The sequence below is a fragment of the Furipterus horrens genome, unplaced genomic scaffold (genome assembly GCF_987537825.1).
Source record: "Furipterus horrens unplaced genomic scaffold, mFurHor1.1.pri manual_scaffold_1, whole genome shotgun sequence".
NCBI lineage: Eukaryota > Metazoa > Chordata > Mammalia > Chiroptera > Furipteridae > Furipterus > Furipterus horrens.
In genome coordinates this window covers 96,284,306-96,356,394 of record NW_028327171.1, presented here as the reverse complement: position 1 = coordinate 96,356,394, position 72,089 = coordinate 96,284,306, and the positions used below count along the sequence as shown (strand labels likewise).

Below are 72,089 nucleotides of genomic sequence, written 5' to 3'. Positions count from 1 at the left end.
TCAATAGGTTGTCTTTTCATTTTGTTGATGGTTTCCTTTGCTGTGCAAAAACTTTTCAGTTTGTTGTAGTCCTAGTTGGGTTTTCTTCTTGTTGTTGTTTATTTGTTCCCCTTGCCTGAGCGATATATTAGAAAAAAAATTGCTACAAGAAATGTTTGAAATTTTACTGCTTATTTTTCTTCTAGGATTTTTATGGTTTTGAGTCTAACATTTAAGTCTTTAATCTATTTTGAATTTATTCTTGTGTGTGGTGTAAGAAGGTTTTCTATCTGTTCAATTTTTCCAATACCATTTATTGAATAGGCTGTCTTTACCCCATTGTACGTTTTTGCCTTCTTTGTCAAATAGTACAGTGTTTTGTACATGTAGAACCTCAGGTAATTTTTGTTATTGGAATTAGTGAAAACAGTGACAATGCAGAATTTGGAAAGAAGAGTATGGCATAAAAAACGGAGAAACTCTATTTCGTATCTGTTGGTTCTTATTATAATTCTGAAGAATCCAAATGATCTATGCAAGAAGGCAGGGTGTTCATCCTTTTGGACCTAAGAGCTGGCATGATCACAGTTTTCTTGGTTGATAACTTGCAGGTCTTATTTGAAAAAACTGGGGTCTAGCTCCAGGCTCTCAACTCAAAAATGTAAAAATACATTACATTGACCTCTGTGTTTGTCCCAGTGACTTATGCCATGTCCACAGTGTCTCCTGAGTTTTAGAATAAAATGACATCATAAACTTATTAAATCTTTCTGCACAAGATTCTAACCTCATATAATTCTCTAATCCATTTTAAGAGTTATCTAAGACATAGGCGTGGTCATGTTACCTTCACTTCTTCAATGGCTTGTTGCCACACTCAGAGAAAGTCCAACATGCATGTGTACAGATTGACATGGGCTCTGTCACTGAGCCTGATTGTCAGATGGTCACATGTCTTAGATATAGCTGATAGAGCCCAGGGGAGGAGTAGAACCTCACCCTATAGGGGAATTGAACAGAAACACCTTCACCAATTTGATAGCTTTCAGAAAACTGTAATGTATTATGGTTTATCTTTGCCTGCTAAGTGTATTCACAGTACTATAGAGTGTTTGGTTTAACCTAGACAAACCCCACAAAATAGGTAGGTGATATTTAAAAAATATTTCTTCAAAACAAAGCAAAACAAAACAAAAAAAAACACTTCCCATTTTGAAGATAATGTTAACAGTATAAACGCAAGGAAACAAGAAAACACACCAAACTGACACTTTTCTTATTTTTAGATGTTGAAAGATAAACTGAAGTATATTAAAAATTTAGTTTACTTGAGCAAAATCAATTTGAATCTGGCAGCATTCAATCTAGGAGAGAGAAAGGAGCTCAGAGAAGCTCTACAGAAGGAAAGAGTTTTATAGGCAAAAGGGAGTGGAAATAAGGAAGTTATATTAGGCACAAAATTGGGTTGATTATCTTAAAATTATTTTCCTTTAGGGGATAGCAGGATTGATAGGTAAGCTATCAATCAGATTACCTAACTAGTACTGATAAGATGATTTCTGATTGACTCTAAGATTCCACTTCTGGGAGAGCTGAAACGATGACTAAATTAAGTCTCAGTTTGGTGATGTGGAACATAGCATAGGTGACTCTGTTTTTGGGTCTGTTGTCTCCTTTTTAGCATATAAAGTCTTTGTCAACCCTGAAATGATGTATAAACACTGATGATTTAAGTGGATCTGACAGTATGCTAGTAGGTACTTTTGTAAAAGTAAATTCAATATCCTAGTCAAGGTAAAGAAAGTACTTTAACAATGAGTAAGAAAATAATTGCTTTTCAAAAGAAACCCATACTCTGAAAAAAGCTTTATAAAAATGATATTCTATTAATAAGTTATTTTGTTGTTGAAAATTATTTAATTTATCAAGTATTTTTATTTCTCTATAGACTTACAAAATCTGAAAAAAGAACTTTCTGAACTATTTTTAAAACCTTCCAAAAAGATTCAGAGTAGTTTTGACCCATTTGCTTAAATTTATAGAAGTGCAACACTTTGCAATTCACTTGAAAGAAAACTGACAATAGGACAAATGCTAATTTACTAATTTTATTAAAGGCTTTTGTCCAATTTGTGATGATTTGATTATTTAGATAAATTCTAGCAGCAAAGAAGAATCAACAGAAGTGTCTCTTCATCCCACTCTCCTTTCATTATTAGGACCTCTTAACAAAACAAAAAAAAAGAGGTCTATCTCTCAATTGGAAGATAATTTTACTTTTACACACAATAATTCTTTTTCTTTTTTTCAAAACCATATGTTTTCTTTACTGTTCTTCATCACCAGACAGATATAAGCCACAGAGGAGGTATGACCACAACTGATTATCTTGTTTGTTCCCAAACAGGAAGTTTGGGCTACACTGCGTGAGTACTTTTCTTTCTGAGACTTCATGTTGCTGGGGAATTTGCCAGCAGAAATAAAGAACTGGCCAGTATTTGGTTAAAACTGAACACAGACCCAAGGACTCAGAGTTTAGAATTTCCTGTGGGTTAGTCACATAAATGAAAAATATTAAAACTAAAATTTAATTTAATTTTCATGAGAAAATCAGAATTGTAACATACTAAAAATTACATACACACACTTTTGGAATTAAGGGAAGAAAGGAAAAATTACATTGATATTTTTATTTTGCTATGTCTTTTATTTAATAGGGTAACAGGTGCCAGCCCAGCAAGTAATCCAGAAACTGCTTCATTTTCTAGATAAATTGCTTCTTGTTCACCTCTACTCTATAGAATCATGCCTACAGGTTGTAGCTGTAACAAGTGCCAAACATTCTGACTTATGGGCTGTCCTTATTACTGCCTCACTTTCACTTCAACCCAACACTGAATTCCAACAGAGTACTGGTGTAGGGGAAATGGAGTCAGGCTCCTTCACCCACAATTCTGGATAGGAGTGTCTTAGAGATAATAGTTAGAGACCCTCATGCACAGAGCACTCCCTCTTATGTAACCAATGATGTCATACTTTGGTATGCAGCCAGCTTTGTCTATACACAGTATATATGGAAGATGGGCCCCCGCCCCCCGCTGGAGCAAGACAGCAAGCGCAAACGTAGAATAGTACCCAGAATAAAGGCATGTCAGATATCCCGATGGCTCCGTGTATTTTCTTCCGTCTTCCCAAGTCCTGATTGAACCTGCCTGGCCTTGAACGTTTGCAGAACAACTGGGAAGGAGAGAGCAAAATAGTATCAGTTAGGATTAGGTTCACCTGAGAATAATATGGACTGCTGCTGCCTCTGTCCCTCTACCCCCTCCCCCCTACACGAGTGCCTTAAGAAATAGAAGTTTCATTCACTCATATAAAGTAAGTCCAGGAATGCTATCAAGATTACGATAATCAGGAAACCAATCTTTCTGAAAGGTTCTGTTCCAACATACTTAGGGGGTTGGTCCTTATTTCTTATGGTTCAAGATGGCTGCTGGAGTTCAACCATCGCGGAGCAGGATGAAGTGGGGCGGGGAACGGGGGCTTTTTAATCTTTAAGAAGAACTCCTAAAATGTCACACAATACTCCTACTTATGCCATAGGGGTTAAAATTAATAACATGATTATCCCTGATTGAAATAGATATTGAACATTTTTTTTTTTTTGCTATACTCTAAGGTAAAATGTGGGTTTCTAATTACTAAAGGAGGGGACAATGAATATTTAAAGATATCTACCAGTTTCTCCACATCTTTCATTTATCCCATTAATCGTATGTTATAAAAACAGCAAAGACCATCTTAATTATGTAAAGGTGACCCTTTTGTACTATGGAATTGAATTCCTTTCATTCCATTCCCCGCAAAATTTTAAGTTTTTGGCCCAGAAACCAAACTCTAGAAGGCTAGACTTCCATGACAGTGGACTTTCAATCTAACTCATATCTTTGTTCCAATCCAAAGGCCAATGATTCCTCCAACCATTTTGTCTACTGATTCCATACGCCCTCTTACTAATAGTAGCCATAGAAATGAGATAATATCAGATATGGCCATATTCACAGCATGAATTCAGAAGTCTGAAATTCTAAGTGGTGCTATTGAAAATGTGAATTACTATTCTTTAAAAAAGAAATGAAATTATAGGGCCTATACCACCAAATATCTCAATATTTCCAAATTTCTAGATATTAAGGTGTTGTGAGATCCCAGGTACTTAATAATTCACCAGTTACCTTTTTATATGGATATTTTGGCTCATTTAAAAAATATTTTCATCGGGCCAAATTCCAAATTTTGGAAAAATCCTAATCTTGATATTTCAGATTCTTCTATAAAAATTTTGTGAGTTATTTAGAATGCTTGCCATCTCTCATTTTATACTGATTAAATTTACTTAGTTTTTGCTCACTTTCTAATTTATCTTCTTAGTTTTTAAAACATTGTCTTAAAATCATTTGCCTTTAAAAAACTCTCAAAAATTCTAGAATTCCTGATAATATGCATGAATAATCATATATCTCCTGATAATGTGCATGAATAAACACATATCTCCTGTTTTAATCACCATACAAAGATCTTTGTGCCAGGATGACATAGAGAGAGCATGGTGATTTCTAGGAAATCTCAATCCTAGGCTGTAATCAAGTTGTGTCTCTCACTTAGTGTTTGCACACAACATTTCTGATGTGGCCAGCTGATCAAAGAAAGGTACAGTACTCTGTGCATGGTCTCTGTAACATAACATATTTCCTAAAACCCATATTTTAGTTATTGAAATAGCATAGGTGAAATGAATTTATAATATTTGTATACAATGTGTCTATACGTTTAAACTGGTCTTCATGGACTTGTGATCTGTTCCACATCAATTAAAGGTGTCAGTATTCTTTTGGTGTTGTTCTTGTGGTTTTGTTTTATCTCTTTTACCTATTCTGATTCATGTCAGAAGAAGAAGAGTATAGCAAGAAAGGGAGCTGAAGGTACATAGAGAATGAGACAAAACGATAGAGGTTATAGGGAGTATAGGTTTTCATATGACATTAGTTAGGCAGCTAATTCCTTCAAATTATTTCTGCATTATATTATGCATTATATCTTGCCACATTATGAAGAGTGAACTTCCTCTGGGTCCACCAGTTGGAGTTATAGTACATAAAGTAGGAAAAAACATTAAATAGCTATTATTGTGGGAAATTTCAGTTGAAGAATGGGACTAGAGAGTTTAAAGATGGGCAATAATGACTGGAAGTAGTCTAGAGCTCTACCATGACCACAACAAGACAACTGAAGTAGAGTGACATCAAACCTGATGACCAAGAAATGACAGTTAACACCAAGGTGTGTGACAGTAAATCCCAAGTGGTCAGGACTAAGGACTATAGTAGAGAAAGAAAACTGTGCTTATCACATGCAGTCATGTGGGGCGGGTGAAATGGACAGAGCTATAGAGGCATTTACAAGGACACGTTCTCTTGCCTTGTTGTTCTTCAAAACTGATCCAGGGCCCTGGAGTATATGTGGATATAGGGACCTATCAAGAAAAGACTACTTCCCTATCTTCAGAAAAGAAACTTCTGTACCTATTTACCTGATGCAATTATTTAGAAAACTCTGTTTTGAAAGTCTGTTTTTATTTTTTTACAGTTGGCATTTTAATGTCCCAAACTCTCATTGCAGATGTCTCTTTCAAGGGGGCCCTTGCTATAAAAGTGCCAGGAAACAAATTTAAAGACAGTAGTAGTAGACATGAGATGATGTCCTTTAAATAGTCATCTAGTTTTTTTTTTTTTTTTTTTAATTTGGGTTCACATATTTCACTCTGCAAGAGTAGCCACAGAAACAAATTTCTACAAAAGATTCTGTGTGATGTCAGTTTTGGATCACATTTTGAGAGTAATAATTCCATCCAAAAATGATTAGATGTTATTAATCTGACATGTTTTTAACAGCTTTCTTTAAATACACATCACAAAGATAGGAACATGATGGAGCTACCAAGCATGGCTCATAGGAATGGTATTAGAACACAAAGCTTTGGCCTTAAGGTCTTTCATTCTGATTTAATACACTGCATACATGATTAACTGCTTACCAGTAGTTAGTAACTGAGTTCTTCACAAAAACAAAGACATATTGTGACTAAAGGCATAGTAAATATTAAAGATGCAAATTAGGTAATGGGTAGTAAAGGTAGATCACAGAGATTTGTAAAATATAAATAAATTGGGCTTTCTTTTAGAAATCATGTTGAAATACATTACCTTTCAAAAGAAGTTATTTCAGACTTTGCTTCTCAAATGTTGTATGTTGAGAAGAAATAATGAAATATAGTAAACTTGTGACAAAAGGAAAACAAACACATTAAATAATAATATTAGTATTCAGACACAATTTAACTCTCATTTTTGGATGCTTGTGTTAATCAAATAAAATTTCAAGCCTAATGACTTGATCACAGTACAAAAACACTATGAAAGAAGACTCAGAAAAATACAAATTTAAAGTTTCTCCTTTTGACTTTGGATATAAAAAAATGTTAAATCAGAAGAAAATCTTTCCACAAATTTCAAATAAAAAATGCAAAATATTTCTACAATTTAAAGGTAAATTAAAATTTAATTTGAATTTTAATAGAGAGCAAAATAAATCATACTTATAAATAAAATCAGCCCTGGGTGGTGTAGATCAGTGGATTGAGCATTGGCCTGTGAACTGAAAGGTCACTGGTTTGATTACCAGTCAGGACATATGCCTGGGTTGTAGGCCAGGTCCCTGGTTGGGGGCATGAGAGAGGCAGCGAAACGATGTTCTCTCTCACATTGATGTTTCTCTCCCTCCCTTTCTCTCTCCTTTTCCCTCTCTCTGAAAATAAATAAATAAAATCTTTAAAAAATAAATAAAATCAGGATATTTTTTCTTGTAGAATAGAGGTGATAATAATACCTACCTTATCAGGTAATTCACCTAAATAAAATCCTGCCATGAGGAGATTGCACAATATCTTTGTTTCTTCACTTCAAAGACAATGACTAAAATATAAGTGAATATTCCCTCCTGATTGCTTAGGACAAAATAAATTGTGATGGAAATTTAAGTATTTTTCACTCTTAGATCAAAAGCAAAGAACTGCAGTAGTGGTAGAGAAATCATTAAAAAATGACTTCCTGCCTCCCAAGAATGAACTCCCATCTACTCTTACACAATGATATTATTGGACTTGGCAATGGTGACTAATATCCTCTCCACTGTTTTGTTACTTTGATATCTGTAATTAACAGACTTAAATATTTAAGAGTGAAGGGAACTCTTGAAAATTTCATTTTCTTTTTTTTACAGAATTATAAAAAAATTAAGGGTTAAGAAAGAACAACAAAAGAAAGATAACTTAAAGGCATTTTATGGGAAGCTAATCATTTGGTGTAAGCACAAGATCTCTATATTATGAAATCTGGATTTCAACTCCAGCTACACACCTACACACTGTATGTCTAGGAGCCTACATTTCCTTGCCTGTGAAATGGATATGATACTTGCTGTAAGATTAAAATTATGCATCTAGAACATTCAACTCACTGTTTGTCTCAGAATATTCACTCATTTATTCATTCCTTTAGCAAATATTTAATGAGATTGCACACCATGACTGACAATGTGTTAGGCACTGGAGACAACAGTGAAAAAGTAGACATGGTTCCTGATCTCCAGCTTGACAATATGACAGAAGAGGAAGACATTAAGAATTACACAAAAAATGGTTTGACAAATAGCTGAAAATTAATTCTAACTAAAAATTAGTTCCATTTCCCTTCTCATTTATGATAAAGAGAATACCTGTTCTTTCTAAATACTTTTACTTATGGAAATTTAATGAATTCATGAATGCAAATCCACTTTGAACACTCTAAAACTCTCTACAAATGTCCATTGCTGTATCTGTAACACAAATTTATCAAGCAAGTGCTAATTGCAAAGTCCTAGGGAAAGTACAGTGATTGGACACAGGTTCTGCCTGCCCATGCTGGGGGAAAGTAAGGCAACTGGGCACTGTGAGCTATAATTCCAGGCAGAAAGTACTGAGAGGTACTTTGAGAGATGGCAGGGAAGGTAACTGGATATTTAGAGGAGGTAGAGATCTGCTCGGGTGGGAGAGCTGAGGGAAAACTTTATGGAATAGGTGTATTAGAACTGGCCTTGACAGATAGGAGATCAGAAAACAATAAGCAAAAGCATAAAAGTGAGGGGGAAAGGGGCAACAAAGAACCACTATGTGATGTATTTCAGTTAAATTGAAAGAGGTATTAATGGCAGTGTTTGGCAATGGAGTTTGGACAAGTAGTTTAAGATCAGATCATAAAGGACTTTGTCAAGTTAAAGAGTGCAAGCTGTATTATTTTATTTTATTTTATTGTTGTTCTATTACAGTTGTCCCAATTTTCCCCCATTGCTCTCCACTGCCCCGCCCACTCCTCACTCTCAGTCAATGCCCACCCTGTTGTCCGTGTCCATGAGTCATTTATACATGTTCTTGACTAAATCCTTCCCTTTCTTCCACTCTCCCCCTCCCCACTCCCCTCAGATGACTGTCAGTCTGTTCCTTGTTTCTATGTCTCTGGTTCTATTTTTCCCATTAGTTTGTTTTGTTCATTAGGTTCCCCTTATAGGTGAGATCATATGGTATTTGTCTTTCACTGCCTGGGTTATTTCATTTAGCATAATTGTCTCCAGTTCCATCCATGTTGTCCCAAAAGGTAGGAGTTCCTTCTTTCTTTCACTGTGTAATATTCCATTGTGTAAGTGTAGCAGAGTTTTTTGATCCACTCATCCACTGATGGGCACTTAGGCTATTTCCAGCACCTGGTTATTGTAAATAGCACTGCTCTGAACACAGTGCTACTTAAGTTCTTTTGAATTAGAATTTCAGGATTCTTTGGGTATAATCCTAGCAGTGGAATTGTTGGATCAAAAGGCAGTTCCATTTTTATATTTTTGAGGAAATTCTATACTGTTTGCCACAGTGACTACACCAGTCTGCATTCCCACCAACAGTGCACTAGGATTCCCTTTTCTCCACATTCTTGCCAGCACTTTTTTGTTGATTTGTTAATGATGGCCATTTTGACTGGCATGAGGTGGTATCTCATTGTGGTTTTAATTTGCATCTCTATCATGGCTAATGATGTAGAGCATTCTTTCATATATCTATGGGCTTTCTGTATGTCCTCCGTAGAGAAGTGTCTGTTCAGGTCCTTTGCCTATTTTTTAATTGGATTGTCTGTTTTCCTGGTGTTGAGTCATGTAAGTTCTTTATGTATTTTGGAAATCAAAGCCTTGTCCAATGTATCATTGACAAATATGTTTTCCCATACTGTTGGTTCCCTTTTCATCTTAATAATGTTTTCTTTAGCCATGAAGAAGCACTTTAGTTTGATGTAGTCTCATTTGTTTATTCTTTTCTTTATTTCCCTTGCTCTAAAGAATGTATTGGCAAAAATATTGCTGCATGGGATATGTGAAATTTTCCTGCCTATGTTTTCTTCCAGGACTTTTATGGTGTCATGGCTTATATTTAAATCTTTTATCCATCTTGAGTTCATTCTTGTGTGTGGTGTAAGTTGGTGGCCTAGTTTCATGATTTCACATGTGCCTGTTCAGATCTCCCAACACCATTTATTGAAAGGCTATTTTTACTGCATTTTATGCTCCTCCACCCTTTGTCAAATATTAATTGACCATAGAGACATGGTTTATTTCTGGGCTCTCCATTCTGTTTCACTGATCTGTGTGTCTGTTCATATGCTAGTACCAGACCATTCTGATTACAGTCACCTTGTAATATAGTTTGATATCAGGTATCATGATCCCTCCTACTTTGTTCTTCTTTCTCAAGATTACTGAGACTATTCACTGACATTTTGGATTCCATATAAATTTTTGAAGTATTTGTTCTACATCAGTGAAATATGTCATTGGTATTTTAATAGGGATTGAATTGAATATGTAAGTTGCTTTCGGTAGTATGGACATTTTAATGATGTTAATTTTTCTAATTCATGAATGTGGTGTATGCTTCCATACATTTGTATCTCCTTGATTTCTTTCTTCAGTGTTCTGTAGTTTTCCTAGTGCAGGTCTTATACCTCCTTGGTTAAGTTTATTTCTAGGAACTTTATTTTTTTCTTGTTGCTATAGTAAATGGGATTTTTTTTCCTAGTTTCTGTTTCTGATATTTTATTGTTGGTGTACAAAAATACCTTAAATTTCTGAATATTGACTTTGTATCTTGCTATTTTGCCAAATTCACTTATTTGATTGAGTAGCTTTTTGGTGGAGACTATAGGGTTTTTTATGTACACTATCATGTCACCTGCAAATAATGACAGTTTTATGTCCTTTCCAATTTGGATGTCTTTTATTCTTTTTCTTGTCTGATTGTTGTGGCTAGAACTTCCAATATTTTGTTGAGGATTTTAGCATCTATGTTCATCAGCAATATTGGCCTGTAGTATTCTTTCTTTGTTGTGTCTTGACCTGGTTTTGGAATTAGGGTAATAGTGACTTCATAGAAAGAGTTTGGGAGTCTTCCCTCTTCTTGGATTTTTTGGAATAGTTTGAGAAAAATAGGAGTTAGGTCTTCCCAAATGTTTGGTAAGATTTGCCTTTGAAGCTGTCCAGTCCCAGGGCTTTTGTGTGCCGGAAGATTTTGATTACTGCTTCAATTTCACTAGTTGTTATTGCTCTATTCAGGCTTTCTGCTTCTTCTTGATTCAGTTTTAGGAGATCATATGTTTCCAGAAATTTGTCCATTTCACCCAGGTTGTCAAATTTCTTGGCATATAGTTGTTTGCAGTAATTTCTTATAATCCTTTGTATTTTTGTGGTATCTGTTGTGATTTCTCTTTTTTGGTTTCTGATTTTATTTATTTGGGCCTTCTTTCTTTTTTTCTAGATGTGTCTGGTTAATGTCCTGTCAATTTTGTTTATCTTTTCAGAAAACCAGCTTCTGGATTTATTGATCCTTTAAATTGTTCCTTTAGTCTCTATGTCCTTTCATTCTGCTCTGATCTTGATTATTTTTTTCCTTCTACTCACTCTGGGCTTTGTTTGTTGTTGTTCCTTGAGTTCTTGTAGATGAAAGATTAAGTTGTTTATTTATATTTTTCAGTCTTTTTTAGGTAGGTGTGTATTTCTATGAACTTCCCTCTCATGACCACCTTTTCTGTGTCTTATAGATTTTGGGATGTTGTATGTTCATTTTCATTTGTTTCCAGAGATTTTTTAATTTCTTCTCTGATCTCATTGTTACCCCATTCATTACTTAATAGCATGTCAATCAGTCTCCATGTATTTGAATGTTTTTGAGCTTTTCATTCAGATTGGTTTCTAGTTTCAAGCCATTGTGATCAGAGAAGATGTTTGATATAATTTCAATTTTCTTGAATTTGTTGAGGCTTGTTTTGTGCCCTGTCATGTGGTCTATCTCTGAAAATGTTCCACATGCATTTGAAAAAAATGTATATTTTGCTTTTTGGGGGTGAAAGGTTCTGTATATATCAATTAAGTCCATTTTAACTAGAGTGTTGTAGAGTGCCACAATATTCTTGGTGTTTCTTTGCTTGGAAGAGCTATCCATTGTTGATAATGGGGTGTTAAAATCTCCTACTATGAACATGCTGCTCTCAATCTCTTTTTTGAAGTTCTCCATGATTTTCCTTATATACTTCGGTGCTCCTATGTTGGGTGCATATATGTTTACAAAGATTAAATCTTCTTGATGAATTATTCCCTTTAGTATTATTAAATTTCCTTCTTCAATTCTTTCTATGGTTTTTGTTTTCCAATATGTGTTGTCTGATATAAGTATTACAACCCCAGCTTTTTGTGCATGTCCATTTGCTTAGTATGTATTTTTTTCCATCCCTTCACTTTCAGTCTGTGTAGGTCTTTTGTTCTGAGGTAGGTAGACAGCATATATGTGCATCATGTTTTCTTATCCATTCAGGCACCCTATGTCTTTTGATTGTATCATTTAATCCACTTACATATTGAGATGTACCTATTCATTGCCATTTTTCCCTTTGTACCTGTGCCCCCCTCCCTTCTTTTCATCTTATTAAAGCAGTCTCTTTAGCATCTCTTGCAATACTGGTTTGGTGCAGATGTATTTTCTTAGCCTTTTTTGGGGGGAGGAGGGGTCTGGGAAACTCCTTATTTTGCCTTCCATTTTAAATAAGGGCCTTGTGGGGTAGAGTAGTCTTGGTTGGAGGCCTTTGTTTTTCATTACTTCAAATATTTCTTGTTGTTTCTTTCTGTCTTGTAGTGTTTCCATTGAGAAGTCAGTGGATAGCCTATCAGAGCTGCCTGGTATGTTATTAGCTGTTTCTGTCTTGCTACCTTTAAGATTCTCTCTTTGTCTTTGACGTTTGTCTCTTTAATTATGATGTGTCTTGAGGTGGGCCTTTTTGGGTTCATCTTGATGGGGACCCTCTGTACTTCCTGGACTACATAATTTTTTTCTCTCATCACATTACAGAAGTTTTCTGTCATAATATTTTCAAACAGGTTTTCTATTTCTTGCTCCTCTTCTTCTTCTCCTGATATCCCTATGATAAGGATATTATGACATTTCATGTTTTCCTGCAGCTTCCTTAAACCCTCTTTTTTCTTTTTGAGTCTCTTTTTGTTTTGTTGCTCTGTCTGGGAATTTATTTCTACCTTGTCCTCCAGCTTACTGGTTTGATCCTCTGCTTCATCTATCTTGATTTTAATTCCTTCAACTGTGTTCTTCATATTCAGATACTGTATTCTTTACTTCCTCCCGTCTTTTATTGCTAGTTTCCCTGTTTCTTTTCATGCTAGTATAGTTGGGAGTAAGTTTCTTGTAGTTTCCCTGGAGTTCTCTATAGTTCTCACTGAGCTTCTTGAGCATCATTTTAACTATTATTTTGAACTCAATGTCTGATAGTTTGTTTGCCTCAGTTTCATTTAGTACTCCTTCTGCAGATTTCTCCTTTCCTTCTGGTTGGGGGATGTTTCTTTTTCTCCCCATTTTAGGTGACTCTTCTTTTTTAGTTATGCACATTAGATTGACCTGCTTTGACTTCCCATCTTTTTGATGTGATTTCCTGTGGTAGAAGACCTGTGGGACTTAGTGGTGCAGTCTCCTTGACCTCCTGAGCTTGATGCCTTGGGAAACCCTTCATGCTATTTATCTGGGCTCTCTGGTTATAACTGGATTCTAGTTTTGTTGGGTCATTCTTTGGTGGTTCTTTTCCTCCAGCTGGCTGACTGAGAGTCACATCGCCCACCACATATTGTATACTATTGTACTGGTGCTGTCAGAACAAAACCAAACAGCTCAAGAAACAAACTCACACCCACAAAAATAATCCCCATCTACAAGCACCCTATCAACAACAAATGAACTGATATTAATAAAGGTGTAAAGATATTGACTATTATAATAAAGGAAAAATAAATATAAGATGACTAAACAAAATAAAAATGATTTTGAGAAGGTAGAGGGAGGAGAAATAATAAGAGTATGACACTGAGACAAGACAAAGAGAGAAAGAAAATAAAATTTACATGAGGCGGATGTGCCTCACACAACCTAGGCTTGGTTGGAAGTCACTCTATCTAGCAGAGGCTTCTGACCATGGTGGAACAAACTCTTACCTAGGACACTTTATTATGTCCAAAGAAATAAGTTTTAGCCAGGACACTTTATTATACCTTGTGGAAGGAAGGTGACTGCCTCTCTAGTGGAGAACAGTGATTAGACCTTCTTCCCTCATGCCTTTTATTGAGGAGGATACACATGAGAGATACAAGGTCAAGATTCATGAATCATCAATAGTTCAGAGGCATTAGGGTTACAGTTGACAGTAACAGATTACATGTACTAGTACAGAGGGTACAGTGACTAGTCTGTGTTAGTCAGGGTCTGTCAAACATCTTGACGCCACACTGACATTAGGTGAAGGTTTCATACATTCCTATCTAGAGATTCTTTATGTTATATTAAAAGATAAGCAGAGCAAGTTCTAAAGCATAATAAACATTCTTTAAATCCAATTCCCATGGGAACCCTCTGAGTGGCTTTTGGTTATGTCTCCTGTGCAGCCTTATGTTGAGACTTAAAGACAAGCATGGCCAGAATGCTGGCAGCAGTCATGCTCAGGCTGGGACTACAATTCTTTAAACCACAAGGAGCGGTTCCCTACATTTACATTGTAAATAAAAAAGAGAGGGAAGAAGATGAAGTGGAGTAAGAGAAGGGAAGTGTATAGTATTTGGTTTAAACAAAAGAAATTTAAAATATATAGTGACAAAAAATAGGAATCAAATTGGAGAAAAAGATTCACCACAACAGGATCAACAACAAGTGAACAAATATTAGTATAGGTGGGATGGGAATAAGAGGAAAAAAAGAAAAATGAACCTTAAGAGATGTCTAGAGGAAAGAGAAGTGATTTTCAGAGGATAGAGGGAGAGGGAATACTAAGAGTAAGGAATGAAAATCAGGCTTATACAGGGAAAAATTTAAATTTAAAACAAAAAGAAAGAAAGAAAGGGCAGGGAGGAGGCAAAATGGAGTAGGAGAGGGTAATGGTAAAATTTGAGATTTGAAAAGCAAAAATAGTGAAGATCTAGAAATAAAATTGAAGAAGTACAACAACAACCACAATATCTAGAAATAACAAGCAAAGGTTGATAAAGGTAGAGAAAGAATAGGGTATTCAAGAACAGGAAAAATACTGTGAGTGACTAATGACAAGAAAAATGGTTTTGAGAGGCTGGAGTGGGGAAAAATAGTAAGAGTGCAGAGTAGAAACAAGTGGTAGCAAGAGAGAAAATAGAATTTAAAACAAAAATAGGAGGGAAGAAGGTAAAATGGAGTAAGAGAAGGGAAGAGCAAAATATGAGATTTGAAATAAATTATAATATAAAAACTAGTGACATAAGAGGCACAAACTTGAAGGAAAAAATGAATATTAAAAGTTATGCAGAAGAGAAAATAACACAAATCATGAAGAAGACAGTGGTGGGTTTCACCTCAGTAGAATCCAGTGTTTATCACTGTTTTATCTTTCTGGATTTGCCCCTGGTGGTGTCAGATGCTGTCCCAGTCTGATCCTAGACAGCCTGTTTGAGGCTGCAAGTGATCTATTGCTGTCTCCTTTAGCTGTGGCTGGATCTCACTGTTCTGCCCTATGGGTTTCCATCAGCCCTGAACCCAGGAGTGGTTCCTTTAATGACCTGAGAAAAGTGCCAGCACATTCTCCACCTGCCTCCGGAGGGAGCCTCTGGTGTGATTAAATAGGTGGGAACCCTGGGTTACCCCTGGGGAACACTATTCTGCCTTCAGGGCAAATGGTGGGAGTCCTTCCCTATCCCCTCAGCACATGTCTTGGTCTGTTCCAGGTTCTTTACAATAATGTACAATTTTTGGTGAATTTGCTGACCATTTCCTATGAGGGGACAATGTGTTTAAAAGGGGCAGCTCTTTCCTGCTTGGCATAGCTCAGTCTAGACACTGAGGCTGGGTCAGGCCTTGAACCCCCACTGTTGTGCCTGTCTCTACTCTCCCTGCTCTACTGGGTTTAGTGGACCAGGGCTGGAGGAAGAGTGGCGCTTGTAGTGTTTGGTTAAGGGCCCTTTCAGAGCTTTTTCTTCTTTCCCCTGTGGAAATGTACCCAGCAGGATGCTCCTGAGCCTGCCTTCACTGATCACAGAGCCTGTAGTCTGGCAGGTGGGGGTCAGACTTGCCTGTCTGTGAGGGGATCTGACTGGTTGCAGCAAATCTCAAGCATTCAGCTCCTGGCTTTCTGGACCCCAGCTTGCCACTCTCTTGCGGGAAAATCGGCCTAAATTCTATATTCTGAATAGCCTCCTGCTCACCAGTTACACTGGGTGGGATCTACAGTCTCTTCAGCATGACTCTATTCCCCTGAGTTCTCTGTTAGCAGAGCCACTGTGCCCATGCATATGCACATGTGAGCCCCAGATCCCTGCTGAATCTTAGGTATCACCTCAGCTCTCCTTTGAAAAGTTTCTGTGTGGCCCCCCACACTGCAGCACTGAGCCCTAGGGGAACCTGTTTTCCACATGCTCACCCTCTCCCCAAATCAGATTCTCTCATGGTCAGGCCTGGCTACCACCTATCAGAGCCTCTGAGAGTTTCAGTAAAGTTTCTCTCTGGATCTTTTCCCAGTGGCCTTGGGAAGAGCCCTGCAGCTATACTATAATATAGGGAGCTGGCAGGATGCTGTCCCCGCTCTCTCCAGAGGTTTTCAACCTCAGGAAGTCCTGCTCCCACTGCACTGTTTCTGAAACTGGCATCTTCCCTGCCATCTCTCTCTGCTACCAGTGCTCTCAGCTCCCGAGCCAACCCACAGCCACCCCAACTCTGCAAAGTCAAAAAAAAGTACTGGTTTGGGCTGCAGTGGCAACAGTTGTTCTGCTTGGAGAGCCTGGGCCACACACTCCTGGGAGCCCTGTAGGCAGGCAGACTCTTGCACTCATCCATATATACACTCACTCACTGACCACTCACGCCCTCAATCACTTACTCAGGCTCCATTTATGACTCTGCAGAGGTGGTGGAGGAAGCCACGTTGCCTTGCCCAGCTGGGTTCAAAATCCTCTATGCTGGATTTTTGAGTTGATTATTCTGTGGTCTGGCTGCAAGACTGGGCCAGGTCTGGGAGTAAGTGGATGGAGCTTCTAGTTACTCTGCAGCCATCTTGGATCTCCTTTGTGAGCTGTATTTTTGACAGCTGAAAGCCATTTAAAGAATTTGGGCAAGACAATAATACATCTGGAGCTATGAATCAAGAGTAGTCATCCTACAACAGTATGTTGAATGGATTGTTATGACTATTGATATAATTTTGCTGAAAGGTACAGAGAGAGAGAGAGAGAGAGAGAGCTTTTGAAGTTTTGTATTTTGGCCATCTTGAAACCCAGGGCCTGGAAGCTGTCATATTTGGGGTAGTCTTGGGAACATGAAGTATTTTTATAGTTGGTGATACTAAGACAGGTAAAAAATAAACTTCCTTCTCTGAATACTATGAAATTCATAATACAGATCCAAAGAAAACACATTTCTTTGGTAAAAATAAAAAACTCTTTGTAAATACATCTTTCATTTGCCTTCACAGGGGCCACATTTCTAGAATCTCATATCATACAAATAGGGAAGAGAGACACCAGGAGATAAAAATAATTGTTTGAAAAACTAAGTTTCTATGACTCACTGCTCTCAAAGGTACACATCAGACCCCCTGCCTGCTTCACACACACTCAGAGCTGTAACTGACATTCAGTAATAGCTGATTAGAACAGCTTAATGAAATATCTGTGCTTCTGGAACTCCCATAGGCCATGTGCACAGAACAAGTTGACTCTGACCCCTTCCCTCTACACCCATTAGCCTCTCAAAGCCAAAACAGATGCGAGAAGTTAGTGGCACACCCATGAGCCTCTCAGGACCAGAACAGCTGTGGGAAGTGTGTGGTGGCTGGTCAGCCAATCCATAAGCAGCTGAGAGATGACAGGCTCCATTTATGACTCTACAGAGGTGGTGGAGGAAGCCAAGTTGTCCTGCCCAGCTGGGTTCAAAATCTCTTGACTGAAAGAGAATAACAGATGTTAATTTAAGGAAAAAAACTCAAATACAAACCTAAAACATAATTTTACTGCACAAATACATGCCAGCGAATATTTGAAGAATAAGAACATTTTTTGCCAGCCCTCACAGGGTGTCTAGAAGAGAAACACAGAGAAGGGTCTGCATATTTCTCATCTCTGTCACATTTCCATGATTAACTCCAGAGAGTGTGAGACACTGTCTTGGTATGCTCCACAGAGGAGCTCTCAAGGCTTGTGCTAAATTTGTTTAGAGCCAGGGGCAAATATGGGACTGGGCTTCCTATTCCCAAGGCAAGGAGAAGTAATTATGTAGGAGCAAGGTAGGTAGCGGAAGACTTCGTCAGTATTACTTCATCACATTAAATAAACACATTTGGCATGAATTTATGAGAATAGAAGGAAAGGATGCTAAGTCATCCAGATAAGCTTTTAAAGAATTCAAAGTCCAGAATTTAAAGTTCTTTTCATCCAAATAAACAACCAGCAACTAGGGTTGGGCTCTCAGTCACGAACAAATTATGTAAGAAAGAGAGACAGCCAGAGGTTAAGCCCTTTTTCCTAATGATGAACAAGTAAGTGAAAAATTCCCATAGAAGAGAATGTTACCTCAGGATCTGTTCCTCAGAAACTTCACGTTGCAGCCTTGGCCCAAAGGCCAGCGTAATCACAGCCAATGTGTGACCTCAACTCTGTAAAGGGCAAGGAAGGTGTGAGAAAGGTCTTTAAAGGATGTTTGAGCTGGTCTTTGATCTCTAGTCTACACTTGTGGCTCTGTCTTATCTGAAACTGTCTCCCAAGTCTTTTCTAGTCCAATTCTGAGAGAACCTAAACTTCCACCTCAGTACCAGGATTTTCCAGCCACCCGAGTCTCCACTGGGGCATTACACTCTATAATTAGGGAAGGACCGAAATGGGTTCCAGGGTAAACTGGAGGTTATACCTGTCCAGGGCAGTCTTTCTTGGTAACTCACTGTTAAGGTAGAGCCTTGGGGTAGAATCTTAGGTGATAGCCATGAGGATTATAGGAGTAGTAATGGACTCTAATAGGCACTCATACTGATGCACTGGACCTCAAAACATTAGAGGTGGATCAAGAGGCAAAGCCAGGATTCGTAAATCAGAGATAACAGGCAGTGCTGAGACAGACCTAAGCCAGGAATAAATACCTGAGTCTAGGTATAATGAATCACTTAAAACTGTGATCCATGGTCACCCTTAATTGCTTCTAGTGACTGACATCCCACCTTGCATAAACTGTTTTCAGTGTTATTAATTAATGAAATTATCTTAGATTTTTAAAGATGTTTGTTGACATAATGGGCTTAGACTTTTCCCTTTGAGGTCGACATACATCTGCTAGTTCTTCTGCAGATTTGAGTAGAATGTCAAAGATTAAATAATTTTTAAAAATTATTAATACAATGTATCTCATTCTACATGTTTGTTTTCACAGATTGTTTTAAGGAGCTCCCTTGAAGGTCTTTGTTACTCAATAAAAATTTAATCCTGACAAAAGGCCACCAAAATTAATCTATCTCAACAGGTATTAATATCACAGCAAATAGTTCAAAGTTTGTTTGCCATCTTATCTTGAAATCTGAGAGAAAAATGTGGTCTATTTTATTTTAGGTTTAACAGATTGAGTTGTAATTGCAAATGTGTAATAAACTCTTAGAATGATAGAAGAGAGACTCAGCAATTGATTTGGAGTGAATAAAATTTTCCCAACAAAATTGCGTAACATGACCTAGTACCCATCACTTCACAGCTGGCCTTTTACAGCACAGTCTCAATAAAGATCACATTTTTAAATTTACTCAATGTCTTTTCAATGGCTTAATTGATTTTCTGAGAGACTCATTTTAACCTGTTAATATCTAAATAATTTTCATTTAAAGTACTATATTTTTATTCTTGATTTTCTCTTCTGTCAGCTTATTTTTTAAATATCTTTGCATGTAACTTCAGTAATTCTTCACCATTTTTTGTTAAAGTAGTAATTGATTAGCAAAGTTGTTATATGGAGAGGAATGTTTAGGAACTAAGCTTGTTAGTGGACAATCCACTATTTTTGTGTTATGATGACATGTGCTTCCTACCTTGTGCCTTGAGATGACAACTGACAACTCTGGTATTTTGTGTAAGTTTTTCTTTGCTCAAAAGGAAAAACTATACGTTGCATCAACTCATACATAGTAATTATAGAAACCACAGACTCCCAGAATTTTCAAGGCTAAACATTTATATAGGTTAGCAACTCACCTAATGCTTAAATTCTCTGCTAAGGAACCCCTATTTTAACATTTAATCCAACAATGAGCTTACTGCCTCCCTAAGCATCTCTCTTCATCTTTGAAGAGCTGTATAATTACAACATTTTCTTATTAGTAAGCTGAAATGTTATCTAGTATTTGGGCATATGAAAGTATAGCTGTCAGAATGTGAAAAAACACAGTGAGAAAAAGGGAGGAAAACAACTGTGTTGTTCTTCCCATTGAGGTAAATTGAGTTTGAATAGTTGGGAGAACATTTAACTAGCTCTATTACAGTTAAAAACACAAGGAAGAAATTGGTTCTTTTAAACATGTCCAGTTGTCACACTCTGAATATCTACAGAACAAATAGTTTCAAATCTCTCTCTAAGCACTTGTGATATTTTGATAATAAATGAATATTATTCATTTACACATGATAAAGTATTTGTTTTTCAAAAACACTTTAAAACAACCTCTGGATTTTAACATTGTTTTATGCTATATTTCTATGTATAATCACTCATAAAAAAATCTTGATAATTTAAACATACTAGCTCACTATGAATAGGTGTGCATGAATCATATTTTAACATTCATCTGTTTTGAGACATTAAATTAAAAATAAAATTAAAGCCATAATCTTTTAAAAATAAAATAAATTATTTCTAAAAATATAATTAAAACCACACTCTTCTTCCTGCCTTTATTCTTTTTTTAAAGTTTTAAGTATAGCCAGATTAATTTAGGTCCAACATGGTAAAAACAAATTCTTTCCATCTAATTCCAAATTTATACTCAGGAAAAGGTTTTTATAACCCAGTTGTTAAAACCCTTAATGGAATCACTGCTTCTCGATTTCTAAATCATGCAATTGTGCTGCTCTTTAATTAGAAGCAGAGGTTCCAAGGCTCTGCTTTCCCTTCATATATGGGGATATTCACTATTCCATGTACACTGTGAGATGTGTCTAGAGCATTTCAGAGTTCCAGTGCATTTTGTACAGCTCAACTCAAGCCATCATGTGGTTTTATTCTGAAGACCAGAGCCTTGAGCTCCTCTGTGGTGTCTCCTACATCACACTCATCTCTGTTGGTTAGAGTGCAAAACCTTTGCAGGAGGAAATCTCAGGGTGCCGAGCTCTATTCAGATATTATAGTGCAGGCATACTTTCTCATTACTCCTTTCAGCTTAGTCTAACTTTACACCACCCCCCAGGTTTCCATGGCTACCACTGGGATCAGTGTTTATTTCCCAGGTCACTTCTAGGCCTGGGGAGCCTTGCGTTTTCTCTTGGAAGTTGTCTGCTCACTGTTGAGGTATTTGAAGCAGGAATGAAACATTGATGCTTTAAGAAAATCATAGTAATGGACATTTGGGGGATGAATTGAAGAAAATGAATCTGGTGGTGAGATGACCAGTTGGAAAGGATGAGCCTAGAGGAGAGAGCCAACAGGATACACAACATGTAAACACTGTCTGGCTTCAGATTTCATGACAGACTGGCATAAAATACTTAATAGGTGAATATCCTCCCAATGTTTAATCACTTATCTTTGAATTCTGTGTTTAGCCCCTTTATCTGACCCTTTAGTTCCTTCCCAAGTTGTTTCACTAGCCTTAGGCTAAAAGTCTTAGTTTAGGATTGCTCTTGTGTAGGCACAACTTCCCCAACACTAGCTGAGTATTAGCTTTGTGGCTGGTAAATTTCATACATTAAAAATAGCCATCCACATTCTTATTTATAGAAACACAACATAGAATAATAATTACCAGGAACTAAGTAAAGGGGGGAACAAGGAGTTGTTGTTTCATAGGCAGAGTTTCAGTTTAGGAAGATAAAAAAGTTGTGATGGTTGCAGAACAATGTGAATGCACTTAATGCTTCTGACCTACAAATTATAAGTATATTTTACCACAATGAACAATAACAACAAAGACTGAGAACTTCTGGACAGAGTCAACCAAGAAGCTTGCCCTTCTTCGGGACTTTGATTTGTGTGAGCTGACAAATTCCCTGTTGTTTATGTCAATAGTAGTTTGCTGTGGGTTTTCTGTTACTTGAGTCATGAAGCATGCTAATAAATAAATTAACCCTATTACTTACATAAAAATTAACCATTCATAATTTTTATAGATGAATAAACTGAGGTTCAAGGAAGTTAACAGTTTGCCCAAGTCACACAACTAGTGAGCAACAAACCTGTGATTTCATTCTAAGTTTTATTTGGCTGTGAATTTCGTGCTGCCTTCTCATAGGCCAAACAATTCTTACTCAATGAATGAATGAAATCTCCAAATATGGAACTGTTCTTTCACCAGGATTTATTTTTCAATCTAAGTTGTTTTTTCATTTTTGGTGCAGTTACTTACTAACATTTATCTGTATTGCCTTAAATTTTCCCAATGGTTAATGCCAAGGCTTTGCCAAAACCCACTATCACAAGTTATTTGTAAAGGGACCACGTGCCTTTATTTTCCATACTTAACTTTTAAATAAAAATAACATTTAAACTTTGGAATGTTACCTGTTAACCTATTCAGACAAATTCTACTTTGAACTTTTTAACTCACTTTGAAGTTCACATTGTTTTGATCTTTATTCTGGAATGTTTTTAACAGACTTTGATTTAAAACATATAAGCTATAACAATATCATTTTTAAACAGAGCTTTTTAATATGTGATTACAAATTAATGTGACTTTAAAAAAACAGCAAAGTTCAAATTAACATCATTGACTTCAAAGCACATATCTTGGGAAACTAGATAGCGATGCTTCGATTAGTCAAACACATAATAAGTACTTACTCTATGCCAGACACTCAGAAATTTTTTAAAATTCCTTTTTCATATTTCATTCAAAGCCAGTTAATGAAATATACTTTGTAGTCATCTATTATTTTGGCCTCAACCAGAATTATACAATTTGATCATCTACCTCATTCAAAAGACTTGGTTTCTCAAGCTTTCAGAATAAAACCAAAACACAACTCTAACTTCAAAGGTTGAAGAATTGACAAAATTTAAGATATGCCAAAAGTTCCTTAAATGCAGCATGTAAGGGAGGACACAAAAAGTGAAATTTATTTATAAAAAATTGTGTATTTATTCTTACATGTTTAAACTTCAGTCACCTTCCAAGTACTCTTCTTTTGATGCAATACACCCATTGAGACATTTTTTACACTGCTCGAAACAGTTTTTGAACTCATTAATTTTGACGCCATTTACGGTTTCTGCCTTTCTTTGTTTCACCTCTTCCAATAAGGAAAACATTTCCCTTTGAGAAATCTTTTTTATCCAAGGAAACAAAAAATAACATTTGCTTGGGGTGAGATTGGGTGAATAGGGAGGGTGGGGCATGGGGGAGTCATGCAGTTCTTGGTAAAAAACTGCTAAACCCTCAGCGCAGTGTGGGCAGGTGTGCTCATAAATTGCACATCATGAAATGGGCTAATGCATTGAAAGAGTCTTCAAAAATTTTTCATTGACGCCAAATGCAGCCTCTCACAACAACACCAGCTAGTACACTGATACAGATGGGTTCCTAGAATACCCACCTTATGGGGGAAGCCTGTACTACAAGGGGCCCATGCTCCAGAAGATAATTCCATTGGGGGGGGGTCCCCTCTAATACTTTGACAATACTAGCCCTTGGCAGTATCTTATGACCTCATCTTTAATAGTGTGTTTTGTCTTTCATTTGCTATTACTTTTTCCTTTATTGATTCTCTTTAGGGTACTCATCTCTCACCAACAAAATGTGAGTTCCATAAAAGCACAGACTTTTATTTGTTGCTTTGTTCCCAACACTGGAATAATATCCAATACTTAAAAGGTACTCCATAAACAGATTTTTATAACATAAAGAAAGAAATGAATAAATAAATAAAATTAAGATTTATAATTCTTTATATAAAATTCTTTGCCTCAAATTTACAATTCCACATTCAATGCAAGTATAATGTTTAATTTTGATGATTCATAGTGTTTTTTCTTCTGCTGCTACTATTATGTAATGAATAGAGGTTAAGTGACTTTCTAGGACCAGTAGCAGTACAGATGTTCTTTTCTTTTGTCTTTCCTTCTTTAGAGTGATAGTCTGAGTTAGGTTGTCTTCTGGTGTTTTACCAACTCTCTTTCTAACTGTACTGGATTGATACAGACTTACAATTTTTGTACTTTCACTATATGCAAGGTGCAAAGAAGAAGGAAATTAAATGTAAGGTTACTTTATGTTCTCAGCAGCTTAAAGATCTTGAAAGAACAAGAACTCATATTTGAAATACAGACAATCAGAAGACTGATGCTTTACAAAATATCTCATCAGAGAAAGGAGAGTGGTTCGTGTTGGAGCTCCTGGGAAAACCCTGTGAAAGAGATAGTACAGCATCCAGACTTTTAAGAATGAACTCAATCTGGATACATGTGGTAAGAACCTGTAGAAAAAGGGTCAGAGGTGACATGTCGTTCAAGCTGTGGGTGAGCAAAAACCACCATGTGCTCCTTTGTCTCTCCCACCACACCACTGCTCCTCCTCCACATCCTTTACCCTCCTTCTCATCTTCTAAATGTACCCCAGGCCTGAGGACTCTTCATCTATACTCACTCCTTAAGTGATTTCTTTCAGCCTCATGGATTTGTTTTATTTTTTATCTTCACCCAATGACATTTTTTTCATTGCTTTAAGAGAGAGAGAAAGAAAAAGGGGGGGGGGGGTTGATTAGTTTCTTCTTGTATGTGCCCCAACCAAGAATTAAACACAAAACCTGGGTATGTGCCCTGACTGGGAATAGAACCTGTAGACCTTTCAGTCTACAGAATGAATTCCAGCTAATTGAGCCTCACCAGCCAGGATCAGCCTTGTGTTTTAAATAGCTTTCCAAATGTATAAATCCAGCCCTAGTCCTCCTTGAAATCCAGACTCATGTACAAACTACCTGCACATGCTCTGTGCCAGAACATCTAACAGGATTTTTAAACAAAACATTTGATTGCCTCTGCCCCAAAATGATTCCTATGAACTCTTGCTTCAACATATATACCAAAGAGGATGACTTTTCTGAACCTACACCTTTCACTTGACTAGTACATTATCTTCCTAACTGGTCTCCCCATGGCCATTCTTGCCCCATACTTCATTGTCCATGTAGCACCCATAGCAATCCCTTTAACTCATATATCAAGTCTTGCCACACCTTTGATTAAAATCCTTTAACATCACTTTTCTGGGACATATTGTAAAACAATCCTTGCTTCCATGCCTGTGCATTTTGTATTCCCTCTACTAGAATGTTCTCCCTTCTGCTGCTACTTGAGTGATTTGCTTCCCTAACTTCACTTAGGACCATTATCCTTGACCTCTACCTAAAATGGCCTCCTTCCTTTCATCACCTTTTATTCTCTTCCTTTTCAAAAAAAAATTTATTCCAAGCATATATCTAGGTATAGGCATACTTTTTGTTTATATTCTATTGCCTGTTTTCTACTACTGGAATATAAGCTCCATGAGGTCAGGATCTCATTCATTGTTATATCCTTAGTAACTAGAACAATGGCTGGCATTGAGTAAATATTTATTGAATGAATATATTGGCATCATGTTGCTTGACCTTTCCTTATGTCAAGTGATGTTCTGAGTGATGCGATCAAACCTAGAGTGAAGGGTCAATACAGAGAAACAAGAAGTGAAAGACAGGGCAATGCTAGCAGGGCAGGTACAAGAAACAGCCAAGATGGGAACTGGGAAATGAGAATGAAAGGACTGTCAGGCAATCCAGCACAGACAGAGTGGATTGGACTCTTGCAAGCTAGGAGGTTCTAGAGCCAGCAGAACATACCAAGCAAGATTTTCCACGTGTTACTTGGTGGCTGCCATTGGAAGTCTCTTTCTGGGTAAAACCTATTCCAACAATCAAAGAAGCAACATCTTGGACAGGAACAAACTCTGAGCATATTGGCTACTGCCATAATCAGCACTGACTTTTTTACATAAAGGGAAAAGTTGACAGTGCTGCTGCAGAGAGTACAATGGACTCATATTTATTTATCTTTTCCAGTGAATTGTGAACTTCTAAAGGGCAGAGGCTGCCTGGTTCTCTATTGTTCCTGGTACAAAGTCTGAACTATTGGAAAGCTTTTGAGAAAAGGACTGAAAGAAGGCATACCTAAGAGCATGGAGAACAGCATAATCAGAATTTCCCCCTTCATATCTGATTGATATAAATCTTTTGTATATATTAAATGGCCAATGCTTAAGACTTTAAACCCAGTACTGTTCACCTCTTCCAGCCTAGAATTAACCCTCCCAAGCAGAAAATCAATAGGCCTACAAGTTTATACTTCTCACACAGAATGGCAACCGATAAAAATATGAACTTTAAATCACTGAGGTCAAAAAATTTAAAAGAGCCATTAGGTCATTTACATAGCTCCTTATTCTCTGTTAGGGTAAGATCCTTCAATTTACTCTAATTAGGAGCTCAACAATTTCTTTTTTTTAAAAATTTATTTGTTTATTTATTCATTTTATTTTTAGAGAGAGGGGAAAGGAGAAAGAGAGGAAGAGAAACATCATTGTGTGGTTGCTCACTCACGCCCCCAAGTGGGGACCTGACATGCAACCTAGTAATGTGCCCTGACTGGGAATTGAACCAGCGACACTTGGCTCGCAGGCCGACGCTCAATCCACTGAGACACAGCAGCCAGGAACAATTTCTTAATTAAACAACTTCCACCTAGAAAAAAGTGCCGTCAAGATTCCTCCAATACATGAATGGACCCTAAGAGCATTATGCTAAGTGAAATAAGCCAGTCGGAAAAAGATAATTACCATATGATTTCACTCATATGTAGAATCTAATGAACAAAATAAACTAACAAACAAAACAGAAACAGACTCATAGATAGAAAACAGACTGACAGCTGTCAGAGGGGAGAAGGGTTATGGGCTGGGTGAAAAAGGTGAAGGGGTTAAGGAAAAAAAATCTCACAGGCACAGACAATAGTATGGTAATTACTAGAGGGAAATGGGAGTTGGGGGAGGTAGAAGAGGGTGTGAGGGGGCATAAGTAGTGATGGGAGGAGACTTGACTTTGGAGTGTTGAACATACAATACAATATACAGATGATGTATTATAGAACTATTCACCTGAAACCTATATAATTTTATTAACCACTATCCCAATAAATTCAGTAAGAAAAAAAATTTGTAGTATTCTAAAAAAATTCCTCCTATAAACTCTAAAGTAATTTAAATAAATAAATAAAGAACATTAAAACTGTTCTTCCAAATAGTTTGGCCACTATCCTATCAGGTAACTTTTACTTTTACTTATTTATATATTTTTACAGTATACATATTTTTCAACTTTGGATTAAACATGTGACCCTGTTGACATTTCAGAGCAATTCTGAAATTGCTCTGAGGGTTTCTTCAGGGGGGTTACCCTTTTTCAGAGCATCTCTGGGCTGCAGCAGCATCCTGAGTTAACAGGCAGCACAGGTTTACCCCTTGACCTTGCTATTTGTTTCTTTAGTGTGTCCTACTCTGAGAATACTGAGAAAGAGAATCATTTTTTATTCTGAAGGACTTAAGTTTGACTTAAGACTGGGCATAGATTAAAGTCTGCAAATGGGAAAGAAAAGCATGTAGCATTGTCCTCTATGTGAATATTGTTTGTGTCTCAGCCATTTTCCTGCCTGGAAAACAGGTTATCAGAGAGCAGGAGAGGTGTTTTTTTCTCCAAAATCACACTGAAGAGCTTGTATTTTGCCTCTTTTACTTTTTCCCCATTTCCTCTTATGCAAATTATTTTTTCAAAACAATAGAACAATGTTTTGAATCCAGTTCAATAACACCTATCAAGTGTCATTTTGTGCAAGGAAACAAACTATTTGTGACAGAGACCATGGTTTCTTTAAGGTGTCTGGGACAACATATATCCCTGAGTCTTGGTCTCAGGTTGATAAAGACTTAAGTCATGTGGGTCTGATGAGTTAGCACACCCACTTCTGGGTGTAAGGATGCCTCCTTACATTTACTCTGATTTTCACCAACTAACTACTGCCTATCCCAGTGTCTCTACAACAATTCTCTCTTTCTCATCTCTCTTGCTCTTCTCTGTTAATGTTTCTTTAGGTTACAGAAAAGACTTAAGTGGAGGATTTTTTAAAATACAGGGCTCTTAAATCATGGACTAGAAATTGAGAATATTTACAAAGCATGTATCATATCATCACCGGCTTCTCTAGAAAGGGATGGATGCTAACTTACCACTTTCTTTCATCAGGCATGTGCTCCCTGGACTTCCCTGGGTTGGGGGCTTTTCTGAGGTCCCAGGGAAGGCTTTAGGCATTGAGGTTGATAAATCCTGGGCAGGCATGAGAAACTCCCCTTTGTCAGTGTGAGGGTGTCGGGGTGGGTGGAGAAAAGTTAGAGAGACACCAAGGTAGCAGTATAATTAGGTCCTCTCCCATATGTGTGTTGAGCGCTCCATCTAGTGGCTGCAGCTCACAGAAAGGAAGAAAACCCGAGGCTCCCAGGAAGACAGACACAGCTCAGGGATGGGCTGGCTTCCCCTCTGAGTTAAATCCTAGTCTCTAAAGTGATTGTATTTCAACTTTACTAGTGCACAGGTACAAATGTTGTGCACATTGTTATAAAGTTGGTGGAAGCCATATGATGTTAAAGAAAAAGGATAAAGACTTTAAGGACTTATTAAGGAAAGTAAAAGTTTCTACTACAGAATTACTCCAGAAATTAGAGTTCTAAAAATATAATAAGTATTCTGGTTGAGTAACTAAATTAGATTCTTCTACAAACATAGGAAACACAAAAATGTATTAAAGAAAGAGAACAATGAGGCATTATGTGAATACAATTAAAGGGGGAGGCTGGAGAATACATTTTGTAGACAGTTCTTGACCTGAGTTCAATTTCAACACTACCACTGACAATTTGTGTGACAGTAAACAACTTATTTAAACTCACCCAGCCTCAATTTGTCCATCTATAAAATGGGAATGATTCTATGTATTTCTTATGGATGCTGTGAGAGGACTAGATAAAAGAATATATGAAAATGTCAAGCCAACAGGCCCACATAAAAATGCTCAATAAATGGTAGTAGTTATTAGCAGGAAGAAGACAAAAGGGAAAGAAAATAAAGAAGGAGAGAGACCTTGAAAGGGATAGAATGGAACACATTATACTTTGAGAAAGGAAATAATATCTAGTACTGTCCAACTTAGCCCAGGCATTTGATCAACTTAAGAGGAAAAGCCTAGCAAAGGGAAAATCTTCTCTGAGTCTGGTGGACAGAGGGTCTCTGTCTGAAGCCCAGCTTTGTTACTTTAGTCACAGTGTCTGTGAGGGCTCCAGATGAGGGATTCCTTCTTGGCACCAAATGATCTTCAATCTGTGGCTGAGAGAGAGTCTTACACTCAACCCCCTACAGGTCTTCAATTCAGTGCTAGGAGCTTATGTGAAGGAAAAGCACACGATCCATTGGAGACAGGCGGGTCAAGGGGTAGCAACTGAGGACCAGGTTTTAGTCAATGAGCATCACCATTAACATGGTGGCCTACTTTGCAAAGGGCCTGCTGAGAACCCTGGCTTGCCACTGTCTGCAGCAATTCATGCCAGCTGCATTCTCTGGAAAAGCTGGGAGAAATATCTGTATAACCCGAGTCACCTTTCCACCCACCTAAAAGTTGACTCCCCATGACAGACCCAAGATGTGGACACAGAATGCTGCCTCAGGCTCTTCCGTGGAACCTCGTGTAGCTATTTCTAAGGACTGCCTAATGTCCTCTGGATACCTGAAGCTTTTGGAGGGCAAGATACTGCACTACACTCTCTCTCTCTCACACACACACAGACACACACACACACACACACACACACACACACACACCTCTAAGGAAGGTCTTAGCTTACCATCTCTAGCCAGAACCCAGAACTGGAGATCATGGTGCCCCTCCCCTGATGTAAGGGCTGACCACAGTCTCAGGGGAACAACAGCTATTGCCTGCATTTCTAACCTTTTACCAGCTTCCTTCCATGCCCAGGAGAAAACTAGGAACAAGAATACAGTAATATGATCTCCAATTAGCATAAAATAAAAACAACCCAGTCATGTTTTCCATGGGCTTTTCCAACCTCAAACTAAATGCATGAGGCAGGGAGAAAATGATAAAAATATATATATACATGGAACTATAAATATATATACTGTCTCTGTGTGTACAGCCATACACCCTGACCCAGATGATTATCTGTCTCTAACAAAACTAAGCAGCCAGATCCAGAAATCTGAGAATTTTCCCTTTCCAGAATGCAGGAAGAGAAAGTATCCTGATTACTTGGCATGGAAAGGGTTAAGTCCTCAGCCATCCTATTCTAAAGTGATTTATGATGATGGGTAGTGTTTCAAAACTTTCCCCCACCTAAAGAACAGCCCCCTCCCTCCCCACCGAGTCCACTCTCAACGTGCTGAAATGGGAAGGAGGCGGTGTTTTGCTGATCTGTTAAATTCTTAGTGAAGTTTCCTTGATTTCCAGTGGCTGCTGTTGTTTGAGTTTGGTTTGGATCAAAACTGAGGTTGTCCTGGCATTCCTGGGACTGAATCCAGGCAAGAGGAAGAAGAAAAAGAAGAAGAAGGAAAAGAGGAGAAAAAAAAGGTGGGGAGAAATAAAGGGAGGAGAGAGGCGTAGGAAAAGAGAAAAAGCCTATTTTCAACATCACATTCCTGTGTTTTCCCTCAGCCTGGAAAACATATTAATCCCAGTGCTTTAACGCTCGGAAACAAAGGGACTAAGCCAGACTGTCGGGGAAAGGGTGATAAGAAGGATCCTGGAACTCTAAAGAGAAAAGAGTGAGACTCAGAAGTAGCTGGGGCTCCGCTTCAAGGGCGTCCCCTGTGTTGGCACAGACACGAGGCTGAGCAGGAACTACAGAAAAATGGAAATGCAAAGACTGAAAAGGACAGCTCCTGTCCCCTCATCCTACTTGTCAAGAAGGTAAAAAGACAGCCAGAAGGAAAAGAAGAAAGCAGCTGAGCCCTCAGGTCAGGACAAGCGACTTTGGGAACTGGAGCTGCAGCACACTCCAGCTTCGCAAAGGAGACAGAGGGTTGGGAGGAAAAGTATTTCATCTAGGAAACTGTCCTGGGACCACACTTCAGATTGCTTTTTAAGCCCCTGCATTCCATCTCCATGAGCCACAATGTAAGTGTGTAATCCTTTCTGTCTTTGGTGTGTTTGTTCCTTTGTTGCTTGTTTGAAGAAACGAAATGGTGATGCTGTCATAATTAAAATGCTCAGCGTGCATTTCCTATGGAGCTTCGGACAGTGGGTTAAAAGGGTGCAAGCATGTTGAATGGGGCACTGAGTTGGGTTTCCTGCTTAATGTAACTGTCTCTGCTAAGCGCTGACAAATTACAGGGGCTTAAAAGCAACAGGATCTCATCCTATTTTCCATTCCCTGACCTCCCTCCTCTTCTTCTCTAACCACCGCTTCCCCCAGCCTTTGGCCAAAATAGAGAAAGAGAAAATGCCCAGCTCTGTTTGCAATTAAGTAATTTTTTTCTTTTCTCCCCTTCTCCTCCCCTTTCGTCTTTTGACCTTGCTGCCTCCCAAAGTGGATTGCACAATGACATGGAGAATGGGACCCAGTATTACCATGCTGTTGGCACTGTGGCTGGTGTGTGGATCAGAACCCCACCTCCAGGCCATGCTTGGAGGGAGCCACGGAGGACAAAAAGCGCCTCTGGTCTCCCCAGTCAACAGACGGCCAGCCCGGTTGCTGAGGCACACGGGGAGGTCTCAGGGAATTGAGAGAACCACTCTGGAAGAACGAAACCTGCAGCCTCTCCCAAGAAGGAGTAGCGTGCCGGTGTTGAGAATAGCTCATGAAAAGGCCCCTCCGGCGCCGCTGGATATGAGCGGGGCCCTGGTGAGACCTCAGCGGAGACCAACAGCTCGGAGTTCTCCCCGGGAGATGGTCCGGGATGAGGGGTCTTCAGCTCGGTCAAGAATGCTGCGCTTCCCCTCTGGGTCCAGCTCTCCCAACATCCTTGCCAGCTTTGCAGGGAAGAACCGCGTGTGGGTCATCTCGGCGCCTCACGCCTCGGAAGGTTACTACCGTCTGATGATGAGCCTGCTGAAGGACGATGTGTACTGCGAGCTGGCGGAAAGGCACATCCAGCAGATAGTGCTGTTCCACCAGGCCGGCGAGGAAGGGGGCAAGGTGCGGAGGATCACCAGTGAGGGCCGCGTCCTGGAGCAGTCCCTGGACCCCAGCCTCATCCCAAAGCTGATGAGCTTCTTGAAGCTGGAGAAGGGGAAGTTCGGCATGGTGCTGTTGAAGAAGACGCTGCAGGTGGAAGAGCGCTACCCTTACCCTGTCAGGCTGGAGGCCATGTACGAGATCATTGACCAGGGGCCCATCCGCAGGATAGAGAAGATCAGGCAGAAGGGCTTTGTTCAAAAGTGTAAGGCCTCTGGGGTGGAGGGCCAGGTGGTGGAGGAGGGGAACAGCGGTGGGGGCGCAGCGAGGCCAGACCTGAGCAGTAAGAAGAGGAATGAAGACCTCAGGAGAGCGCAAGTCCCACCCACCAGAGAGGGTCGGGTGAAGGTGCTGAGAAAACCGGCCACCTCGACAGCAGCAGCTCCGCCACCTCCTCCTACCCCAAGGGCCACCACCCTGCCTCCGGCTCCAGTCACAGCAGTGACTCGGGCCACCTCGCGGGCGGTAACTGTAGCTGCAAGGCCTACCACCACCACGGCCTTTCCGACCACCCAGAGGCCTTGGACCCCCCAGGTGCACGCCTCTTCAGATGCCCACAGGCCTCCCGCAACAGCTGAGGTTACGACGGCCAGGAGTGCCGCAGCCTCAGAGAATGTCTACCCTGGACCCAGGAGGGAGCAGCACAGGGAGAGGCCACAGACCACCAGGAGGCCCAGCAAGGCCAGCAGCTTAGAGAGCTTCACCGCAGCCACTCCCACCCCCACCTTGGAGCACAGCACCAGGGCTGTGTCGGCCCGTTTCCGGGACAACCGCACGGACAGGCGTGAGCATGGTCACAGGGACCCAAATGTGGTGCCAGGTCCTCAGAAGCCAGCCAAGGGGAAACCTCCCAAAAAGAAAGCCCAAGATAAGATTCTTAGCAATGAGTACGAGGATAAGTACGACCCTAGCCGACCCACTGCCTCTCAGCTGGAGGAGGAGTTGCAGGTGGGGAATATTCCCCCCCAAAAGACAAAGGAGTCTAAAAAGCATGAAAAGCTTGAAAAACCGGAGAAGGAGAAGAAAAAAAAGGTAAAGAATGAGAAAGCAGAGAAGTTACTCAAAAGTGAAAAGCAGGTGAAGAAGGACAAGGCTGAGAAAAAGAGCAGGCCAGAGAAGGAGAAGAGCAAGAAGAAAAAAGCAGGTAAAACCGAGCAGGATGGCTACCTGAAACCCACCACAAAGTACTTCACTCAGAGTCCCAAGAAGCTGGTGACTGACCTGCTGGGCTCCTTTGAAGGCAAACGAAGGCTCCTTGTAAGTGATCTTCTCCTTGGCATTGTTCTGTGGGCCGAGTCCGGGAGTGTTCATGTTTGGTTTGTTGGTTTTTTAAAACCACATTGCTGGGTGGCAGACCATGGCCGAACCTGTGCCATGTCAAGAAGGTTTGGAGGTGTGTCAAGCAAGGAAGGGCAGTCAGGCCAGCAGGTCCTTTTGGCTTAGATGCTCTGTGCATCTTTTCTTATACAGACTCAGAATCTTTGGCCAAGGGCCCCTAGACAGGGAAGCACCTGTAATCAGCGTCTTCCAACCCGAGCAGCGCCCATCCCCCATCTTTACTCCTCTCTTCCAAGGGATGGTTCTGGACACAGCTCCATTTTACTAAGTTCGTAGAATAAAACAAGAGTGAAGTTTCTCACTTCATGAGCTTAAAAACTAGAAGCATGTGTATGGGGACATAACAAGATTTCTCTTCTCCACTAATTAGGTCTATATCAACAATTGGAAAACTCAAAGGGGAAAGTAAGGCAGGCTGGGTGGAGAGTAGGTATGAATGGGAGTGGGAAAAGGTCCTTTTTGGTGTCACCCTAATGAATGCTTTTAAACTAGCTGGCTGAAATCTTTATCCCTTAAAGTCTGCTTCTTCTTTCTCTGTCCAACCAACCAGTAAAAGCAAAGGATGGAGTGTGGGGAATGGGATTAATTGCTCTAATTTCAATACTCTAGAGACACATCTGAACTTGGAGTCCATTTCCCTGAGATGATATAAAATGAACATGAGTGTGTGTGTGTGTGTGTGTGTGAAAAAGGAGGCAAACAGTCCTTATTTCTGCTTTACCTCAGTTTCTGAGTGCCACTAGAATTGAGCGAGTCACTGGTGTATCTCAATAACTATCTTTCGCCATTACTTACCACCATCCAAAGAAAAATAACAGTACCTATTCAAACCCTAGAAAAAAGGCTTTGGACAGGAATAAGCCCCATCTTAAATGCAAGGGCAGTTCTCCTAAGCAATGTGAGAATGTTTCTTTCTCCTCTCCAAGTCTCCTTACCCGCTCTTTTTAGTGTCCTTCCAAGGCTTTACCCCTACCTTCTCAATGCTATCACTTATTCCAGGCTGTCAAAGAGGAAAAGAGTATGATACAGTTACTTCAGAGAAAAATATCTGTAAATTGATTGGGTAATATGAATCAGAACTGATTCTCTCAGATACCTGGGTGGGAGGGAGACATCTCATGCCACCAAAAATATAACCTATCCTCCTGAATACACAAGGTGACTGACTCCACGCTCTGCATTTTCCTCACCAGAAGTGATAGGCACTCCTCTCAAGGCATGTCTCAGAGGGTTTTTTAGTTTTTTTCCATTGTGGCCTAATTTTGGATTAATTATCTGAGCTGGAGAGACTATGGTAACCATTTATCTTTAGTGATTTCAAAAAGTTTAAGTGTGCATTTCAAATGTTATTCAGAACAGAGTCCCTTGTGGTATTTATCATGGGTGGGACATGTCCCCAAATTCTCTTAGCTGTTCCATCAATAGTGTATTTATGTGTTAGAGCAAAACTGAAGTTTCAATTGATTCTCCAGCTTGTACGTGTGTGTGTGTTATTTTTTGTATGTTGTCACTAGTTTTAACCAGAGCCTTAAAGTAACTATATAAACTCAGGTTAGCAGAGGCTAGGCTGTCAGAGTAGTTTAACAGCTACTTGGTTATTCCCAGAGTACATAAATTTAAATGGGACTGTTCCACTACGAACCAAAAGAAGCACTGATTTTAGAGTAGAACTCTACAAGTAGAGTACCAGGTACTTGAATGTTTGCTGGACAACCTGTAGTGGAAAACTCTCTAGGTTGTGGAAAAGCATTTGTGGGGTGCTCCATTGCCTACCTTCTGAGCACCTGGGACTTCGTCCAGGCTGCTAAAACATATGACCCAACCCTGGCCATATAGTCAACAGAGCAGGCAAAGTGTTCCTTGTGGTCAGGTTTTAACCAGGGGAAAATAATCACAGAAAAACTGTCAGGATTGTAATTGTGCACCTATTGGTAAATACTTCCATTACTGCTAATTTATGAGTCAAAAGAAAGCGGTTTTCATACATAGCCCTGATATTAGTCATGCCTTTTATTTCTCTCCCTTTCTCTCTATTCCCTTAGTCAGGGATTTGAAAGCCCAGCTGGGTCTTTTCTGCTTTTAACGGTATCCCTGATCATAAATTTCTAGCAAATGAAACTCAGATGACAGCTTCTGCTGATGTCATGTGAGGCAAAACAGAAACCAGCTGGGATTGCTCATGGCAATGTTGCTTTTGGTGGCTGGTGAGAGAAAGGGGTTTGTTATTACAAAGGAAGTCCCAACAAAAGGCATTTCAGTCTTGCAATAGCACATGTGCCCAGCCGATGATCATATCAGACATGTGTTTTCTAAAGAGCTAATGACATCTTAAATAAGAATGGATTACAAAAGACAAGATAAAATAAACATGATACAATATCAAAAGATGGAGACAAAAGACTATTTGACCAGACAGAGAAGAGACTTGTGTTTCTGGGTGAAAGACCTACTTGGTGCCATTTATCATTTTTTCCACTCATTTTCCCCATCAAACAAGGCTGATGTTATTCAGGAAGTTCGGTAATTCAATTAATATTCATTAAGGCTTAGCACTCTCCAAGCTGTTCAAGTACAGCTGACACCATGCACCTCTCCCTGGCCTCAGCCTAAACCAGCATACTCACAGTTAAATGAGGTTAACATTCCAAGAAAATGTGCAGGACTTTGAGCTTATCTTTCCAGTTCTTCGGTAACCTGGTGCGCTGTTACAATTTATCATAAACCTCCAATACTTGACATTTATTAATATTATTCTTTAGATGTGAAAACATCAATCACATAATCTCTACTTAGCCAATTACTTAGAGAAACACTGGCAGCAATTGTATAGATTGTGGTTGGGTGAATATCATCCTAAAAACATTCAAAGGAGCTACAGGAGGAACCAGGTGTCCTTTTCTTAGGCCTGAGGTCACACCTCCAAACTGCCTGCCTCTCAAAAGAGCAGATCCTGACAAGGAGCTTTTCAAGACTGTGGTTTAATTTTCTTGACAATCCCATGAAGATCTCCATTTTGAAGGCAGAAAATTGAAGTTTAGAGAGGTTGATAAATTTCCCAAGGTGTATAGTTAATATATGGCAAAGCCTTTAAACAGGTATATTTGATTTAAAGCTTATGTTCAAGCCATTCTCCCGTTCCACCTTCCTGAATATGGGGCATATGCCATAAAGTGAAAGAGAAACAGAAAGTTTCCTGTTAGTTAATCAATACAGACATTTAAATATTCATTTTAAGGCTTGAACTGCTCAGATAAATGGTAAGACATCAGTAGTCAACATTTTGTGCTGAGCACCAATGTAGAGTTTCTGCCTTAAATACCCATCCAGTTCTCTGCACCTCAGCTCTGGCTTTCCTGGCAGTCAGTCAGAAACAATATCTTGAATCCCAATTAACCTAATCCCTCAGACTGACTGGTGTCAGTTTGGCGGTGACAATGGTGAGAATATAGATAAGCTGTTTGTCACTTAAACATTGGACTGTGTGGAATATAGCTGACAAACCATCATTTTGTGCCCTGAGAACCTACCTACTTGTCAGTTAACAAGCGCTGAATTGCAGAGATTGAAGTCACTTTTATGCATTCTTTGGAGACTGAATCTCCTGTAATTCAAGTGGGTTAATACTTTAAACCTTACTTCAGAGATCTGGATGTTAGGACAACAATCTACTTGATTTAATTTTAGAAAAGAACGTAAAGCTCTGCTTTACTAAGGCAAGCTACTAGCTTAAATGTTATTTTTCAGAATCCTGTAAAAATCTAGTGTTTTGAGCCTAACACAGTATGTAGAATAATCTGAGATTTAAAACACTTCCCTCCTAGCATTTCCCATTCTTGTTTTCTCCCTGTATTAATGCAAACTGGCTTAATTATACTATGAGGCTCCCCGTGCCAATATACTGTTGGAACACACACATGAAAAAGGACCACGACACAATTCTAAATTCATGAGACATGCCCTGATTTATCACCACCAAACTGGGAAGAGGCCAAGTAGCAGATAATAATGTTTACTGAGAAGTTCTAGGATGCTCTTTTTAGAAAGATAGGATTGGAAATTATTACAGTTTTAAATACTGCTTGAAATACTGCCAAACTAGGAAATTAATGGGACAGAGATGTCAATACACAAGGAAAAAATTCTTGAAATATATTTCAATGATCAAGCTCCTCTACTTTCCCTGATATGAACTTGAGCAACAGTTAAACCACTTGGTTTGTGGGCTGCAGCTAGACTGTCATTGGCAGATGAATGTTGTGTTTCTGAGTGGCCCCCCTCTCCTGGCTGGAGCAATCCATGTGACCCGAGGAACGTGGGCCAATGTGTTCTCCAACCATGGGCATGGCGGTGGTAGATGCTGGGGTTTCAGTGCCTTAAAGAACTTACACTCTTGTTGCAGAGGTGTAATATAAACATAAAAGTATAATAGTAAATCAAGGAAATATATAAATTCCAATTGAACAGTGCAGACTATAAGAACTGTGATTGTAAGGAAGAAGTGATCATTGAGGACTAGAAAATACTTTAAGGAGGATGCTGCATTTGAAGAAAGACTCAGAATCAGGTAAGTTGGAGGGGACAGGAGGGCATTCTGGATGGGAGGGGTCATGTAGGCCAAGGAAGAGGAAGGAATGTGGGTGAATCATCCAGAGATGACATACATGTACTGTACTCAAGTGCACACAGCCTTACACACATATTTTTACATATTTTTGCTCATTCTCACTACTTTATGAGGTTGGCAGGAAAATTGTTCCATTGTGAAGATGAGAAAACTAAGGATCATAAGGTTAAATGAGCCTGTTAAGGCTACAAGGAAACCAGGGGTTGAACAAGGATTAAAATGTAGGCCCTTCAACTTTAACTATAATCACCCTTTCTCTGTGCCACTCTGCCAATATTTCTTTTATTTTATAATTTAGAATGGTCTGGCTATTGGGTAAAGAGGGCTCATAAGGGAGAGTAGGGGGAAATGTTAGCAAGAGATGGCCTGGGGCCAGATTATTGAGTGACAGAGCTGGGAAAGGAGCCTGCAAAATGAATGTCACCTCATGGTGGGTTAAGGCACTCTTGGGCTAAAGTCCTGAGGTGAAAATAAATATTAGGGCTCCACTGGCTTAAGGCTACTGTGTTCAGAGATTCCTGGAAGAAACTTCAAGAAGGGGAAGGTGAAGTTCTGTATCATTATATATTGTCTGAAATTTTCAATTATGTACAAGGGGGAGAAAAAGACCAGAGGGAGTTTTGAGGATTCTTGAAATCTTGTGATATCATGGCCTGTTCGTGGACTTTAAAGGTCCATGACAAAGTATAAGATGAATAAAATGGAGTCTATGTACTGATTTGAAGTTACAGAGACTGGTAATTATAGTCAGTTAGCTTCTGGACAGCTGTGCCCTAAAGACTCCCCTAAATGTGGGCTTACCCACCATTTGGAACAGGGAGTTCAAATCATTACCAGTAATGATTTGTTTACCTTTGTTTTTTTACTATTTTTGTGTTCTCATTTAAGCATCCATTTTATTTATTTCAAAATAGTGTGTTTGTGAGCAAATAGCCAGAAAGAAAATTATAAAACATACCAACTGAAAATAGAACTCCAAGACTTGAGCTACCATAAACTCCTAAGGAAATAATTTCAGATGTAATATAGCTAACCAAAAAATAACAAACAAACCAAAAATACCATTACTATCTCTTTTTATGTCCATCTTAAATCTTTTAAAAAATTTTTATTGTATTTTTTCCATTACCATTTAGTCCCCTTATACCTCCCCAGCTTAAATGCTTTTTAAGGCTAAGTATGAGTCAATGAATGCATTTGAGGAAATTTGATTATTTTTCCTCTTGGGAAATGACATTTCTAAAACAAGCATTTTTTAACCAGTCATGTCCATCTGAACAAGCATATAAACACAAAATCAAAATTAAATGAAATAATGTCTACTTAAAATAAATCATGATCTGAGAAAAAAATATAACTTTATTCCAGAAAGCCTTTGTCAATGTTCCACTCAAAAACTTTTGAACACATCTTGATTTCCAAGAGGGGTAGTATTTTTTGTTAAGCATAGAGAATTCTTAGAAGGAAAAACTTTCAGGAAGCTATAAACACATCTCTGACAGAGCAAAATAAAAAGCAGGATTGGGCTGGGACCAGATCTTAACCATTTTGAGAAAAAATTTGAGAGAGGTTATAATATGGTGACTTCCCCTCTGAGAAATGCCAAGTGACCGACTTCAGAATTATTTTATAAGGTCAGATGGATAAAGCAGAGAAGTGGTTGATAAATTTGAATGTAGTCAAATGGGAGAACATGTATAGAGGCTGGCCTCTGAGTGCAATGGTGAGTTAGCAAAAGATGAATAGACAGTGTTCATTGCAGACATCAGCCATCGAATGTTCTGGAGTGCCCAAGACCTGGCTATGAAACTCTCTTAACCCTGTGAGACATGAAACGATAGTAGTAACCACTCAACTTACGAATGTCAGAGCATCCAATTAGGATAATGAACATTAAAATGAGGGTAGGGAGGTAGCATTTATTGAACAATTTTTACATGCCAAGTATTTATGCAGTGCACACAACAACCTTGCAAAATAAGTACTGCTGTACAGAGTTCACAAGTGAGAAAACTAAGACACATGAAGACTAGTAAGGAAGAAAATAGTGGAAATGAGTAGAGAACTCTAAGCTGTCTGAAGCCATTTAAAAATAAAAGCTTTTCCAGTCTTTTGGCCCTAATTATGCTAACTGTCCAACAAAACCATCTAGTCTGGTTTAGTTTAGTTTAGCCTAACTTAATTTAGTTTAGTTTAATTTAGTTTCGGTGGCAGTCACTTCTAGCCCTCTATTCTAATTCATCCCTTTGGATTTTACCTCAGTGTCAAACTATCACTGTGAATTAATATGTGCTTGCCTTCACCCACCTGCAGCTGATCACCGCTCCTAAGGTCGAGAACAACATGTATGTGCAGCAACGAGATGAATATTTGGAAAGCTTCTGCAAGATGGCCACCAGGAAAATCTCTGTGATCACCATCTTTGGCTCTGTAAACAACGGCACCATGAAAATCGACCACTTCCAGCTAGGTTCTCTTAACTATTTTAATTACATTATTGTTTTTCTCATAGCTAAGGTGGGATAAATTTTATGGGGAAGGTCAGTGGATGATCGCAAGGAAGCTGCAGATATCCAGAGCACTCTTTCCTTGTGGCAACCAAGGTCAGTTTGCCTAACATTATATTTGCATAACCATTCCAGATGGTTTTGGTTTAAGTTTTTGGCACTTTAAAATTAAAAATATGCAAGCATTCTATGGTTTGAAAGTCAGTAAAGTGGAGAAAAAAGAGAGAAGTAATACGGTCAGGGGAAAACCAGAAAGGCATTCGGACACTTTCTTCTGGATTGTGAGTCCTCTTGCCTATGAGCGACATCATCTGATTTTCCTGCAGCCTTTATGCCACAGGCGACTCACTGACAGATGGAGAACTGCCAGACCCTTGGAAGTACTTGACTCTGGCAAGGTTGGGGAGGGAATTAACCAGGGCTGAAAGAAGCTGTTAAGATAAATGAAAAGTTACTGAAAATATGGACTGAACTATGCCCAAGTTCTTTTGGAGAGCAGAAGAATTTGGCTGAATGTAGCGTTTTCACAATTTTTCATATTAATGATGCATGTGAGACTCTTGAGGCGTACAGCTCAGCGATGGGCAGCTGAGATCGAACTCATTGCAGTTCTCCTGGGAACACTGCAAGATTTACTGTAAGTAGTTAAGCCTCGTAATCAGAAGCCCCAAATCAACCCCACCCATTTCTCTTATAATTATTATATCTCTAGGGCTTTATTTTTTATTTAAAAAGCCCTTTTTTCTTACATGCATTCTCTACTTTTTTATACTATAATGAAAATCCTTCGCATTCTACTATTTGCATATTCTGCATAATTTTCTTAAAATATATTATATCTGAAAACATCTGGAAGAATATAAAACATATTTTCTCCATTAGTTAACATTTATCTTCAATATATATAGGACATCATCTCACAGATTTCTCTGTCATGTGGTCTTGGTATAATTGACCACATAGTTGTAATTATGTCATGATAATGTCAGTTTGATTTTTAATATGATCTTGCTTTCTAAATTATATTTTATCGTGGTAAAAACACAATATGAAATCTAACCCCTCTAATTGTTAAGTACATAGTGCAGTATTGCTAACCTTAGGCACATGCTGTACTTAAGATTTATTCAGCTATGAAGTTTCAACTATGTATGCAGTCTCTTCTATTAGCCCAACTTCCCCTGATATAAATCCAAAGGAAAATAAGTAGCATTCTTTCCAATGTCCTCCCATAAATCACGGTGGATCAGTGACTTATCTGTGGATGTGCAGTGTGTGTTTTTGGACCACAACAAAATGTCCATTCCTTAACCAAAACAACAATAGTTACACAAACAGATGACACAAAAGACATTCTGGAGACAAACAAACCACTTCAAAAACACAGTCACAACTTCTTGGCTGAGTGATCTTAGCCAGGCTACTTCTTAACTCTTGGCTCAGAACATAGTTATATGTATTTCCAGGTTATGGAGAGGATATCATAAGATAATATATGTAAATACCCATCACATAATGAGCGCTATTACTGTGGTAGTCACCACCAATGTTTGTTCTGGCAGGCTTCTGGGGATCAGTGAGCTGTCACAGGGATTAGAGCACCTATAATTGAAAAATACTTGTAATTGCTTTCTGCTAATTACACAATGTTGACAGTGAACCCTCAGATTTCTTCAAGCATTAACTACTCTTGGTGATAATACTACAAAACCACATGTTCTGTGGTTAACTGGGATTCAACCATTTGCTTCCTGGATTTTCAAATAGTAGCATGAGCCAGTGAGCTCAATTATAATCCAGATGTCTAGAGAGGAAGTAGGTATTCAATCCAGTGCAGGAATGGGCTTTGGCTGGTGATAAAAATTCTCCATCACCAGGTGTTCCCGGTGTCAAATGTGTTAACCACCAACTCGCACACACAAAAATTCTCTTTCCTATGTCAGGGATGTTTGGAAACATCATTATATCTCTCACCTCAACCACTATGTGGTTCTGTTATAAGCATCTGGTGCTGCTTTGGCAAAATTTTAGCATTAATTCTGTTTTCTAGACATCTGGATTGAATATGAACTGTAGAGGGACTAGGGTTTTCTTTTCTGCTTTATTAGAAATTAGGTATTGTGATTTGGGTGTTTGCCTCTCACTGAATGGCAGTTGGACATGGTTTGCAGCCCCTTTTATCTTGTTCTTCATCTAATTCCAGGAAGGCCCCTCTGTCCTTGTGTCATGTCCCAGGTTATCCGGATGGGAACGGCTGTGTAGTACTTTCAGCCAAGACTGGGAGTCAGCCATGGGAAAATAAGAACTGGCGTGCTCCACAGTCTCAGTGAACCAAACTCCAGCCTTGACCAATTTTCAGCTGGAAATCTATCAGATGGCCTTACTTTCCTTAAAAATAAATCAAGCACTCTGTATTCTTCCAGACTTCTACTGGACCTTCAAAGCAGAGGCCCACATACAATTACAGTGGGAGCTATTCTGCCACCTACTCCATCTTGTTGAATATATGTGAACTATAGATGATAAACCTACAAATATCAGACAACTTACCTGAAGATTTGAGGCATTAGCTTAACAAAAGTCATCCAGGCTTGAGCAAATTCCAGTGTAGAATAAGCCCATCTGTTTATGTCAGCCCAGAGTGTATTATATGGGAGCGTTTAGAATGACCTAACACATAAAAGTATTCTTAATTGTGAGTGGTATTTAAAATGATGATTTAGGATAGGGATATTGGTCAAGAAGATGGATTATAGACAAAGTTTGTCAGTTAGGAAGAAGCTGCTGGCTAAAGGTACCTTACTGCACAATGAAAAGAGAACGAGGGGAAAATGCAGCAAGCATGTTTCTTTCTTAGCCACATAGAAGCGTTTGAAGATAATTAATAAAAAGGGAAGTGAAAAATTGATGGCGGTAGAATGTGGCAAGCAGGAGATTCCTTATTCATGTCTATGGAATTTATAGGTGAATTTCTAAAAACTTTATAAGTGAGTTTCATCGAATACATTTTAGCATAAAATACTCTTTGCCCTTGATCCTGTCATGAAGAAAATTATTCTTTACAGACAAGTTTCATCACCATTAGGATCAATAAAAATGCAGAAATGCTGCTTTCCCTCTGGAGCACCTGAAAAATTGACCCTTTGCCCCAACTTCTCTGTTCATCACTGGTGATGCTATCTGGCAGCTGCCTTCTCTAGACCCTGCCATTCTGTGCTGGGAGGCAGAGCTGGGTGAGTGGTCAGGTTTTCCAGACACTGGCTGCAGTCCTTCTCTGTTTATTCAGTCTTTGATTATCAATCACTCTGTGCCCTAGAGGCTAGAGAGGTTGTCCCCTAATTTATTTAGTCATCTCATTGCACTGCCCTCAGCTTCCCCTAGCATCAAGTGTATCAGTTTCAAGAGCAGCCCCTGACAATCGAGGAGTGTAAAGTGTTTAATAAGTCAAATGTTTGAAGTGTTTGAGGAATGTGGTAGAGGGATGAACTCTTCCAGTTGTAGTCATCAGAAAAGGTATTATAGATGTCAGAATTTTGAAAAGTGGGTGAATTTCAATGGAGATGACTTGAAACTGAGTAGATGTTTTTGGTATGTGATGACTCCATCATAGTGCTTTTTGTTTTTACTTATTTTTTTTAAATAATACATTTTTTGGATTCCAAAATCAGAGCTGCATAGAAAGGTACATACAAACAAGTCTTACACCCATTTCTTACCCCTTTACCCTGCTTATCTCCGCCCCATAGGTATTTTTATGACTTCTTGTTTATTCATTTGGTGCTTCTTTGTGCAAATATAAATAAATATAAATACCTGTATTCCCCTTCTTTTTATACAAACTATAGTATATTGTATATGCTGTGCTGCACTTCGCTTTTTTCAATTAAATATAGTTTTTAATATCTTTCCTTATGAGTTTATAGAGATCTTTTACATTCTCTATTAACCCATTGTGAGACTGATTCGACCACAGTTTATTTAACTAGCCCTCTTATTGATAAGCACTTGGATTGTTTTCAGTATTTTATTATAAACCATTTCACAATTAATTACCGTGAACATTTTTCATTCTGTGTATATGGTAGATTTATATTAGATTCTTAGAAGTAAGATTGTTAGACAAATTGGAAAATGTACTTAGTTTTGGTAGATATCAATGAATTTCTCTCTATACAAGTTGTATCATTTTACAGTCCCACAAGCAAGTATAAATGTCTGTTTCCCCAAAACTCTATATAGAGTGTGTGAACAAACTTGTGAAGGATCTTAGCCAATGCGGTATGTGAAAAATGGTGTCATAGTCTAGCGTTGGGTTGCATTTCTCTTTTTATGAGTATGACTGAACATCTTTTTATATTATTAAGGAGCATTTATATTTTGTTTTTAGTGTCCTTTGCCCATTTTTTTATTGGGTTGGTACTTTTTATAAATTAGAATAAAAACCCAGACTCCCAGGCCCCCTTCTCACTCCAAGATACTGACTCAGATTGGGGATGGGGTCCAGGAATCTCTTTTCAAAAATGTTCTGAAGTGATTCTGATTTATAGCTAGGTTTGGTCTAGAGCAGAAGGTTCAGTGTAGGATAGAAGGGAAGAGAGGACCAGAAATGTAGGTCCAATTGTTCTGGATCCAAGGACTGTAATTTTTTTTTTCTTTTTAAAAAATAATTTTTAAATATGTTGTATTGATTATACTGTTTCAGTTGTCCCAATTTATTTTCCCTCTGCTCCCCTCCACCCAGAGACCCCCCTTCCCTCCAGTTGTGCCCCCCACCTTAGTCCATGCCCATTGGTTGTGCATGTAGTTCTTCTCAACCTCTTCCTGTCTACTCCACTCCCTCCTACTATGCTTCTTAATTCCTGCATCATCTCCCTCCCTTTCCCCCTCCCCACTGACCCCCCCCTATATGTTCCCCATACCTATAGTTCTTTTCCCACTTTCATTGCCTTCTTAGTTTGCCTTTGTTTCAATTCCCTAGTTTCTGTTGTTAGTTGTTGTGGTACAGTTTTCGTTCTAATGTTCATAGTTTTGATTCTCCTTCTTCTAAACAAGTCCCTTTAACACCTCACATACAGTGGTTTGAATCTAATGAACTCCTTCAGTTTTACTTTGTCCTGGAAGCAGTTTCTCTGCCCTTCTATTCTGAATGAAAGCTTCACTGGATAGAGTAATCGTGGCTGTAGGTTTTTGCTTTTCATTACTTTGAATATTTCTTGCCAGTCCCTTCTTGCCTGCAGAGTTTCTTCTGAGAAATCAGCTGATAGTCTAATTGGTACCCCTTTGTACATAATTCTCTTCTTCTCTCTTGCTGCTTTTAACATTCTCTCTTTATCTTTAATTTTTGACATTTTGATTATAATGTGTCTTGGTGTGGTTCTTTCTGGGTCCCATTTATTTGGAACGCTCTATGCTTCCTGGACCTGTAAGTCTATTTCCTTCCCCAAGTTAGGGAAGTTGTGCTTCATTATTTTTTCACATAATTTTTCAACTTCTAATTCTTCTTCTTCACCTTCTGGCAACCCTATAATTTGGAAGTTCACTCTCTTATAGTTGTCCCAGAGGTTTCTGAGCTTCTCCTCATTTTCCTCACTTTTTGTTTCCTCTTTCTGCACTGGCTGACTGTTTGTTCCTTCTCTATGGTCTTATTTGTTGATTTAATCCCTGGTTTTCCTTCCCTCACCACTTGTTTCATATGTATTTTCATTTATTTCAGCAGGACTAGCCTTCATTCCTTCCCCATCTTGAATAAGTCCTGCTGCTATTTCTGTAAGCTGTCTTATAACTATAGCTCTGAACTGAGCCGCAGAAAGGTTATCTATCTGTTCATCCTTTAATTCATGTATTTGCTTTCTGGTCAGCTGCATGATTGGGATCTTTATGATTATCCCTGCCATCCTGGCAGTTTTTTGCTTCCTGGGCGGGACTGTCACTCCTCCTACACTATCAGGGGCGGAGCCCCATGCACTCATCACTACCGGGCGACCCTTCTCACCACACTGTGGTGCTTTGTGTGAGGGTGGGGGGTCCAAGATGGATTCCTGCCATTCTCTCTCTGCTGAGAGACCGGGAGCCTCCTCCTCCATCCTTATGCCCTCTGGGCCTCAAAGTCTGAGGCAATGGGGGTCTGCCTTCCCCAGAGTTGGAATCACGAGCTGACAGGTTTGGTCTGCAGCCAGGGGTGCTCACAGGTGCTTATTGCTTCCCCTTAAATACGGGCATCTGTGCTTACCACAGCCCCGCCGCCCATTGCTGCAGCTGACACCATCAGCATAGCTTGACCTCTCCGCCCTGGTTTCACCCCTCCTACCTGTTCGAATGGGCACCACTTGTTTATAACTTCATATGTTGGACTTCCATGTAACTTTATTTTCTGGAACTTCTGGTTATTTCTGGTTTTGTGGTAGTTGTAGTCCTTAGTTGTGGAGGGAGACAGAGCATGTCAATCTAGGCCTCCATCTTGGCTGGAAGTCCAAAGACTGTAATTTTAACCTGAACTCAAAGTGATTGTGATGAAAGTAGACAGTGGGCCATACTTTGAAAAAAATGCTAGAAGAGATATGGAACTTCCAAAGCCATGAAAGAAACTAAAGTGGTTAAGGCACATTGGTGGCATGGCCTGGACTTAGGGATGAGCGGGTGGGAGGAAGAGAAACCATAGATACTACAGAGAAGAAGCAGTCACAGATGGAAGCTTCAAATATAATGCCTGAAACAATTAGTGTTTAACACGTTACAGTTGAAACAGAGGTTTTTGCAGTGTCATTGCTGTTTATGGTCAGACATCAAAGAGCGACTACATGAAGAAATTTACTACTTACCTGAATTTGACCATCCAATTCTTTAATGGTGGAGAGTCAGACAAATGTCTTACAAATAGAGACACCCTCCCCACTATCCCTCCTCAGTAATCTTGGGTCTTGGGCAGGCTGGTAGAATGACCAAAATCCACCAAATGGTCTTCAATTTGTGAATCTTTTAACTGGATCAGAAGCAGATGGACAGTTTATAGGATGCTTCCTGAAGAATGTTTGCTTCTAAGTCATGCAGCCCTTGACAAAGACTACAGAACTTTGGCAAAACTTATGTTGCTATCCCAAAGAACCTCTTGTTCACCCAGCCCTGATTTAGACAGTGCAGAGTGTAACAGAGGCCTGTGGTAGGAGCAGACAGCTGGATACAGGAGCTGGCCTCACATGTACCTCCTTCAGAATTCATCCAGAGGTGGACTTTGTCTTGCCATAGAGTGGCCACCACCCTAGTTAGATCCAGTGTCAATCAGTGCTTTTATTGTTTTTCTCTGGCAGATTCTCCTACTCAGGACTAATCACTTGAAATTTAGTTATTTCTGTAGTCTGGAAATGCAAAATATTTTATTTCTAATGTTCAGTCAAAACATTTCAGAAAATGTTTTAGTTGAAAGAAAAAAACCAGACCATGAAATTGATTTCTTGCCATATCCTGGTAGAACAAAGTTTGACTTAAATCTTGGTCCTGGGTCCTCTCTATCCTTGAATATTTTGGTAAACTAGACAGAGTACTGAAAAGGAATAAGGTCATTTTATTTGAATCATAACCCTTACTCTGTTATTAACTAGCAATGTGAATTTGAGCAAGTTGCTCCCTTCCTTGGGTCTGTGATAGGTTGGTTCCCTGGGAAACAGACTCTGAGACTTTGAGATTTGCATGCAGGAAGTTAATGAGGAATATCCCCAGGAACAATACTAATGAGGGATGAGGGATACTAGATGACAGAGGGAGAATCTGAATTGCAATGCAGTTGACCTCTCAGAGTTATTCACTTCGGGGCAAGGAGAACAACATTTATATCTATACTCCCCAAACATACACGCTCTGCAGCAACCATTGAGTATGGGCTGTCCCTTAGTAAGGGTGTAACTTGGAGCAAGGCAACTCCTTTTTAAGGAGAACAGGTTTCAGAGGGATTCACCTATTCATATTCATAGCAGCCTTAGTTTGAAAGTAGGATCTGGACTGTACACTACAGCATGCGCCACATAATGTTCCTTAGTTTCAACCTCAATAATGTGACTGTGTTGTGCTTGATAATGTCTGTATCACTTGTCTAGTGCCATAATAAGTCTATGTAATAAACACCTATACACCTCAGTGACATATAACATTAAATATTCATTTAGTCACAAATCTGAAAGGTTCAGCTGATCTGGGTTTGGCTTGGTTAGGCTTGTTCATGTACAGCTACAGGTTGGTTAGTTGGTTCTGCTGATATTGGTTCGGCTTGCACACAGGTTAAGTGTCAACTGGGTGTCAGCTGATCTGAGAATGCCCTGACTGGGATGAAACCAGAGTAACTTGACTTGAATTAATCTCCAGAAGTCTAGTGTGGATCTATAATCATGGCAATAGCAGAGGAAGAGAAATCCCAAGTGTGCAAGCCCATTTCTAGCCTTCTTTTGTGTTACTTGCGCTAACAAAGCAAGTCAAATAGATGAGCTCAGAATCAAGCCAGGACAACTCAACCCATTCACCATAACAGGCAGCTGCAGTTGCTGGGCAGAGTGTAGATACAGGGAGGGTTGGAGAATTGGGACCATTTTTTAAATTTGCTATAATCTTCAACTCCCTTCTGTCTCAGTCATTCAATAGTTTTTGTGATTTTATCTGTTAGATGGATGCTAATAGTCTAATTTTGATTCTAATTAAGAACTTGAACTCTGTCCATGCATACTTATCTCTGAATCTAGCATCCAAAACAGAATCAGCTCTGAACACTGGAGACAAATATTTTGTTTAATGAACAAAAGCAATACTGAATGTATGTTGGGAATTAAAAGTATTAATTCCTAGGTTCAAGACAAAATCTGGTTTGTAAAGTCTTAGAATATTAGTTGTTAAGGACATTTTAAAAATCAGTTCTTAAATGATCTTATTCTTTTTCTCACTATTACTACTAATCAGAAAGTAAAATATGTTCCTTGTTAAAATTTAAATAATCTGGACACACAGAGAATAAACAAGAAAAGTTTCCACTGAACCTCTCCCCACTTTCCAGAGGCAACTGTAGGAGCAGAAAAATAATTTCCTTTCTATCCTTCTAAGTTTTTCTGGCTGGCCTGATAACCGAAGTAACTTAAGACTAATTAACAGAAAAAAGTGACCATATTTATTACTTAGGTATATACGAGGGTTCCATAAGAATATGGAACCCAAGGACAAATTGAGCAGGTGTGGTTTGACTTCAAAGGTAGAAAGGCAATTCACATGAAGATGGGAAAGCAAACATTCCATAAACAAACTTACGTTGAGCCAACTTTAACAATGTGACCCAGAGAGGGCTTTGATCAAACAGGCAGAACTAGGGTCCTTCTTTTCTCTCATACTTCATCCACTATGGTTATCTATGATAATAGCTCCCCTCTGGGAGCACGCCCAATGTCTAAATTATTTTTTAATATATTTTATTGTTTATGCTATTACAGTTGTCCCAATTTTCTCCCATGGCCCCTCTTTACGCAGCCCAACCCCACTTCCATAAACAGTCCCCTCACTGTTGTCCATGTCCATGGGTCCTTCATATATGTATTTCGACTAATTCCTTTACCTGCTATCAATCAATATCCACCTCCCCCATCTTCACTTACACCTATCAGTGTGTTTCATGATTTATGCCTCTCATTCAATTTTGCTCATTAGTTTATTTTATTCATTAGATTCCCCTTATCAGTGAGATCATATTGTATTTGTCTTTCACTGACTGGCTTATTTCACTTAGCATAGTAGCCTCCAGTTCCATCCATGCTGCTGAAAAATGTAGGAATTCCTTCTTTTTTCTGTTGCATAGTATTCCATTGTGTAGGTGTACCACAGTTTTTTGTTTTGTTTTTTTTTAATCCACTCATCTGCTGATGGGCACTTAGGTTATTTCCAAATCTTGGCTATTGTAAATAGCGCTGCTATGAACACAGGGGTGCTTAAGTTCTTTTGAATTGGTGTTTCAGGATCCTTAGGGTATATTCCCAGCAGTGGAATCACTGGGTCAAAACGCAGTTTCATTTTTAATTTTTTGAGAAAATTCCATATTGTTTTCCACAGTGGCTGCATCAATCTGCATTTCTACCAACAGTGCGTGAAGGTTCCCTTTTCTCCACATCCTCATCAACACTTGTTTGTTGATTTATTAATGATGGCCATTTTTGCAGATGTGAGGTGATATCTCATTGTGGTTTTAATTTGCATCTCTCTGATGGCTAGTGATGTTGAACATTTTTTCATATGACTATGGGCCCTCTGTATGTCCTCCTCAGAGAAGTGTCTATTCAGGTCTTTTGCCCATCAAAAAAAAAAAAATTTTTTTTAAATTTATTTAGTTTTTTTGAGAGATGGGAAAAGAGAAAGAGAGGGAGAGAAACATCAATGTGTGGTTGCCTCTCATGCGCCCCCAACTAGGTAGCTGGCCTGCAACCCAGGCATGTGCCCTTGCTGGAAAATGAACTGGTGACCCTTTGGTTCACAGGCCAGTGCTCAGCCCACTGAGCCACACCAGCCAGGGGCAATTTCCTTTGCCCATTTTTTAATTGGATTGTTTGTCTTCCTGGTATTGAGTCATATAAGCTCTTTATATATTTTGGAGATTAAACCCTTGTTTGATATATCATTCGCAAATATGTTCTCCTATGCAGTCAGTTCCTTTTTCATTTGATAATGGTTTCTTTAGCTGTGCAGAAGCTTCTAATTTTAATGTTGTTTATTTTTTCCTTTATTTATTTTGCCTTAGGAGATACATAGACAAGAGTATTGCTGTGCGAGATGTCAGAAATTTTACTGCTTATGTTTTCCTCTAGGACTTTTATGGTATCACAACTTACATTTAAGATTTTTATCCGTTTTGAGTTTATTCTAGTGTATGGTGTAAGATAGTGGTCTAGTTTCATTTTTTTGCATGTACCAGTTCAGTTCTCCCAATACTGTTTGTTAAAGAGACTGTCTTTATTCCATTGTATGTTCATGCTTCTTTTGTCAAATATTAATTGATCATAAAGATGTGGGCTTATTTCTGGGCTCTCTATTCTGTTCCATTAATCTGTGTGTCTGTTTTTATGCCAGTACCAGACTGTTTTGATGACAGTAGCCTTGCAGTATAGTTTGATATCAGGTGTTGTGATTCCTCTTACTTTGTTCTTCATTCTCAAAATTGCTGAGGCTATTTGGGTTTTTTTTTGGGGGGGGTCCATATACATTTTTAGAATATTTGTTCTAGATCTGTGAAATATGCCATTGGTATTTTAATGGGAATTGTGTTGAATCTATAGATTGCTTAGGGTAATATGGACATTTTAATGATGTTAAGTCTTCCAATCCATGAACGTGGTATATATTTCTGTTTATTTGTATCATCCTCAATTTCTTTCTTCAATGTTCTATGGTTTTATGAATACAGGTCTTTTACCTCCTTGGTTAAATTTATTCCTAGGTACATTATTTTCTTTGTTGCTATAGTAAATGGGATTTTTCCCCTTAGTATCTTTTTCTAATACTTCATGGTTAGTCTACAAAAATGCCATTGATTTCTGAATATTGACTTTGTTTCCTGCCACTTCACTGAATTCATTTATTAGGTAGAGTAGTTTTTTGGTGGAGCCTATTGGATTTTCTATGTACAAGATCATGTTGTCTGCAAATAATGATAGTTTTATCTCCTTTTTTCCAATTGGATGCCTTTTATTTCTTTTTCTTGTCTGATTGTTGTGGCTAGGACTTCCAGTACTATGTTGGAATTACAGTGATTAAAGCAGACACTCCTGTCTTGTTCCTGCTCTTAAGGGAAGTGCTTTTAGTTTTTTCCCATTTAATATGATGTTGGCAGTAGGTTTTTTGTATATGGCCTCTATTATGTTGAGGTATGCTCCATCTATTCCCATTTCGCTGAGTGTTTTTATCATAAACCAATGCTGGATTTCATTAAATGCTTTTTTCTCACCTATTGGTATGATAATGTGATTTTTGTCTTTTATTTTGTTTATGTGATGTATCACATTTATTGATTTGCAAGTATAGTACCATCCTTGCATCCCTGGAATAAATCCCACTTTTTAATGTATTGCTGGATCCAGTTTGCTAATATTTGTTAGGGATTTTAGCATCTAGTTCATCAGAGATATTGGCCTGTAATTTATTTCTTTGTTGTCTCTTTACTTGGTTTTTGAACTAGGATCATTTGGTCTTAACAAAAGAGTTTGAAAGTCTTTCTTCTTCCTGAATTTTTGGAAGATTTGAGAAGGATAGATGTTAGTTCTTTGAATAATTGGTAAAATTCACCTATGAAGCCATCTGGTCCAGGGTTTTTTTGTTCTGAAAGTTTTCTGATTACTGCTTCAATTTTACTAGCTGTAATCAGTCTATTCAAGTTTTCTGCTTCTTCCTGATTCACTTTTGAAAGATTGTATGTTTCTAGAAATTTATCCATTGTGCCCAGGTTGTCCAGTTTTATGGCATGTGGTTGTTCATAGTAATTTTTAAAAATATTTTGTATTTCTGTGGTAGGAGATTTTTAACAACCCACTGTCAACAATGGACAGATATTCCGGACAAAAAAATTAACATGGATATAGTGGCATTAAATGACACTTTACATCAAATGGATTTAACTGATATCTATAGAACATTTCACCCCAAAGGAGCAAAATATACATTTTTATCAAATGCACATGGATCATACTCAAAGACAGATCACATGTTAGTCTTATCAAATTAAAGAAAATTGAAATGATATCCAACATTCTCTTGGATCACAATGGCCTGAAACTGAAATCAACCTCAAGGAAAAACCCCAAAACATTCAAATACATGGAGGCTAAATAACATGTTACTAAATAGTGCATGGGTTAACAATGAGATCAAGGGAGAAATCAAAAAGTACCTAGCAACAAATGAAAATGAGCATACAACAAACCAAAAACTATGGGACACAGGAAAAGCAGTCCTGAGAAGGAAGTTCATAGCATTACAAGCCTACCTAAAAAAGATAGAAAAATCTAAAATAAACAACCTAACACTACACCTAAGAGAACAAGAAAAAGAACAACAAAGTTCAGAGCAAGTAGAAGAAAAGAAATAATCAAGATCAGAGCAGAAATAAATGACATAGAGACAAAAACCAAAAACCAAAAAACAAAACCCAATTCAAAAGATCAACAAACCCGTGAGATAGTTCTTTAAAGAGATAAACAAAATTGACAAACCTTTAATCAGACACTTCAAGAAAAAAAAGGAAAGAAACATCCAAATAAATAAAATCAGAAATGAAAGAGGAGAAGTAACACTGATACTGTAGAAATATCTAAATTCTCTAGGCAGTTAAGGTGAATGTAAAAGGTTCTTCCTGAGTCTTGTTTCTTGAAAATAATCAGCTTAAAAAGTCATATTTTGAGGTGAAATATCTGTTTCTTCTCACAACCATTGTTTACAGGTGTATGGCCTGCGGGACCTTTCCCATGCATATTTACATGTGAATGCATTGTCTTTTGTCTCATTTCTAACAAAGACTAAAGCCATATTATGCATTTTATTCTGCAACAATACAAGAGTAATGGTCAATGGTACTCAAGTCATATGGCCTCATTATCTGCAAAATTGCAATTGTTTCTACTGCACTACAACACATTGGGTAACATTGTTAATAATAACTGACAGGTTCTCATTACTAATATATCTATCAATCACATATTTGCTAACTAATTTTTCACATTTAAAAAAAAATACAGGGGATCATTTTGCAGATAAAAAATCTAGTAGAGTTGAGGGAAACACTGTGACTTGTAAGGGAAAGAAGAAATAAATAAAGCTGACCTATCATTTCCAAAATGCTTTCCAGACATAGGTGTTGCCATGTTCATACTTCTCATTAACCCAGTGGCACCTTCAGGAACCATTCTGAATTATAATAATATTTTTAGGATTTAATGTTTGAAAAGTTATATAATGGTTAAAACTCCCATAAATTCAGTAACACTGCTTAAAATTGTATTTATTTACAAAATTTGTGTCATTAATAGGTCAATTTTTTTCTGGAACCAAAACGAACCTGATACCAAGGTTTGAACATAGACTTTTCATTTTTCTCTGTGGCAATGACATGTTTCACTGAGTCCTAAAGTGATTCTGTAATAAAAGAAAGGAGCAGATGCAGATATAGACTTAACTAACTAAATAACTAAAACTAAAATAAAATTTAGAATTAAATAAAAGTTTAAAGTATCTGGTCTAGCTCCCTCATGAGTTAGAGTGATGACTCATTCCAGGGTGATGTGGCAGTCTTCTTGCAGGGATGACTCAGCAGTCTGCACTCTCTTTTTGCTCCTAAGGATTTACTACAACCAGGGTGGACAGAGAAAGAGCCTGATCATCTTTAGAAAGGTGACTTTCAAAATGAGTTTATTTATTCGTTCATTTATATATTTATTCACTTTATAAACTTTTGTTTAAACAAAATGTTAGTCAAATATATGCAACTAATGAAAGCTGTTCTAATTAACTCCAGAAGGAAGCTCAGTATCTCTACCCATTCGTTCCCGCCAATTCCTGTCTTGTCATACTCGTACTTACTCACATTTCATTTGCCTTAAGATAATGAGAAACCCATGCAAGTGGTGGACGATGAGGATTTGGTAGACCAGCATCTCATCAGCGAACTGAGGAAAGAATATGGAATGACCTATGATGACTTCTTCATGGTGCTTACAGACGTGGACCTAAAAGTCAAGGTATGGATTGCTATTTTCGATAATGTGGTGCCATTGCTTAGAATGGCAACTCTGAATTTTTTGTCAGTAAGTCTATTAGACATATGAGTAAATATAAATTATTTTATACACAAAAATGTTTTCAAATGGTCCAAATATTCCATTTTGGTCTATAGAATTTGTGTCCAGAAATGTGGTCTCTGGAAAAGACTGGGTTGGATGACCTCCTATGCCCAGCTATTTGATTCAGACTAAATTCTTCTGTAACATAAATGTCTTGCATTCATTAGACACTTGTTGAATAGCCATGGTGTGCCAGGCCCTGGGGATAAAAGGTAAAGTATTTGACCTCTGCCTTCAGGAAAATGAGATTTAACACAAGCCTACTTTGGAAAGGCCTAGAATTTGAACTCCTGATCAAATATGGATAAGACAGTAGGGTGTTATACCTACTTTCTTTGTATGCTTGGGGACAAAGGTCCTGAACTATGAAAAATAATTTTAAAAAAATAATAACAAAAATAGCTAACTTTATTGAGTGCTTTTCTTACGCCAGGCACTCACCTCAACACTTTACAATCCTTATCTCAAACATCTAAGCTAAATAACAAGAATTATTTTTGTTTCTAAGAGGAACAGAGGTCTAGAGTAGTTAAGTACCTTGCCCAAGTCACCTAGTTTTAGCATTGGACTTCATATCCACACAGACTGGCCCCAGAGTCACTGTCTTAACCATTGTAGTGTACTTAGAGTATGCCATGCTTATGTGAAAATCATCAGGGAAAAGGCTAACTCAACTTGCAGTATTTTTCTGGATCTGGAAAGAGGTCCCTTCATTAACTCATTCTGTACTTGTGCTGCCCAACCTCCAATGTGCTGCCGCACCTCTAATCTTAGATAATCCGTAAAGTTCCTACCAGCTTTCATATCCTGTGGTTTACTGAATTTCCCACTGAGGCCTATAGCCATGTCCAGGCTTCTCCTCAGCTTATGCTAGTTATGCTCAGCCAGCCTCCAAATCCATCTCAGATTGCTGTTGTAAGTTTAGACAGGTGGGATGCAGGAAACTGAATTTCATTATCCTTAACTTGGATCCCAACTCTTTACTGAAATACATACGGAAACATGACCTAATTTTAAGTGATGCTCACTCAATAAAATAATCTCTGTGAATCACAAAGAGTTATTGTAGATATCTAATGGGCAAAGAAGAGGGTTCCTTCTGGTGGAAAATGACCCTGATTGCTCAGGTAAGATATTCTAATATGTTATTCCATTCCTGTGTTAGATACAGCATTTCTCACTTTCTCTCAAGTTGTGTAGTGAACAGGACTCAGCTTGGACCCAGAGGTAGGGAAGTGAACCCAGGATACGTGTGGTGAGAAGGGCATGGGCCCTTGCCAATAAAATGAGTGCAGTTAAGAAACAATCCTCATAAAAAGTAAGTGGTGATTGTTTCATGGGTTCTGAAGTTCAAAACATCCGCAGAGGTACTATTACAGGAGAGACTATAAATCACTGAGCCTTCTAGGCTCTGATTTTCTCAAGAGCTCCTCTGAATTCTCCTGGGCTCTCTATCCTTTGAGAAGAGGGAAGAAATATCCTTATACATTATATACTTTCTATTCATTCTTTAACAGCAGTACTATGAGGTGCCTATAGCAATGAAGTCTGTGTTTGATTTGATCGATACTTTCCAGTCCCGCATCAAAGATATGGAAAAACAGAAAAAGGAGGGCATTGTTTGCAAGGAAGACAAGAAGCAGTCACTGGAGAACTTCCTATCCAGGTACATCACTTTTGGAGTATCTGAAAAGGCAGGCGGAAATGTGTTCTGGGTGAGCTGATGAAAATACCCAGGAAACACAGAGGACGTGTCCAGACAGTGACCTGCCCCGGTGAAAGGTCTGTCTGCTTCCCAGCCCTCTGCCACTGGGCTTAGTCTTTGCCCTGTTGGAAGTGGCTCTGCTCACAGGTTGGTTGGGGTCAGCTCCAAGCTTGAATGTTGATTTGGTAGCTTTGGATAAATCTTTTCTGCTCTTTTTTTTTTTTGCACAGAATGCAGAATTTTTACCTGTGAAGGTTAATTTATTCAGTCAGTGAATTTGGAGGGCTTTGTATACAGCATTTTTATTTTACATACTTATTTATTAGGTCCCTTCTAGTTTCAAACAGGATCTGGAACACTATGCTTGATTTTCTGCTTCCTTCCTACTCTGCAGAGAATAAAAGACCCACCAGGACCTCAAAAAGAAAATCCTCTTAACCTAGCTTCCTGGTTCCCTGGGGAGCATGGTTTATTGCAAACTATTGTAGGGAAACTCTTTTCTGTACACATACAAAAAAAGAGTGTTAAAAAAAAAATCTCTTCACATCTTCCCTTCTCCATCCCTTCCACCATGTTGGCTAAAAATCCTGCAGGGCCTTTGGGAACCCTAGGAGGTACAAAGCTGCAATAATTCCACTCAAAACAAGTAAACTCACAGAGACCCCAGTGTAATGCCACCCAATCTGTATTGTGTGGCTGAGGGGCTCATGAAATTGTTAACTGTCTCACTTTAGGCAGAACTTCCTTACTTGTGTCTGTAAAGCACATTCCCCATAAATGAGTCATAGGATCAATAATTCTATGATAAGAGGATAATCTGAATTCTTCTAGATTCAGGAGGCTTGGGTCTCTTAGGAGATAACCTCATAAGTGTGTAAAAAGCAGAGGACTTATCATTCATCTAAGTCTTGGGTCTGCAATTTACTATTTGCTCCAATATTTTTAAATTAAACTATGTTAAAAATCTCTCACTGACAAATGAGAATGAAGATAGTAAGTAGCCCCACCTCCATCCCAGGGTTGCTGTGGTCACTTTCAGTATGCTCACCTCTGTGTCAAGCACTTCATCTTCTTTCCTGGATTTAATGTTCACAACAATCCCATGATCTAAATATTGTAACTATTGTCATATTATAGATGTGACCACTGAGGCTGATGCAGATTAACTAACTTTCTCTCATCACTCAGCTAGTGTCAGCTCTAGGACTCAGTGGCCCCAGGATATTCTGGCTCCCAAAGTCCACATTTTATCTAATACTCTTTTTGAAAATACAGAGTGAATTATTTATAGTTCTTGGACCTAGAGGCCCAGAGTTTGAAATGAAGGACGATAATCCCAAAACCACAGGATTTCAGAGGAAAAAATAAAATCTGAGGTTCTTCTGACATCCAAATTTTCACTGCAGTGCAAGGGTCTTGAATGGAGATGGAAGGTACGTGCCTCCACAAGGACTTAACACTCAACCCAGTCTTCTTGCTGCTCTCGTAGCGGAGAAAGGGCTCTAGGACTCCATTAGGCAGATGGTTTCTTGTTCAGTCCTGGGGCCACTAAAACATCAACTTCTGGACCAAGGTGGCAATGATTTAGGAGATTAATAATAAAAGCTCATTGTTGCCCTTGAGGAATTTTCTTTTAAATTCTTTTTCTTTTGTTCTTTCAATTTCCCTTTCCTTCTTTCTTTCCTTCCTTCCTTCCTGGTAGAAAAGATTCTTTGAAAGTTTATTTTTTATCTTAGTTCTCCCTTAAATGTTTAAGTTAGATTTTAAATCTTATTATTCTAGTTATTACTTAGGAAATTTTAACCATCAGTTTTAAGGGGCTTTGAGTAATGTTTGATCTCACTTACAAACTCAGTAATTAAACAACTTTAATATTTTAAACAGACGTTTTACATGTAATACATATCTTTTAATTGCTTGAAAGAATTTGTGAGTACTTAAATGATCCATAAGTTTAATGAGTTATTCTTATAAACACAGTGAATCTAAAGTTCTCTCATATGTTCGAATAACTGCACTGTATACACTTGGTGAAATTTCAACTTAAAACCACACATTTACACCTAATACTCAATTACACATTCTAATTTGGAGTTTTAAGGATGTCATTTTGGTAAGCCAAATTCTCAAGTTTCATGAGAACATGGATTATATAAAGAAAATCGGGATCTTCTTAGAAATATATATTATTACTATGATTTTGACTCCTTGAAAATATTCTCTTTTCAATTCTAAATCTTTCAGGACTAAAAGATGCATACCTTCTAAACCATCCCAGTAAACTAAGGGTGCCCAACCTCTAAAACAGACAGTTACCACCCAGTTCATTGATGTTATTTATAACCAAAGATTTGAGCCAGCCATGACACCCTCAGCCACAGGCAGCAGGACAGATTCTTCTTACCACCCATGGTCAGAGTATCTTTTTATAATCACTGTGTCATGGGTTTTAAACCTGAAAGGAAGATCTGACATTATCTCAGTTTTTTTCACTCATAAACTTACTATGCTCATTCATGTTGATCATTAATTTGAATTTGTCATATCTTTGATTCTTAAGACTTGTATACACATTTTGAATCTGAAGTTTTTTTAACTGGATAAGGCCCTACAATATATAAATCTATTTTCCTTATAATTTAAGACCCCATATTGGGCTCTTATATTATTACTAGTTCAGGAACATACATCTCTTATGGGTATTCAAAATGGTATATGATTATAATTTGGATGGTCTATGGCTATACATGACTGTGGTCACAACTCATAAAATCACTGTGCTGATAATTATAATTGGTCTTAAAAATTAAAGTTCAATAGTATATTACTTAAAGGCATGAGAAAGATAGCTCAGAGTTTAATTCCTAGTTTTCCCACTTATTAGCTGTGTGATCTTGAGCGGATTACTTAACCCTTGGGCTTTAGTTTCCTCATTTACAAAATAGGAATACTAAGTGTATCTATTCTTAAGATTGTTGTCAAAGGTAAATTCAATACTAAGTGAAATGATGTCCCAGAATCTCCACAAAGTAAGCAATCAATAAATGGGGGCTATTAGTAAGTACTATGAGGGCCGGCTAGTCAGCTCCTACTTAGAGAATTTTATCATCAAGGGAAAGGTGAGTGAACACCTCAGGATTGAAACCCAGGCAAGGAGATCTGAAAAAGAAATCTTTTAAAATAAAAGTTATATAAATAAACCAGTATCCAAATAGGAATTTTCCTTCAAATTTGCTGAGTTGTTGGTAGGTCTATGAAGCCTGGTTTCAGTTGACCAGACTCTGAAGCCAGTCTAACCTTTAGCGACACTCATCTGTTTCAGGCTATAATTACCTTTCTGTGACACAGAAGCCCCAAAGAGTGGGCAAATACACAGTAATTTTGGAATGCCGGTCAAGAGAAGCAAACACATCCATAACTTGTAGAACTTTTATTTACTGAGAAACTAAAACGACAGAAAAACAAGTTGTCCAGAATAAGGATCTGGGTCACATGCACATCTCTTGTTACATCCTATGGATGTTATTTCCTTCAGTGTTGTGAGCTGGGGGCTATTACTATATCTTAATGTGAAGGGCTGTGGGAAAAACAACCTTTTCTTGGTGTGTCTGTGACACAGAATCTCAGACCTCATCCCTCTGCAATCAGGACAGTATTCAGTGGTGTACACAGGTAAACAAGTCAAAATATACCTCACCCAAAATAGCTCCCTCCAGGATACTCTACCGCTCTGTGTGAGGCTGGGGAGGCTGGCCTGGTTTGGAGGCTGGCTGGGGGGCCAGCGCTGGTCTGGCATGTCTCCTAAAGAGGCAGGGAAAGTGCAGGAGACAACGTCTGTGATCCGACAGCAGTCACTGTTCCTTTTCCCAGGACACCTTGGGCAGTCTCAGACACTCCTCTCTCATCCTCTGTGCCAAGCGCATTCGTCTTCTTATCCTCAGTGGAGATTTTAGTTTTTCTTTCCCTTTGAAGAAAAACAAGCAGAGGAAGCGAATGTAATGTCACAGCAAGCAATTCTTGGCGAGCCTCGCTACAGGCGTCTATTTAGAGGTTGTATTTCATCAGACTATCATTTTCTCTCGTTCACCCAAACCACTATTCCCCCAAGAGGCCGTTTTCTTTGGGTTGAAAACTCTCATGTTCACTCTGAGGCTGGAAGGGGCACAGGGAGAGAAGCCATGAGTACAATCAGCTGGCTTCCAGCTCAGTGAGCGCACTAACAGCTCGTAGTTGCCTGCACTGAAGGCAGAAAGCAAAACTCCTTCTCTAGAAAAGGCAGAATTTGAGACAACTCCACACACTTGCCCTTGGCTGCATATCTACTCTCCCTCCTCTGCTCTCAGAGATCCTGGCAGCACCCGCCAAGCATCAGGATCGCTGAGGGTGGTAGATGAGGGAAACCATGGCCTGGGAATCAGAGAAAACTATATTTTGGTACCACCTCTTCGATTTACTAGTTTAGCAAGTTACTTCACTTCCCTATGCTTCATTTTGTCATGCGTAAAATAAGGACAATACACTGTGTGCACACTGAGCTCTAATGAGGGACACAAATTGTGTAGATGAAAGTGAACTATAAAATGATACAAACACAAAGGTTAGATCAATTATCATATGGCAATGAGACGGACAACGTTCAAGGCCTGTTAGTGGACAAACTTCTACATCTAGGAGGCTGCAGATGAAGACACAATCTATATGCAAGTCATCACATGGTGACTTATATTTGTGAGCTTTGATTTAAGTCTTATAACACCACTTTAAAGTAGATGCTTTTTTTGATTCTAGAGATAAGGAAGAATTGAGACTTAGACAAGTTAAGGACATGCTTAAGGAACCCCAAAAATGGCAGTGACAAAACTTCCTGGCTACAAGACAAAAACTCTTTCCACTGCCCTACTGCGTTGGAGCTATAATTACAGAAACAAGTTTACTGTGTGTTCTAAAATCCTACGGCTATAGGTTTAGTCCATTCTATTTCACAGGGGTACTTTTGATTTTTACTAATACAACAGGGTACATTTTAGAGCTTGTGCTTGCCTCTGGAAAAACTGCTAGCTGCTGAGGATGGCAAATAGACCTTTGTTTCTCCAGGAAGCTTCCTTGACCCTCTGAGCCACTTTCCCACTTTCCTTCCTCCTGCCACCTACTTAAAATTCAGCTCTCGTTTTTTATTCTATTTCTTGTCCATATATTATTTCTTAACCCCCCTTGAAGCCCTAGGGAACTCCACTAGAACTTGAATTTTCCTCAGTTTCCTTCTGATTCCTTATTTCTGCTTCTATAGTATGACATCCTATTTTGGCTGGTCCTCATGGCATCTGGGAGCTGTGTCTCCTCCTGAGTGACCTCATCAGGCACGGTGGCCAAACTCATGCCTGACATATCATGCAAATACCACAGTAGGCAGACTGTGAAGTTACAACAGAAAAAGTACAAGAAATGTGGAAATGCAGTTTAATGGCCTTGAGGAGCTATGAGACATTTCTGAGTCAGTGTTTTTTATTCTGGGCATAGGAAAACACCAACAGCCAAAGTTACTCTGCTTTTTCACACTAGCCTCTATTGTTTAAAGCAGTAACTGTGGCCTCCTGCTTCTTTTCCAGGTTCCGATGGAGGAGGCGGTTGCTGGTGATCTCTGCTCCTAATGATGAAGACTGGGCCTATTCCCAGCAGCTCTCAGCCCTCAGTGGTCAGGCATGCAATTTTGGTGAGTGGGAAGCCTCGTCATCACTGCTTTCCCACACCACTCTCTTCCTGGTTAGCTCCAAAGTGAAACGTATGAGCTTAAATCATTAAAATATTCCCCAGTCCAGACTGCAGATTCCCAGACACTTAGTCAATTATATTGAGTATAAAGTTGCTTTCAGACTGGAACCTTAGTCAACTGGGTTCTATTTTTTTTCTCTATATTATCTTCTCTCAGGTTCTTTACTGAAGTGTTTGAAAATACCTGCTGCTTTACTTTCAGTGTTCTGTATTATGTGATATATTCTCAAGATTATAAAACCCAATTATCATCATTTAATTAGGTAATTCTTTCATACCAATATTGGGTACTTCGTGACAAATTAAATGCCTTTTGTGAAACAGGAATGGGTTTGGAAATTAATGTATTAATTGAAGCACATTATACTATTTTGTCATTCCTTCAACAGGCATGAAGAAGACAGCAAGATCTGTTAAACAGAACCTTATTTTTAAAGCAAGCAGGTCAAAGAGGAAGTTTTTTTGTTTGTTTGTTTTTGTTTTGTAGCAAATTGTCCAGTGTTTTGAAAACTAACATATGCTTTTTCCTCTTTTTTTACCAAAAATTATTTTTCTAGTGGCTGATAGAGCTCATATCATCTTGAATATAGATATATAGAAAGTAAAATGCATACTACATAAAACTTACTACCAAGTTCAATGATGAACCATGGAGATAATGGCAATTTCAAAAGTGGAAATCACCATTGAAATCTCATTTAAGATATACTTGTGCAAAGGAAGAATTTTTGAGAGTCATGGATGTAGGGATAGCAGGGGCCACAGTTTTAAAAAGTTCATTATTGGAATATAGATGAATCAGCATTTTTTGATACTTCTATTAGGAAGAAGAATCATTTGTTAGTTATAGAACTGTACTTGATTTATCAAAGGGGAGGGATTGAGTTTTGTAAAACATTAACAGAACCTGGGTTCTTGCTATGCACTAGTACCTGTAAATTATCAGTACATTTCAGTTTTTATTTATACTCCTATATTATCAGGTTAATTATTTAAGATTTTATATCAACATATATAAAATTTGATTGTGCCGCTACTCTTAAGCATATTTTAAATTCTTTATAACAACCAATGGTGCTAGAAAACAGAAATTGTTAGAGCAGTTAATGATCCTTCACAATAAGAATATAGATGAAATCATGACATTAATTTTCTAAAGACACCTTTGCAGCAGCTATTAGGTGTTTTTAATCTCTGCATACAGAACCTAAAGTCCCATTACTGTAGGCAAACTCTTTTGTTTACAATATACAGAAAATGTGAACAAATAATGTTCTTCAGGAATAATTTAATTCATAATCTTCCCTTTTGGAAACACAACTCAACAACATGTAGAACAGAATGTTTCACTTCTCTGGGAGAAGAGGAAAGACCACAAACTTTTTTTTTTTTTTTTGAAATAGCATTTTGCCTTAAACTCCTCCTTTAAAGAGACCACCCATAGTGGCTTTCAGTTTTCTCCCCAGGACAATAAACACCATTAGTATTCATATTATTAGTTCCAAGTTATTACCCTGACTAGGCTGGAATCTTATCTAAACCATGAAGTCTTGATAGGTGAATTGACAGACCCCTTGCCCACCTGTTTCTCTCTCCTGAATTCCTTCATGTCAGCTTCATCTTCAAAAGAATTCCAATGAGCTGCCAAGGCATGACCTCTCTCCTTTCCTGAAACTTTAGCTGAGGATGGGAAGCAAACTGTACTTGCCTAAGTGTTACTTGCCCTCTCTGAATCCTCTACATAAGTGATAAGAACCTGCCTTAAGTGAAAAACTGTTAGAGAAAGCCAGAATTATTTCTTTAACAATCACAATGGATGAGATCTTCATTTTTTTCTCTGAAAGTTATCCATGTAATTTCGTGATTTTTTTTTTCAGACGACTAATCAGATTGGACAATCTCAGATATTTTAATGTTCTGATGACTTCATTTTTGTTCTGTCACAGTTTAAGAGCAAATTCTTCTATTTTAATCTACAAAACAAACAAAAACAAAAACAAAAAATACACCACCCCCAAATAAGCATCTGACCCTATTGTTAATTTTAAAGTCTGCAATTGGTATTTAAGTGTTTTCTTATGGAATAATTAAAGAATAGATTATTCTTTCTAATCAGGTTATGTTCTAAGAGGTGTTCATTGTAAAACATTGGTCTTTGGAAATAAAAGATTACTTAGAGTCCTTTCCCGTAATCCTATGGCTTTCTCTTTTCTCTCAGGTCTGCGCCACATAACCATTCTGAAGCTTTTAGGCATTGGAGAGGAAATTGGGGGAGTCTTAGAACTGTTCCCGATTAATGGTATAGTGTTGTTTTTTCATAACAGTTTGAACTGCTGTTAAGTTCAATTAAATTATATTGAATTATATGCAAATAGTGTGTATATATTTAAGGCATACCCCACCTCCTTTGCATATGTGCATGTATGTGTGTTCACTCATGCCCACATAGGCATGTAGAAGATGGAGAAGTGGAGTGAAAAGACTAACATTGTTTTTATTATAAAATCACTCATAAGTGATAGTAAAAATATTCACTTTCTTAACTAGTGATCTTTGTCTGCATAGGGCTTTATGGTTTATAAAACATTTTATTTAAATGTTTCTCACAGTGGTACTATGAGGCCCACTGGTTATATCTTATTGACTCCCTTTCAACAGATAAAGACATATATTAAAAGGCTCTGAAAAGCTGAAAGAATATGACTAGCTACTAAAGGTTTCAAAAGGCATATATCCAGCCCTTCCTTCCAATATCAAGCTCTTTACATAAGAAAATGTATATAAAATCCTGGCACAATGCTGGACAGTGTCACTAATCATAATAATTTAAATACACTTATCCAGCCCTTACATAATTGGTATTTTTCACCTTTGGCAATAAAGTAAGTTTTTTAGTGCAGACAACAGCATCAAAAGAAAAATTGTAATTGCAAAGAAATAACTAAGTTAATTAGAAATAAACTTACAAATATAAACAATATAATCTTTGTTAGTGACAAATTTTAAATAAATTGATTCTGCCAGGATTAAATTAAGGGACTGGTTTTATATCTTGTAACATTCCTATGAAAGAGAGATCACATGTCCCAAAGTTTGACACTAATAATGTTGCAGAACAACAGGGGCATTTAATTTCTAGTAGGAAAAAACAGCTAACTTCTTCAATTGGATATTGAGCCAAAAATAATAAACTCATGAGTCCCATCTTTATTCTCACAGTGATTTCTTCTCATTTTGTTTTCCTGAGTGCAGACTCTTTAATCCCCTAACATTTTCCTTATCCTATTCTAGGGAGCTCTGTTGTTGAGCGAGAAGATGTACCAGGCCATCTGGTGAAAGACATCCGTAACTATTTTCAAGTGAGCCCTGAGTATTTCTCCATGCTTCTAGTTGGAAAAGATGGAAATGTAAAATCCTGGTATCCTTCTCCAATGTGGTCCATGGTGATTGTGTATGATTTAATTGATTCGATGCAACTCCGGAGACAGGAAATGGCCATTCAGCAGTCACTGGGGATGCGCTGCCCGGAAGATGAATATGCAGGCTATGGTTACCATAGTTACCACCAAGGATATCAGGATGGTTACCAGGATGACTACCGTCATCATGAGAGTTACCAACACGGATACCCTTACTGAACAGAAATATGTAACCTTAGTCCCAGCCAGTTCCCCCTTCAGCTGTTAAAGCCACATGTGGCCAGCTACATAAAGGAGTTCTGCCTACATTCCACACTGCCCACGTTCCCTTCCTTTTCCTTTCAGTGTTCTTCTAAGATTAAATAATAGGAAACCTTTGCTTACTCATGAGTTGTTATTGAAGCCTTACAACATAAAGATGTTTAAAAGAATTGTTTGTTTCTCAAACTGGAGGGGATGTAGTGCTGAATAGTGGTACTGAAAATGAATATTTTTCTTCTCTTACATGATTGACGTGATTTGGAATACAAGATTCTATAGAATAAGTATTTATGTCTCTCTTTTACTTTTTTAGTATTAATTGGCAAGTGAAAACTATAATAAAGAAAATTAAAGATCATAGCACATATTTTCAGGAAATATCTGAGCAGTTGGAACAGACAGTTTCTTAACTTTTTTTGAAATGTCAGTCTACAAATGATTAAGATGATTCTACTTTTTTTATATTGTGTTTTTTTCTCTATGAAGCTTGATACCACAGAAATCCTGTGAAAATACCTAAACCAGCTCTTCTATCATAGTCTTCCTGCTCTGTTTCTGTTATCTTTTGTGTCTTTTCAGAGATAGAGCAGGAAAAAGGAATCCTTAAATCGCCAACAGACTCTGACACTGTTCCTAGAGGTCATACTCACAGAGTTCTAGCAGGTACCATGGACTTCCTGGCACGGAAAACCTTGACCCCTCACAGTTGAGCCCCAGTACTTACTTGTTAATGGGCCTGCTACCATACTGGACCTTGTAAAATAAAATTACAAAGAAGGAGAGTATATCCAGGAGTTCTTTTGTGTTTTCAAAGGCAAATGTTACTACACCACAGTGGATAAGATATAATCCAAATATAATCATTTTCTTTGAAAAAGAACATTTTTTATATATAACTAAGTACCTTCCCTCCTTTGTTTCCTCCCTTCCTTCTTTTCTACTTTTCTTTTTCTAGCAAACAGCTACCAAATAATATTACCAACTAATACCTATGAGCTTGCCTGAGGCAGTCAGTCAGATTCCCAGGAATTAACATCTGACAGTGCCAGCCTCTATCAATAATGGGATGCTTATTATTTTGCCACTGTTATTAATAATAACTAATTCTTCAAATGATCTTTGTATTGGTTATTAACTCTAATGGTCACAGGTATCAATAACTGCATTCAAGCCACATGTGCGTGTTAGCTATTAATTTATCTGTGCCTGTTTGCACAAATCTGTCTTCACATCATCTGAACTTTGTTATAATTATAGAGTAAGTGGAAATTGTAACTCAATGAGCTTGAGAAATCCCTTACTTTGCCCCTCATTCTTCATGAAAGCAATTCATTCTTACCTTTTATACAGGTAACTGAGGTCCAGAAAGTTCACGTGACTTTAGAGTACAGTTCTCTGATTGTGTAAATTATGCTCCCATCACATCCCTCTCCCCAGGAGGAGAGCCTCCTCCTCCCTTTTTCTACAATAGTCTGTACAAGCAGCTAGAGTAGTGCAGGGGGTAGAGCCAGGTATATCTGCATTGCTCTTAAATTTATGCCAAGGTGAAGCACAGCTTAAAATTGACCAAAAAATAAATAAATTTATTTACCATTGCTTTTGAAATGATATAGGGACAATTTTTAAAAATTCTCACCTGAGGATATGTTTATTGATTTTTAAAGAAAGATGAAAAGGGAGAGAGGAAGGGAGAGAGAGAGGTTGAGGGGGACAGGGGACAGAGAGAGAGAGGGAGAGACATTGATCAGTTGCCTCTTACATGTGCCCCAACCAGGGATTGAACCTGCAATCTGGTGCACAGGATGACGCTCCAACTAACTGAACCACCTGACTAGGGTGATATAGAGACAATTTTTAAGTAAAAGGCCAAAAAAATCTCCATTTTAGGAAATAAAATGAGGAAGTTTCATCTCCCAAGGAAATTAATTAGATAGAAATACACATTTTCCTGCTAGGATAATATCAACAAGCTTCTAGCTCCTGCAACCAGAGAAAGACAGCCCTTGTTCCTAACCTCAGATTGCTTTTTCAATTATTCATCTGGTCTCACTGTCAGTGAGATTAATACCTAGCACTGCATCTGTACTCTCTCTAATGAGTGGGCTGAGTCATGGAGTACTGCGGAGTTAGCTATAGCTCAGTAAAAGAACCAAGATGCCTTCAGAGGAAGATGCCATTGTTAAATGTCCTCAGATTTTTAAAATCTAGTAAAAAACAAAGTATATTCCAGCAAACGAGAGAATTGGAAATTTAGGTAACCTGAACCTCTGTCTTCTGGGCTGTAGATAAGATAGTCTGAAATCTGGATATTGTTCTCTATAAAAGTATTTCCCTCAAAACAACAGCAACAAAAAATGGTAAGGAATAAAAAAATAGTTTTTGAGAAAAATTGTGGAATTAGGGTATTTAAAAAGAGAGGCACTCAGTTGAGTTAAGGAATTCTGGAAGACTGAAAAGGACACAGCCTTGCCAAAGTTGTCACAAGTCCCTTCAATGAATTTCCAAGAATTGTTTTTCACCAGAAAAATTCTACGACTCTGAGGTGGATATTAATTCAGCAGAGAGATTTTTTCCCTGCTACAGAGACAGGTGGGTTAGATGCAGTAGAGTCCATAGTGCCCAGATGGTCTGATTTTCTGGAGTTTAGTTAATAATGAAGCTCATGCTTTCTCAACTTCTAGAGCATTGAAGCTAAAAAGAGCTCAAGACCAGGGCAGACTGTGACCTCAGCAAGACCTGACTGATGATCTCAGGATGCAGTAGTGTATGGAGATTACAGATAAAAGAGAAGCCTCCTGAAAAGAAACATGGTCCATTGCTCTTCCACCATGAATTCTCCTTTCCCTGCTGATTGTTTTTCCTTTTCTCCTTTCTCCTCCTCGGCTGCTGTATACTTAATGGTTTGGGGTGTGCAGAGTGGGGTGTAGCTCATGAATACTCTTAACTACATGACAAAATGAAGCACAGTGAAGTTCAGTTCTCTCAGAGTTGGTACAAAGCTCCCCATGCCAGACCTTCTCTTAGTTTTGTACCTGTTGTTAGGAGCTCAAGAATCACAGTTACAAAGGTTACATGGTGTTCTGTGTTGGTCTCAGCATCTGATAGTGATGCTATCTGTGAGGAATGCCGGACTGACTGTGGCAGCCCTCACAGACATTCTCCTGAGCGGAGCCAGAGTTGTGGCTGATCAGGCCTTGTCCTTCTTATACCTGTATTTGCAAGATGCACTTTAGCTACAACCCTCAGGGAACTTTGAAAATAACAAGGTCCTGGAGGGTGCACACAGCAAGGTGCAGGCAGAGAGAGCGTGAACCAGGGATTTTGACTTTATTGGGGTCGAGGATGGGGTACCTATGGTTGTTCACTCTTTACTGGTGAATTTAAAATGTAGGAGCAGGAGTTAAAGTGCAGGAAGGAAAAAGCAGGGTGACTCAAGTGGTCAGTTATGTAGGTCATTTGGGGTTTTCTAAAAGGGGGACTTCATGGGTGGGCGGCTGGCTCTTTATTTATGAGGTTTATTTGAGATGGGTGTCTTTGAAATAAATGCCTTGGCAAGCCAAAGTTATCGTCAAGCATGTAACATTACAAATTGCAGAAGCTAATTGTCAGGCAATTACACTACACCAGTTTTCAGTGGGTGTCGCAGAAAGGCCACTGGGGCTGGGAAAACTTCTGGTCCTTACCCTGACACGCACTTACTTACGTATGTGACCTGAGATGAGTCACTTTATCTCTGGGAGTCAGTTTCTCATCTCCAAATAAGACAGTAGGTCTAGATAGCTACGTTTCTGTCTAACTCTGTGCCATTTATGAATCTTTCTCGACATTTCGGGAGTGGAATGCTAAACTCAGAGATTTCCTGTGATCAAATTTATGTTAAGTTCTCAGAGAATCCAGAATTTGTAGCTCAGAGTTCAGTTCCAGACTTTTACGGAGTTGGGGAAAGGTTCTAAATGACTTCCTTGAACCCCTCCCAGCACAGTGCACTGCGGCCCTCGCACACACAACCCCTGATGTCTCCTGACAGCCAGAAGGCACTTCCAAGGACATTCAGGCTGGCAAGGACTGTGAGCACCCTGAAATTTCAGGAGTCCCTCCAACCAGGCGTATGCTTGTTCTTCAACACAATTTTCTAATTTGGTGACCACATGCATCACCTGATATCCTGAAGCCTGGACAAACTGGGCAATCCCTGGCAGTCTGCAGAGGTATTAAGTATTAGCACTTCCTTTCTAGAAGGCAAAAGAATGGTCCTTCCTTCATCATCCAATCTATGGGTTGATAAATGTGCTAAGGAGGTTAAGTGAAGGGGTGGGGTGATTTTAAATAGATAAAGCTGACCCTGGGCAAAATTTTCTTTGGCTTCTCTCCTCCCCATAAGCATCCTTTTCCTCTCTCCTGGCCCTTCCCCACTTTCCCAGGCCTCTCTCTCTCCTGATCCATTCTGGCTCACAGATGGCTACAACTGATTAGGCGTAACTGATAGGCTGAAGGTGCCAAGGATATCCAAGGATATCTACAATGCAAAAGGAGAGGCTTGAGGGACGGAGGGAGGGAACAGCTCAGCACACCATTTCTGGAAGATTGCCAATCCCTGGAAGTAAGTCTCACCTTTCTTTCCTCAAAATGTTACAGAAAGAGTAAATTCCTCATGCAGATGTCACCATCCCTCCCTAAGTCTTGATGTGTGTCAAGAACCATCTGGTCATTTCATTTCCTATTCAAGTTACTAACTTGCAGGTTAAACTCCAGTTTTACGATGATTCAAACACTTACTACATGTATACTATTTTCTATGTTCCCTGCTAGAAACCAGGAATCAGAACTGAAAAAGACATTTCCTTGTTCAGACTAGCAGAGACCACTCATGTATACAGTTAACTATAAGAGAGTGTATATAATCTTATTGGAAGTGGGGGGTAGCTGGAAGGGACCAGGAAGAGATGAGTGATGATCATTCTTCAGTCTTTTAGAGGCTGGAATTATTACATTGCTCCTCCTGTCAGGTTCCACATGATTTGAGCAAGTCCTTCATATTGACTCCATCATCACCAGGGTCGGTGGCTTTGGGATACTCACAGTGCAGACACTGCTTCCCCTGGGAACTTCTTCCCTCTCTCAGATTTAAGATGCCCATGGAAAGATAGTTGCACTAGTATTAATTCATTAATAGACACCACTTCTCCCTGATAAACTAAAATGAACAGTACATAATGAATTTATAGAATAAAACCTCATTAAGATTGAAACTGGGGAATAGCCTTAATGTTATAGTATAAACTGTAAGTAATGTGTGCCTATTCATCATTCCCAACTGGGAAAACTGGGCACTAGGAAAGATAATACATTTGCAATCTATTGCGCGTGCAAGGATCAGCTGTGGCAGAGAGGCCAAAGAGATGTGATGTGGCTACAGCATGTCTTTTTATTCCCCCTTTGACCCACCTAG

At 38.6% G+C, this 72,089-nt stretch overlaps 1 protein-coding gene across 2 annotated transcripts; it reads left to right on the top strand.

Moving 5' to 3' along the window:
- The first annotated feature begins 30,390 nt into the window (after positions 1 to 30,390).
- CCDC80 (coiled-coil domain containing 80) lies at positions 30,391 to 66,762 on the top strand. 2 transcript variants are annotated; one of them, XM_090276542.1, is made up of 8 exons: positions 30,391 to 31,117; positions 31,531 to 33,434; positions 40,453 to 40,609; positions 55,248 to 55,384; positions 57,007 to 57,152; positions 62,798 to 62,901; positions 65,179 to 65,259; positions 66,252 to 66,762. In XM_090276542.1, exons 2-8 carry the CDS (start codon positions 31,542 to 31,544, stop codon positions 66,596 to 66,598), a joined length of 2,865 nt encoding a protein of 954 aa, XP_090132668.1. In that variant the 5' UTR covers positions 30,391 to 31,117; positions 31,531 to 31,541; the 3' UTR covers positions 66,599 to 66,762. The 2 variants fall into 2 exon arrangements, with proteins under 2 accessions (XP_090132668.1, XP_090132658.1); XM_090276532.1 differs by having other exon boundaries at positions 57,004 to 57,152.
- The last annotated feature ends 5,327 nt before the right edge of the window (positions 66,763 to 72,089 follow it).

What these genes read in the sequence shown, in the direction of transcription:
- CCDC80 (XM_090276532.1), top strand. Translation starts at nt 31,542, where the DNA reads ATGACATGGAGAATGGGACCCAGTATTACCATGCTGTTGGCACTGTGG. An exon ending in AATCGACCACTTCCAGCTAG is followed by an intron (nt 40,610 to 55,247) that starts GTTCTCTTAACT and finishes ATTTGCCTTAAG; the next exon opens with ATAATGAGAAACCCATGCAA. An exon ending in TGGTCAGGCATGCAATTTTG is followed by an intron (nt 62,902 to 65,178) that starts GTGAGTGGGAAG and finishes CTTTTCTCTCAG; the next exon opens with GTCTGCGCCACATAACCATT.